This window comes from Cornus florida, unplaced genomic scaffold (genome assembly GCF_030987335.1).
Source record: "Cornus florida cultivar Cherokee Brave unplaced genomic scaffold, ASM3098733v1 CherokeeBrave_3.0.0_Hap2_Chr07, whole genome shotgun sequence".
Taxonomy (NCBI): Eukaryota; Viridiplantae; Streptophyta; class Magnoliopsida; order Cornales; family Cornaceae; genus Cornus; species Cornus florida.
Window position 1 is genome coordinate 11,212,419 of NW_026775577.1, and position 71,808 is coordinate 11,284,226.

Here is a 71,808-nt window from a genome sequence, read left to right on the forward strand (position 1 = left end):
TATACCACTCGAATCCAATTCGCCTAATTCCTGATTGGTTGGTCCAACTAATGAGTCATTAATAATAGAATCGCCATCCTAAAAAATGTGATAATCATAATCTAGAGTCTAAATTTCGTTCTGGTACTCCCCCTGAAGTTTAGACGCGAAGGAAAAATACATTGAGTCTTCATGGAAAATAACATCCAATGTGATAAATATTCATCGAGTGGGAGGGTGATAATAGCGATACCCCTTTTGATGAGTAGCATATCCGAGAAAAACATATCGCAATGCTTGAGGAGTTAGCTTGTTGCGTTGATGTGTATGGAGGTGTACAAATGCTACACAACCAAAGACATGAGGAGGTAGATTTAGGACGGTTGGGCAACAACTGCGTCAGTGAGAGCCTGCAATGGTGTCCGAAAGGCAATAGAGCTGGAAGGTACTCGATTAATGAGATATGTTACAGAGGTAAGTGCTTCTTCCCAATACGATAATGGCATATGCGCTTCTATCAATGAAGTACGAATAACTTCCAACAAGTGTCGATTTTTTTGCTCCGCAACCCCGTTCTGCTTGGGTGTATTGGAACAAGTGGTTTGATGAATAGTTCCACGTGCTTCCAAATACTACTAAAAGGCAAAACTCTGATATTCTCTACCATTGTCGCTACGGAGAACCTAAACATGTGCATTGTATTGAGTTTCAACCATTTTATGAAACTTCTAAAGCAATAAGTTCATTTCACCTTTGGACTTCATCAAGCACAATTAGGTCATCTTGGTATAGTCATCCATAAAAGTAACAAACCAACAGGATCCACCTAAAGTGGTGTCTTTGAACGGACCCCAAACATCAGAATGTATAAGTATAAAAAGAAGTAAACTTTTATGCAAACATAATGGATACGAAACACAGTGACTTTTTGCTAGTTCACAAACATCACAGCTGAAACTAGAAACATCACAGTTTGCAAGCAAACTGGAAAATAATTTTTTCAGATAACCAAATGAAGCATGCCCCAGACGTCGATGCCACAGCCATATTTCGGATTTTTTTCTCTCCCCCTCAGAACCATGCACTGTCAATGCTTGTTGTAACTTGTCGGAACTTTTGGACATCAAATCCAAGTAATACAGTTTCCCTTGCCTAATACCACAACCAATTGTCTGCTTTGTTTGGATGTCCTTAAACACACAAAAATTAGGCCAAAAAATTACAACACAAGATAAAGCTGTGGTTATTTGGGAAATTGACAAAAGATTAGAATCTAAAGATGGAACAACTAAAACAGAATCCAAATGCAGATTATCAGTGAGTGTCAAAGATCCTTCCTCAATAACTAGGGTCAAAGTCCCATTGGCAGTAGAAACAAATTTGTGAGAAGATGAATTAAGAGGTGAGACTTTTTTAAAATCAAATGTCATATGATCTGTGGCACCAGAATCAATTATCCATGCATTATTAGCAACATGTGTAGAAATATTGAAATTCTTACTACCAGTATTTGTTGTTTTAACAACTGCTCCAGTGGAGGTCTTTGTTGAATTCTTCTTCCAACGACGATAATTCCACCATTCTGGATATCCCACAAGTTTGAAACAGCGACTTTTGGTATAACCAGTTTGGTTGAAATGAGTACATTTGTAGGTAGATTTATCTGTTCTAAATGATCCAATATTTTTAACACTCAATTTTTTTTTTTTTTTTTGAACTGGTTTATACATAACCAGTTTTCAAATGATGTTACAAAACTGGTTTAGGGGGTTTTTTTTTTTTGTTCTTATATATATATATATATATATATATATATATATTTTAATAGAATAACATAACTTAACAAATATCAAGTTACGTCTCTGTTAGGAGAGACAAAAATAAAAACCTGGATGCGAGGCAGCGACTAGAAAACTATGGCTTGCGTCGCCGGAGAAGACGACGATAGGGCAGAGCCCACCGCCGACAATAGATCCGGCAGGGACAAACTGGTGCAGCGGCTGGTTCGGCCTCGATGGCGACACGATCGATTGATTAATGGCCGGTGGACAGTGCGATAAGGACGGCTCGCGGCAGTGAGTTTGGAAAGTAGCCAGCGATAGAGACGACCGACAGTTATGGGATGGCCGTGAAAGCAGCTGGCGATCTGATAACGGAGACGTAGACGATGATGGAGAAGATCCGGCGACGCTATAGACAATGGTTCGGTAGTCAAGGACTGTAGATCCAGTGATGGCTAATCGCAAAGCGGAGCCGGCGACGGCGATGCAACTTGTGATGGCTGTGGCTTGTGACGGCAGCGGCTTGTGATGGCAGTATGAATTTCAGGGTTGGTAATTTCTGTGTTTGTTTATGGGCCTTTGAAGGTTGGTAATATCTGGGTTGGTAATTTCTGTGTTTGTGTATGGTTCTTTGAATGTCAAAGATAAATTGAAAGAGATTCACATTTAAGGTTCAATGATGCTCTAATACCATATTGAAATTGAGAGAAAAAATATGAGAATTAAAACTCGATATTTCATTGATGAATATTATATTTAATTTATAGACTAGGATTAGCTAAAATAGATAACTATTTATTTATAAATTAACCTTAAATTAAGAAGTAAATAGGTAATTATTTACCTACCAATTAATCCTAAATCAAGAAGTAAATAATTCAATCTGCACTAAATAATTCAATCTGCACTAGAAGAGATAAAATCTTAACATGTGTTTGCTTTATTATTCTAAATAAATCGTTACATGTTTGTGTTAGCTTTTTACTTGGCCTGTTCTCGGTGGGCACTAGTCATGGTGTTCCCAGACCAATTACATCGCTTTGATCTTTTTTCATGAATTGAATTCCAAGAAAAATCAGAGAAACTTGTGGAATTCCAAAACATTAATTTCTTCTGAAATTCTTGATTCACTCAAGAGAAACACATTTCCTCTTGAATTTCAATGAATTAGGTTTTTCTCGTGTGCAGAGAAGAGAAGAGAAAACATATAGATAATGGCTGTCACGGGGTCGTTGATTAATGGAGGGGCTGCTTTAGGTGCAACTTTTGGTGAATTACTGAAAGTTGTTGTGGATGTGACTGACAAAACCAGAAAGTTCAAGTCCGAACTCGCCGGACTTAGATCAACACTGAATTCAGTGGAAGCAATTGTAGTTGATATTGTGAAGTTGGACGGAGAATTGAACGTTGTAGAGGAAGTAACCAAGAAACTAACCGACCTCTTGAGTGAGGGCAATGAGCTGGTCCTCAAGTGCTCAAAAATTGAGGGTTTGAAGTGCTTCATGAGGCCTTTCCACTCGAAGAAGCTCATCAAATTTACAGACTCGCTTCAGAAATTCTTTCAGATCAATGTGCAAGCTCTGATAACTAGGGATATCAAGAAGAATCGGGTGCTGATGAATCAAATAATGTCAAAATTGAATGAAATGTCGAGTTCGAGGAAAGGTAAAAAGGTTTGTGATTCCAAGGGAAAACGCAAACAGGTAGTCTCATCTGTGAACAACTCAACTCTCTCTCACACACATACACACATGTTTTTCTGGTTTAAACTCTCTTCAGTTGCTTTTTTACTTCTTTCTGAGAGATGGGTTCTGTTTCCGTCTGTGCAGACTGTTGAAATTGTAGTCAATGTGCACTGTGATAGCTGCCCAAGGAGGGTGAAGAATGTTGTTAAGTTCAGGAAAGGTTCTTATAGATACTCTCTCTCTCTCTCTCTCTCTCTCTCTCTCTCTCAAGCTCTTTTTCATCCTTCTATGACAAACAATGGATTATCTATGATTCTATATCCTATGGTTCTTGTAACTTATTTGATCCATTAGAGTTAATGATTTGGTTATTAATTTATGGAAGTCTAAGTTATAAATTGTTAAAGCTTTTTTTCTTGATTATCTACCCAAGTCTTTTGATCTTTAATTGACTTTGCCTCGATATCTAATCTATAATTTCTCTGTCTTTCGTGCTTTGGAAGTCTTTATTTTCGACTTCAATGTCATTTTTGTACGATCAACTAATGAATGGGCTTTTAGGATTTATTGATTTAAGTGAAGAAGAAAGACTTTTGCTTTAGCAATAATTTATTTTATTTTTTCAAAAATTTAAGCAAATTATATATGTACCTCATAAACGCTCCTGTAATTGAAGAAAATTAACACCCCAGTTTTTTTTGTTTTATTTTTAATTTTAATTTTATTTTGTTTTATTTGAAGGTCAAAGCAAGTAACACCTAAGATAAGATAATATAAGACACATAAAGTCCATCACATAGATAGCCATGACCCCCAAATTAACCCTACTATATATATTGTTTATATGTTTATTTATGTATAATATGTGTCTCTTGGGATAATATAACCGTTGTTGATGCCTATATTTTGAGTCCACACGGTAAACGCCACATCATCAGCAATGGCCCGCACAGCTTGGTCAAAACGGTCAACGAGTTATGTCACATCAGTAGCGATGGTCCACATAACTTGGTCAACGATCAGAGTTGCCACAGCATCAACATGCTTCGAATAGAAGAACGAAGACCTGAGTTGGGAGCAGGACTCAGGATTCCTTGGGATCTGAGGAGGTTTTGGTTTGGTGGCTGAAGTTCAGGGTTCGTCGAGTCGACAATCGGCCTGACTTGCAAAAAGAGAGAAATACCATTTTGACTCCAAAGTATTTGACTCCATCTTATTTAACATTGCTTTATAATTATTTGAGAAATTAATCTCTTTTAATTATTTTGTTAATGGACCACATGTGATGTTATCAATGACATTACCCACCCTCACTTGGCTTATAAAAGAAAATGACCTAAGGCCAAGAAGAGGGAGGCAGACAAAAAAGGAAGAAAAATTCCTCGTAGACCGGGAGCTCTAAGCTCTATCTCTCTCTAATGGGTTCTCCACACAAGCCTTAACAGATGGATCAATGAGTCAATGGTGTTTTCCATATACACTGCCATCTCTCTCTCTCTCTCTCTTGTTTGCCTGGGCTTCCACCTCTCTCAATCTATCTCGGATTCTATCATGTTGCAAGATTTACCTCACCATTTGTTATTTTGTGATAATCTGGAACCCATCTGAAAATCAGGTACCTACATTTGGCGACTTCACTAGGGAGGTATTCTTGTGTAAATCGTGAGAAGAGCCCTTTGTGGATAGGGAAGAATTCAAAAGCCACTGTCAATCTCTATTTTGCAATTGAGCATTCATTGATAAAAAAAAAATAATAATAAAAAAAAAAAGATGGAAGAACTCTCTGTGCAAACTCAATGGAGCTCTTTATGCAAAACTCACTGCCTTACACGGGTGACTTTGTTCTAAAACTCATCTCTGTCTACTTCTTTGCATTTCTCTCTGCTGATACATGACTCACATTTTAGGGCTTACTGTAATAGCACAGATCTCATGCCCCTCTATTTCCACTTTAATCTTCTTGTGCCCATGCTGTTATCTGACATTAATTGATGCTTAATTAGAAAAAGCTGATCTTAATCATAAATCAATCGATCTGATAATCAATTTCACGTATATTTACTTTCTGGAACATATATATATATATATATATATATATATATATATATATTACTTTTCTACTTTCATCTACAGCCAGACACCTTATCACTACAACTATTAAAAAATATCTCATTTTTTTACTTTCATTTGTAGCCACACAAATCTTATCTGCGCGAAATTGAGAGATCTCTACTGGAGCAGGTGTTATCCGAGAACAATTATCCGATCTAGATTTACGAATTATTATAGATTATTCCTTGGTAGAATAGAATGAATGAGAAGATCGAAAAATTGGAAGAAGAAAGGATTTTTTGGTTAGACGTATGGAATTTGACATCTATAATATATATATAGAATAGCACTACGTCAATTTATTTTTTTTATTACTACACCAAAATCCACTATTTTGTAATTGTATATGTATAGCCACGCATATATGTATGCACACATGTATACATTGACCACACATGTATACAATGATTTTCTCCGTTTAATGATTATCTCGTTAAAATGTTGCATTCTTTTACTGCAAACTACTCCACGACCGGTATTATTAAAGGACAAAACTCGTCAAATTCATGCAACCATCTCAAGGACGACACACACTCGTCAATGGCGGTTCTCACAATCAGCTGTGACTGCTCTATCCTTTACTGGTGCTTCGTCAAACATTAATCTCATCATCCCATGTGTTGCATGCCCATAAATCAACACTATTCATGACATAATCAAAGTATTACACAGATAAATTTGCAACGTAAATGCATTATTTAGATGGGCTCGTCCGATAACAACCCATTGCTTTTGTTAACCTGTTTGGATTGACGACCCACCCGTTGATTTCATGCAATTGGTTTGATCGACAGGCCAGTCGATTTCCTAGAACCGCCAACAACGCTGGTCGATTTCCAGCAACCGTTGTTTCTCCACCCACATGTTGATGCCATCAACAAAACTCATCGTTTTCCCTTTATGCAGTCAATTTTTCATGCAACCGTTTTCTTGCCATCGTCGTACAGCCCTGGATTCCAACTAAGTCACTCGATTTCATGCGAAACTTTCTTTTTTTTTTTTTGACGAATACCGTCGGTTTCAGACAAACCAGTTTGTCCGACGTCTGTCGTTTCCATGCCACCGTTTTTATCAAAGATGCTTGTCGATCTCCGGCGACAACCCATCAAATTTCGTCGAACCAGTGTTGGTTTGATCTGCCAGTCGATCTCGTGCAAACTGTCAGCGACAAAGCCCGGTCGATTTCATGCAGCCGTTCTTTCTCAAAATCGCCGACACCGGTCGATTTCTTGCCATCGGTGTTCACGATGACCACTGGTTTACTTGTCAAACACCAGTTAAATTCCTGCAAACAGTCCGTCAACATCGACGGGCTATTTCCTCATACAATCGTGGATCTAATGCAATCATTGACAGAGCTCGTCCATCCCGTGCAATCGTTTTCATCGACGCCGGTGGATTTTTTGCAACCTTCTGTCAACGCCCGCTTTTTTGTTCGACAGCCTATCGATTTTACACCCTTGGTCAATTACCTGTCGGCGACGAACCTGTCGATCGCCGGCAACGGCCGTCGACTTCAAACTTCATCGACAAAACCCGTCGATCTCATGATACTATTTTGGTCAAATGCCGACCCCCGTCGATGTCAAGCAACCAGTTTTCATCGATAAGGGCTCGTCGATTTTTTATGCCGTCTCAAACACCCAACCAGTCGATTTCAGACCCATCCGGCGATTCTGTCAATTCCCGTTCAATTTTTTTTGGGCTCCTACCTTTAATCTCCGACTTAGGTTGTCGCCGACGAAGCCTGTCAATGGCGAGGCCAGTTGATTTCGCGCCAAGTTTTTAACTACGCTGCCCAGTGATGACCCGTCGATTCGGTGTAGCTAGACTTGTCAATAACCCCTCATTTTTGTTTGGGCTACATATCAACCAATGGATTCATAATCTGTACGTCGATTGCGTGCTCATTCCTTACCGACTATGACCTATCGATCTTAGACGCCGAGACTGCCGTTTCTTTTTCGAGCACTTTGATTTGAAACGATCATGCAACCGTCGACACCCACCCCCACGTTGACAACCCGTCGATTTCAACCCCTTGTCGACGAACCAACCCGTTGTCCAGCAAACCTGTCGGTTTCGTGCTACCAGTTACCAGTCCGTCGATTTAGAGTTCCAGACCCTGTCGATGCGCTCCGACCATGTCGACCTCCAGCTGCGACCACCGATTTCAAACCTCTTTTTATCGACAAACCCGTCGATCTCATGATACTATTTTGCCAAAAGCCGACGCCCGTCAATGTCAGGCGACCAGTTTTAATCGATAAAGGCTCGTCGATTTTTTCATGCCAATGACAGTCGACACCTACCCTTCGATGCCATGCCAGTTAATCGACAAAGCTAGTCGATTTCCTACATCCGTCTGATTATCCACCCGTCGATCTCATGCAACTCCGCTCGCTGTCATTCACCCGTTGATTTCACACACTCCATTTTTTTTTATTCAGACGAGACCCGTCGATTTCATTGCCATCGAGGCTGTCGATTTTGTACATCAGCGATGTTCCCATCGATTTTAACGTATACAATAAACTTTAAAAGCGCACACTGATCTCTATTTTCCAATAGACTGCCCAGATTCACTGGTGAATTTCAATTGCACATCTCCCATCCACTGAAGAAAGTTATAAAAGTGGATCCCACCACTAAATTTTCCTAATCTATATACACATATATAGGTATAGATACTACAACTATTTATGTATCATATTTGGTCTCCATTCATATGCACTGTCATGACCACCATACTCCATGCGTACTTGTTGCACACAACAATCAACTTTGATTTGGCAGCATAATAATACTATATTCTATACCATATACATATATATTTGAATGAAGCACAATATTTTCTATGCACCTACCTCCTATCCTTATTTTAAATAATAATAAAGGGGCGATCATAGTCACATGCATGTAGGAGCACTCTCATCAATTATCAGCCTTTTATTATTGTATGATACATTTTTGTATTGTTCCACTCACAGCCTGTAAGCTTGCATTAAAAGCTACATATGACTACATAGACACGCACAAAATATATATCTTCTATATATTTCTTACCACAAATTATCATTAATTACAATCCCATTACACATTCTTTTAATATCTATTTTATGGGTATGACCCATCATCTTGCCTAGGCCATTATGCTAGGACCGTCTCTTTACGTCAGTCTGTTTCTTTTTAGCTAGCTCATGCACAGGGTTACCACATAAAACTCATAAAAAACTCATTCGGTCTTACACAGATCACCCACATACATGCATTTACAGCATTACATTTATATATATATATATATAAATGTTTATTTACATGACTGTCATCTTGTCAATGATGCGGCCTTCGACAGGCCCTTATATAAACGTTGAAAAACAAATCTACTATCCCCAATTGAGTTCCCACTACCTCTCAATACATATATATACCTCCTCGGATAGGCCTCATTCTTAAAGATGCTTTATACTTTCTGCACTTTTAGGTTCACTTTATGTCTACAATACATATTGGACATCCTTTTAAACCTTATTCACAAAGCTTTTCACTGCTAAATTGATCTACACAAATGTATCCCATAACATGGCATTGACATACTACCATCATTTTGTACCTTACTTATTAATTTTACCCAGTGCATGTCATGTACCTACCAAGTAGTAGCTACCAAAACACTATTTATTTTTAGTTACTAATACAAAAAAGTGTTAAGCCTTTTGCTTACAATCCCATATGCTATCAACCTAATACTACATATGCGACATACTCAGAGTTCGTTATTGTCCTCTCCTATGGACACACCATGCCCATTCTCTACCTAACTGCTTTAACGGTGATATTTTTAGTCTCATAAAATGCTATAAAGCCCGAGACTTGGTGAAACAACTTTTGCATCCTTAATCATTTCAACTAATGATATAGTTTAAGTCTTTCGTTTTTCTTCTTTCTCTCAATATGTAATCTTACAAGCACTCCCTTTTACCTAATGCTTATTACATCATATATCTTTATCATTCAACATCATTTGTTTAAAAAAAAAAAAATCTCTCTTTCACTTTCCAAATTTCAAATGCTCAAGTGTATCTTTGACTTTACATTTATCAGAGCATTTGTGCAAGTCTCATTCGAGGACTGCCTTTCAAAATGTTCACCTCATCTATGGGGTCACTATTACATTACATATACGTGTTCTAATAATGCCTCTATCAATATAAACTGCTACTAATGTTGTCACCCAAACAACTCATAGCATTGAATACACATAGTACAGTTAAATCACTCAATTTACAACTTTATATTAGCTCTTCCTCTATGACTTTATAAAGTTTTAGCATTATATTATATTTGGTTCATTTGATGGATACACATTGACTAACCATACTTGCAGATCATCGAGAGCCCCGAATGCTCTAAAGCTAGAAAAAATCTATCGACAAGCCCAACGCCTCGATCTGATCTGACTTGGACATCGAGCGCCCAGTGCCTGTGTCCCAACGCCATGATTAGTCAATCGACGGACCCAGAGCCTCGATCTGACTTGGACATCGATCCGACCCCATCGCAATCTGTCGATCGACGGACCTTGAACCTCGATCCGACCCCATCGCAATTTGTTGATCGACGGGCCTTGAACCTCGATCCGACCTTCTATGCACGACTAACCTTCTACTTTCTACAAAGCTCACTCGCGCAGGGGGACTAATATATGTTGATACCTATATTTTGAGTCCACATGGTAAACGTCACATCATAAACAATGGCCCACACAGCTTGGTCAAAACGATCAACGAGCTACGCCACATCAGTAGCGATGGCCCACATAACTTGGTCAACGGTCAGAGTTGCCACGGCATCAACATGCTTCGAATAAAAAGAACGAAGACTTGAGTTGGGAGTAGGACTCAGGATTCCTTGGGATCTGAGGAGATTTTGGTTTGGTGGCTGAAGTCCAGGGTTCGCCGAGTCGACACTCGGCCTGACTTGCAGAGAGAGAGAAATACCATTTTGACTCACAAGCATTTGACTCCATCTTATTCAACATTGCTTTATAATTATTTAAGAAATTAATCTCTTTTAATTATTTTGTTAATGGACCACATGTGATGTCATCAATGACATCACCCACCCTCACTTGGCCTATAAAAGGAAATGACCCAAGGCCAAGAAGAGGGAGGCAGACAAAAAGGGAAGACAAATTCCTCCTAGACCGGGAGCTCTAAGCTCAATCTCTCTCTAATGGGATCTCCACACAAGCCTTAACAGATGGATCAATGAGTCAATGGTGTTTTCCATATACACTGTCATCTCTCTCTCTTTCTCTTGTTTGCCTGGGCTTCCACCTCTCTCAATCCACCTCGGATTCCATCATATTGCAAGATTTACCTCACCATTTGTTATTTTGTGAAAATCTGGAACCCACGTGAAAATCAGGTACCTACAACCTTATGTCTCAGCTGCTCAATATATATACTAATCAAATGGAATGTGCTTTTGATCTCTTTGGAGTTCTTTTCATGCTAATTATATACTGGCTTTTAGGTGGGAAATCTGTGAAGGCTAAGCGAAATCAAAGCCGGGTGACAGATAGTGGCAATGCTGATCCAAAAAAGGTGTTGAAGAAGACAGTAGAGAGTACTGCAGCCAACGTTCGCAATGTTCTTCCTTCCCGGCCTAAGGAAAGCATCGCTAATATCTTCAGTGACGAAAATCCAAATGCATGTTGAATTCATGTGAAGTGCTGCTTCTTCCTGGAAAAGAATACATAAAATTATATATGCATGAGAAATACTTGAGCTGAGCTGAGTTCGATGAAACAAAAAGAAAATTATGAAGTAGAAAGTGTGAGTTAAAGGAATTTCTATAGAAAGTAAGTCTGCTCTTATCAGTTTCATATCTGATACTGGACCATATTAATATATCTCTGTTGTTTTGTTGTGACCTTCTACTATATATACATGTATGGTTTCATTCTTTGCCAGTTTAAACTGCCTCATTTAGAAATGCTGTCAATGCCTCATGTCTGCAGGCTCTTTACAGTCCATCGTATCATCTTCCTTCCCGGACGGCTTGTTGAATCATGTATTGCAATTGTTCTCAAAGACACGTTGAATGCTCTGTGTTATCTTCATGATCAAGGCTACCTTCATAGAGATGTGAAGGTGGGTAATATTTTGATGGACTCGAACGGTGCAGTTAAGCTAGCTAGCAGACTTTGGTGTCTCTGCTTCGATTTTCCAGCCGAGTTCGGGTAGAGGGTCGTCGGGATCATCGTCCGGGAGGCTCACAGACTTCGCTGGGACGCCGTATTGGATGGCACCGGAGGTGATACACTCGCATACAGGGTACAGTTTCAAGGCTGATATATGGTCTTTTGGTATCTCCGCGTTGGAATTAGCTCATGGAAGGCCGCCTCTGTCTCACCTCCCTCCTTCGAAGTCCCTCTTCATGAAGATCACAAATCGGTTTCGATTCTCGGATTATGAGAAGATCAACCAGAGCCTGAAGAACAAGAAATTCTCGAAATCTTTTAAGGACATGGTTGCTTTGTGCCTTGATCAAGACCCGTCCAAGAGGCCTTCTGCTGAGAAACTATTGAAGCACTCCTTCTTCAAGAATTGAAGAGGGTCGGATTTTCCGGTGAATAATATCTTGCAAGGGTTTGCCTAGTGTGGAACAGAGGTTCAAGCTATGGAAACTTCAATCTCAATCTAGACATATACTTTTGCCAAATACTGATAAAATAAAAATAAAAAATATTTTATTTAAAAAATATATATATTTCAAAAAATATATATATTTTACATCGAAATCGAAATAAACAGAGTCTAAAAAAATGTTGGCTCTAGCAGAACCTAAAAAAGTGTGGATTCTAAATAATCAAAGTATTATATGATTGTCATCACCATATAGCGACAAAAAATTTGATGAGATCTTATCCTAAAATTTTCCTTGGTAAGCGGACAATAACATAGTTTTACTTTTTATCTTATTGTGATTTTGTGATTAATCATATTTATTAATCAATCTTTTTTCCAGACAACACTGCTCAAATGAAATAATTTTATTATGAACTATGAAGTTTGTATCTGTTGTTAATTTGGTCAAACTATAGTCCACATTTTAATTTTTACCGTTTTCCAGATCTCCATGATGGGGAGGTTGTTATAGAGCATCCATTTTTTTTATTTTTACCACCATCTCCATTTTCTCTCTTCATAAAAGTTTAGTATAATTTTTTTTACAAGCGTTTTCTACCCTTGACTCAATGTTTAAAGAATAAAGTGTTATTTGAACACTTTTTAAAATATGAAGTAAATATATTTTAAGAGTATTTTTTACACTTCACCACATAAATAAATTTACTTTTTTTTTTCTTAATTATTAATAAATAAATAAGTGGTCTTGGTGTGGACTAATAAATCTCGATGGGGGTGGGCTTGCGGGTGGGATTACAAGTCGGACTGGGCGTCAAATTTTATACCCAGACCCGTCCCATCACCTTATTGGACCGGCTCAGGCGCCTAATGATTTTGAGTCCGAACCATTATAGTTTTCCGTGTAGATATATATATATATATATACACACACTATGTATCCAATCCTAAAATGAAACACTTTTTCATTCGGAAGGGTACACACAAGGAGCTATTGATTCATGGTCCATTTTTATTTCCTTGCGAACCATTATAGTATTATATATATATATATATATATATATATTTGATGAATAACCTCGTAAATCTGATAATTAGATTTGCCACCTATGTTCCATTCATATATAAACTGTGTCTCGCAGTCCTTGTTGAAAGGGAGGATCTATAGCGGGTCAGGACACTAGACTCCAAATATATATATATATATAGATTCCTTCTAGCTTCAGTACTATTTCACTAGGCCAAATACTTCTGCACAGCATCGTGGACATAGACATGGACATGTATGACGTAAAGACTGAGTGGTGTTTCGACAAAGCTCATCTTAATCTTGACCATACATTATTGCCGCCGGCGACTGATTCGTTTGGGCTGATAGTACGAATTAACAAATTTAGGTACAATCAGGCCTTTGCTTTAGAAGAAAGTGTGGCGGTGAGAAGAACACTGTATTGTTGTCCGATAACGAAGCACAGTCGTGCTTCTCTCAATTCTTCTCTACGATTAGAATCAACCTCAATCGGGGCGACATGTTTCATAACATTCGCTCTGCTTGTCGCGCCATAACTATCGACCACACAAGTTCTACTACTAGTAGTACTAGTACTAGCCCACCCTTCTCGACATACCTCTCTACGGTCACAGTCACCGTCGATCCTCACCATATATTTCGTGCCATTCTCCCTAGTTGTGGACCCGTGGTGACATAAGTGACCATATATGTCGTAGTCACATTGTCTCGGGTATTAAGCAAGTTCTAGTGCTAGCGTACCCTTTCTTTTCATGGACATAGTGGTTTTGTGTAGGCCGCGGATTGACGGTGGCGATGATGATGACGATAGCGATGATGAGGATGACAATGTGTTAAAGACTGTGCCGGCAAGTAAATCATCCGTTCGAGCTTTGGAGAAAGCGATAGTAATGGAGGGTTACATGGATCAGTGTGTGATTTGTTTGGACAAATTTCAACTTGCATCGAAAGTCACTCGCATGCCCTGTCATCATATCTACCACGAAGACTGCATTGTCGCTTTAAATTAATAACTTCTGTCCCGTTTGTCGCTTTAAGATGCCAACAACTGATTGATTTTAATGACATTTTTATTTTTTTTTATAATATATGAATAGTTTTGTTTTTATCAATTCATGTTATACATGTTAATTTTCTGTTCTTGATTTACTATTGCGACAGCAGCTTCGATTAGTTCTTAATGTATTCAGTAATGGACTTATTGGCCGCATCCAATCTTGGGTCAAACTAATGAATTATATATAGCAGAAAAAAGCAAAAAGCTATATTTATTTTGACCCTAATGTTGTTTTTGAAAAATTTTATTTAAAGTAAAATACAGTCACACCCCTTGAGATTTGGCAAAAAGACATTCAGAAGAAATTTACCTGTTTTTTGGACAAAGACACTGCCTGAAGGTTCAAAAATGGACAAAGATACCCCTTTACATGAAAAATTAGCCAAATTACTTTTTGATCATTCAGGAGACTTTTTTAACTTTACAATTTAATAAATTGGACCAATCTACCCTCATGAACAATTTATGCATAAAAAAAAAAAAAAACACTTTTTTTTTTTTTTTTTGTTATTTATTTTATAAATGTCCCAACTTCTTAAAAAAGTAGATATCTAAAATGATTTTTTGATCCAATACATATATTTCAAATAAATTATATTTTGTTATTACTTATTTTCTTTTTCTTTTTTATTTTTAAATTAAGATGCTTAATTCTTTCATCTAAAAAAATTAAACCAATCCATTTTCCTTAAAAATAAAAAATATGGTACCAGTATAACTTTATGCATATTAAATTATATATAAAATATTATGCATTTTCCAACATAAAAGGGTAAAGCATGCATAAAGTTATACTAATACCTATTTTCTTTTATGTATAAAGTTATTAAGTTATGCATAAGGCCTAGGCTAACCAAACATTACAAGACCAAAAGTATAAGGCACACCACATAGGCAACCTATATATACAAGAGCACCAGAAGACAGAGGATGCCCAAAACTGGACACAACACAATGTAGTGAGCATGGAGACTAATTCTCGCCCTTTAAGATTTAATTGTTGTCTGGAGGCTTAGCCGGTGGTCGTATAACAGAGGCTGGAAGTTCCCACTCTTTAATGATACGTTTGGAGCTTGGGGAATCTGAGAGTGTAGATGACAAGAGCTTCTGTCTAATTGTGTCTAAGACTTACTGTAGAAGTGTATTTTGGAATGAGAACTTCTTCTTGAAAATTCTCCTACTACGCTCCATCCATATGCTGTAAACAAGTGAACTTAGGGCAAGCTTTGTCACTGAGTTGCTATAGAACCCTCTGTTATTTTTCCAGTGGTGAGAAGCCCATGTGATGAGGGACTACCATGAGTTGGGATTGATATAGAAGCCACACCTTGATTGGATGAATGACCACAAGGGCTTTGATTGTCAACTAATGAATGGGTTTTTAGGATTCATTGCTTGAAGCGGAGAGGATAGGGTACTTACGCCTCAGCAAAGCTTTTATAATAGTTTTTTTTTTGAAAATTTAAGAAAATTGTATGTATGTATATATATAAGTATATTTTTTTGGAAGGTTAAAGCAAAGTAACACCTCAGATAAGATAATAATTAAAACTCATAAAGACTAGTCCATCACATACATAGCAAAGACCCCCAATTTAACGACTACTTTATTTTGTTTATATGTTTATTTATGACTAATATATGTCTCTACGGATAATCTAACCTTTGTGCCTCTGCATCAATGTACCAATAAATGAAATGTGCTTTTGATCTTTCTGATTTTCTTGTCATCTTATATATTCATAATCTCTCTTTCATCGGCTTTTTTAGGTGATTTAGTTTTCTATTACGCAAGCTATGTTCCACCTGCCTCGAATATCTCTACAGTACTGACGAAAACCCTAATGAATGTTCCATCATGTGAAAGTGCTACTCCTTCCAGGAAAAGAATACATAACATTATATATGCATGAGGAATACTTGAGCTTCGTGGATGAAACCAAAAAGAAAATTTTCACATGAGGTAGAAAGTGAGTTAAAGGAAATTCAATATATTTGATGTTTTGTTGTGAATCTTGTGACCTTCTACTACTTTATGTATGATTTCATGCTTTGCCAGTTTAAACTGCCTCATGTAGAAATGCTGTCAATGTCGATCTGAATTAGCTGATATTTATACGACTTATGAGGTACTCAATGTTATAAATTTGACATTGTTGAGAGAGTAATTCTGCAGCAATAGTGTGTGTGTGTGTGTGTTTATATATATATATATATATATATATATATATATATATATATATATATATATTTTATTAAGGTTGCGGTAGAATAAGATTCCTGTTCTGATCCCAAACAGGTGGACTTAATCAAATATGTAATCAACGGCACTTGCATATACAAAGTGCTTTTTACCGGTTATTATATATGGTACTCATTTGATTAAACTTCATTTACAAAGAGTTTGTATAGTTGAAGCATGATAATTGAAGCGAGGTCTTTCAAAGCCTAAATCCTGCTGTAATAGGAAAAATCTACTTATTCATTTATATGATGAAGTAGATGAGAGTCACACTTGAGTTTATTCTCTGCATCAAAAAAATAAAAACTAGTTTGATTAAATTTCTTAGCCAAACAAATTGGTCTATAAAGTATTACTCGGTGTTTTACTCTATTTTTTTTTTTTTTCTTAGTTTTTAAAAGGCCAATCAGCCTCGCTCCAAATTAACACATTAGTATTTCATTACTCCCTCCGTTTAAAAAAGAGTCTCTCTTTTGGAGAATCGTGACTTTTTGTCTCAAAAAATTCTTCAATTCATGAAAGTTACAGTTCTCCAAAAAAGACACTTTCTTGAAATAAAAAAGTATATGTAAAAAAACATAATTTTAATTTTTTCTTTTTTGTTTCTCTCAAGTAAGTAAGTATTTCATCTGTTCCAAAAAAAAATGTTATGCTTTCCTTTTTAGTCTGTCCAAAAATAGTTGTCACTTTTCTTTTTCAAATAATATATTTTACATCTTTCCATATATATCTTTGGAGTTTAAAATTTCAACCTTGAATATTCAAAACTTAGAAGGACAAATTAATAATTATTCAAATAAATAAGCCATGTGACATCTAAATTGGAAAGTATTCACACATACTTTGTTCCCTGTAACAGTTGGACTAGAAAATATATGCTGCAACTAGTAAATCATACAAAGATAATTTGTGATGGGGCAAAGCTAATTCTAAGTGTATGACCGAAATACCCTCAAGTTTTTTTATACAAGTTCATATGTTTGTCACGCCACATATATTCACTAAGGATAAAAATGTAACTTCATGTAATTGAAAAGCAAATACAAGGTCAACTAGCTGTAGCGGAGCCACGTCGGATCCACGGCTGGCAGAGGTCAACCAGCCTTGCTGCAGATTCAAGAAAGGAAAATATATAGCAAAACACCAATCAACTATTGCTTTTATATCTCTATAAAGAATCCACATCTCTTGGAAATTTCATATAAATGTATATATCAATCACTTGAACAGAGGGCTAAGATGCCAAATGGAAGTGAGAGATTGGACTGCAATTGTGATGAAGATGAGAAATGAGAGAAAAAAAAATAAAATAAAATAAAATTTAGTTCTCACTTTGTTTCTGTGACTTAATATATTTATCTGAACAGTTACATATATATACATAAATTAAGTTAAAAGGAATCGGTCGTTTTCTTAAAAATTGAAACACGCTACGTGATGAAATGTTTTCAGCACATTATATCATAATTAATACATAATGTGACAAAAACAGCTCTTAGTAATCAAAATACCCTTAAGTTTTTTTAAAATTCATATGTTTGGAATTATTTTTGTTACGCCCACACATATTAATTAAGGATAGAAATGTAACTTCATGTATTTGAAGAGCAAAAAAAGGCGGACAATTAGCTCCAGCAAAGCCAAGTCAGATCCAACGTTCCCAGAGGTCAACTAGCTCAATCTCGAGGAAACTTCCTTTGACTGAATTCCTCACGAATTGAATTCTAGAAATTGCAACAAAAATCAGACAAGCTTGAAAGAGAAGTCTTGAGAATTCCTTAAAAGCATTACTTCTGACATTCTAGAGAGAGAAAACCCCAATTTTATCTTTGATTTTCAGTGAAAAAAGCATACAGATGGCGTCGGCGTTGATTGGAGGGGCGGCTTTGGGAGCAGCTTTCGGTGAATTAATGAAAGTTGCTGTGGATGTGGCTGAAAAAACCATCAACTTCAAGTCTGAACTCGGCATATTTGTATCGATTCTGAATTCACTCGCACCAATTGTACTCGATATTGAGGGGTTGAACAAAAAATTGGATGTTCCGGAGGAAGAAACCAAAACGTTCACCCATCTGTTGAAAAAGGCAACGGATCTGGTGCGCAAGTGCTCGAAATTTGAGGGTTTGAACTGCATCAAGAGATTTTCTTACTCGAGGAAGCTCATGGAATTTGGCGATTCGCTTGAGAAATTCTTTCAGATATATGTGCAGGCTGTGCAGACAAGAGATAACAAGAAGATTCTGGTGAAAGTGAATGAACTAGAGGATTTGTATGGAAACATTCTGGTGAAAGTGAATGAAATGGCGAAATGGGAAATGGCGGAATTGTATGAAAAGTTTGTGGAGAAAGCGACGTGGATGGATTTGATATTCGATGAAAAGATGATCGATATGAAAGCGAGATTGGATGAAAAGATGATTGAGATGTTTGCGATGTTGGATGAAGAGATTGTGGAGAATGATAATAAAATAGATGCGAAATTGAAAGAAATATATGCCAAATTGGATGAAAAAATGAATGAAATGGAGGCCAAATTGGATGAAAAGTGGTCGACTATGAGGAAAGGTGGATGGGTTTATGATTGGAACATAGCTCCAGCCACCAATCACCTTCACTTTAAGGTGTATAATCTGTGAACGACTCTTCTCTCTCTCACACACTTACACACACATGTTTTGCTGCTTTAACATTTCTTAATTCTTTCTCATAGATGGGTTGTATTTTTTTTTTTTTTGTCTCAGGCAGTTGATGTTAAAGTCGAAATGGACTCTGATGAATGCGAAAGGGGAGTGATATATTCTGTTATTTCCATGGAAGGTTCTTACTCTCTCTCTCTCAAAATCTTTTCATCCGTTGGTTAAAGAGTGGTTAATAATTTATGGACTTCTAAGTCATAAATTGTGAAAGCTTATTTCTTGATTAATAGGTTAATTTGATTCTAATGTTGATCAATGGGTTGGTGATCAAATGATTAATTTACGGGATCGACTAAAACATTAGATTGAAAACTTGTTTCAAGAGATATAATGTTAGTTTTGATTTTTTTTTTTTTTTTTTTAATTTGTATGCTTCATTAACACACAACATGTGGTACATTTATATAGCAATGACACCTAATACATAAACATACACTAATCATTAACTAACTATTTTGGACCAACGTATATATGAGTAGTATAATATAGACTAACAACATTTAATAAACATGTTTGTAATAATAAAAGGATAAGAGATGAGTAAAACATTGATTCCACTATAAATGTTTTGTGTGTGTGTTTTTTTTGGTAAAACATCAAAAGAACAGGGCCAGACCCACAGCCCAAAGGCAAACACAACCAGCCCAAAAGGCAACACCACTATAAATGATATATATATATATATATTCAGTGGTGATAACTGATAAGCAACTTTAAGTACTATATAGTGCTTGTTGCTACCAAATGAATGAATGACATTCATAGTTTAAAACTCAATGGTAGCATCTACCAACAAATGATGGTGAAAGATAAGCATAACGGTATAACTCACATGGTAGAAATCTTTTTCTACATTTCTACACTTGTAAATATTCGTGTATTTATAGTAAAGAATATATATTTATGGTAAAGAATATAGTCGAACTAGTCGTTAGAATCTGAATTTTGAACATCTCAGTTGACTGCAAATAAAATCTTTTCTTGTGTGTTCAATTTAGTCTGTTGATTGGTTTGTCTCTTTTTGAAGCTTAAAGCAGGTGATAATAAAACACATAATCCCAAATTAACCTTATTTTATGCCTGTTTTTTTTTCTTTTCCTGATAACATGGTTGTTTGGGAATTTGCCCCAACTAATTCACGAGACTCGTACAAATCGAAAATTTGTCCCAACTAATTCACGAAACCCGTATAAAGCGACCCCTCTAGACAAATCGAGTAAGATTTAGCCGCTAAAAAATTGATTCCACTAAAACTTAATAATTCATGAGGCACCAAATATCCTTTATAGGTGCTTTTGAACTTTATGGTATTCTTTTCATCTTATATATTATTAACATAATTTCTCTCTCCCTGGTTGACTTTTAGGTGTGAAATCTGTGGAGGTTAACCGAAAGCAAAACCGGGTGACAGTTAGTGGCTATGTTGATCCAAACATGGTCTTGAAGAAGGTGAAGAGTACTGGAAAGAGAGCTGAATTCTGGGCTCACATGCCATATAATTTTCCTGAGGCCTCAAATATGACTGAGGAGAGATTCAATATCTTCAGTGACGAAAACGCAAATGGATGTTCCATCATGTGAAGTACTGCTGCTCGTGTGTGAGTTTTTTTAGATGTGTTTTTACATTTTTATAATAAGTGTGATTGAATTCTTGTAATTTAAGTTGATACTCAAACTTAACAAGAAATACACCTGGTAAAACAATCACAACTCATTTAACAATTAAGCAATGCAAAATAATTAATCCACTAAGAAAACAAGAAATCGACAATATTTATTGTAAAAAGCATCATAAATAATCATTAAATTATAAGCAAATTTGTTGATGCAAAATAACAAGCACAACGTGGTGTTAGCCGGACATTCTCCGACATCAAGTTAATACTTGCTTACTTTTTGAGTTGTCCAGCCTCCTCTTTATAAAAAATATTTGGTAGGTTATCGTTCCTCAACGATTTTAATCTTCCGTATCAAAATTCATGAAAAAAATAATAATAATAATGAATTCCCCCAAAATGGAGGATCCATGACATTCAAGGCAAATTCATGACCATAAATATTGGTAATTTCTTTGTCTTCTGATGTTTGTGGATGAAATTGTTTAGCACAGCTCGGATAGCACTTTTAATTTGCACCATCGGTAGCCAGATTTTAGACATGCATGGATATACTTACCTCTTACCCCATAAATTGGAAGAATTCATTATGCTAACCGATGTGGTCCAAAAAAAATTTAACACATGTATCCAAATTAAATAATACTAAAAAACATATTAAGAAGTAGGTCAATTCATTTTAAACGGGTTGACCAGGATCAAATTAAAACTCATTTGAGAATGCTTTTGAAATCATCTATCTTCCCCTAATCTCCATCTCTATTCTTCCATCCACGAAATCCTAATCAATCTCCATATATGGACACTTCAAAGCTTTAATGGGTTTTTCCTAAATTCTAACAGATTGAAACAGAGATCAAGGTTATCAACTTAAACATCTAGTTATATATGTGTGTAGATATGTCTTAAGTATAAATAGAGAGGTCTTATAAATACATAGAAAGATGGATTCTCTCCCTATATGTAACCAATGAGTCATAGTTTAGTGGTATTAGATCCTTACTTTTCAAAGGGATGTCAGAGTTCAAGCTTCAGTAGAGGCATATATGTACGAGTCAACTAAGAAAAAAAAAAATTCTCTTCCTATATGTATACACATATATCTTACATACATAGCACGAAGCTCCACCTTTTATATATAGAGATATATCAAATATGTATATAGTGTCAGGGAAATGTAAGTTTTAAAATTTTTTTGAGTAATTTATAAACATGGATCTTGATTTATGATATAAAGACAAGTTTTATGCAAAACCTAAAAATGATTAATCATTCATTTTAAATTTGAAAACTTACATCAAAAGTTTGAGTAAACCTTTAAAGTTTCCTCTAAAGTGAATGTTTTCATTTATTGTGGATCCCTGAATTAGATCATTTCTCCTCCTTCTTGGTAGTGATCTTCCCTTAGGAATCACTCATATACCACTATAAATGACCTTAGAGAGAAGCCTCTTTTAAATGAGAACACTAACCCTAAAATCTTAGAGAGAGAAATATTTTTCTTTTGGTTTAAGTGTTAAAAAAAAACCCCTCTACAATCGATATAGTGTATAATAGTCCCTATGTAGTTAAAAGAAAAACCCCATATATAGCCCCCTGAAGATTTAAAATGACGATAATACCCTCATTTCAGTAAAATAAAATAATAAGTTTAAATACAAACTATGTAAAATAACCATTTTACCCTTTATCATCTACATTCGCTGTTATGTCTTGTATGGCTTTGGCAATATTTTTTGTTTCCTTTAGCAGCTATTACGTGGGAGGATATTTTTTGGAGGAGCTTTAGTTAGGTAAAAAGATCTAAAACCTTAAAAAAATATGCTACCCCAAACTTGATTCCGAATTGACAAAAAAATTAAGAATCTTTTATGCTGCCTTGGTATATTGAGGGGAAAATTCATTTTTTGACTTCTCTTTAGGCATTAGCTACAAAATCGTGGAAGAACTAACAATAAATAACATATCCTTCTGGATGCAGGTTCACCGTCAACTCTGATTTCACGCAAAACCTATACTTATATAATATATATATATATATATATATATATATATATATAAACATATATGTGTTTATTTCTTCTTTCAATTGTAAATTTTTGGCAATAATTATGTCTATTTTTTCCTTTCAATTCTTGGTAATCTGAGAAGTTTCCAATCTGAGATCACTGTATATTTCTTCCTTTAATATCAATGTTTTTGCCATCTCATTTGTTCCTTTCTTTAGTTCTATTTTTGGTAATCTCAAATTTTTCTGTTAGTAGCGTCGTAGAGAGAGAAAGCAAATCTGGTATTGACAACTGTATGAATTCATGAATATGGAAGGAACCGGAAAAGAGAAGATAGAGATACATCGGCAAATATGAAAATAGCCGAAAACTTGGGCAACCCCATTGACCTTTTCCTCCTTTTCAAACTCCGCTCTGACCACGGCGTCCTCGCCACTGAAACATCGGCTCCGTCTTTATCCCCGTCAAAGAACTCCTCGCCGGTATCCACCACCATTCCCTTTCTCTCGTCTCAAAACTCAACCCCGCGACTAGTTAAACCTCCACCGCCCTCCTCCATCGAACCATCGACTACCACCTCTGGCCTACCACCAAACCGCCCCCCTCACTCCCACCACCCCTCAATCTCTCTCGTCTCCAAATTCCAAATTCCTGAGATCCACGTTCCAAATTCCAAATTCCAGATCCACCGAACCCACATCAGATTCTTAAATGTAGAACTTGTAAACGTGGTTCGTAGCACCATTGTTATATATCATGAGTGTTTGAAGTAAATAATTGACAATTCCTTTACTTCATGTGCTCGTGATAAACAACGATGGGGGCGTGGAGAGAGAGAGAGAGAGAGGTTAGGGTTCTGATCATCTTCTCTAAAAACTAATTAAAGTAACATTTACTCATTCCTTTAAATATAATATATTCTTTTAAATACAAACTAATTGCATTAATATATTATATAAGGGTATAATAAGAAGATAAAAGGGCAAAATAGGATTTTTGATCAAAAAGTGGTCCGATGGACTTATTTGTACTTTTTTGAATTTTATGAACTAAAATGCACATTTTTAAAAAGTAGAGACTAATTTTGTACAAACTCTATATATCAAGGGTTCTTTTTGCACTTAACCCTTTTCTTTTTTGCACTTAACCCTTTCTTTTCTTCCAAATAATGCACAGACAATAATTCTCAATCTCCAAAATTCAAGTGGTATCTCGAATCTAATGGGCGTCCAATATCAAGTTGGGTTATTGATGAGAATCCATTGGACTTACTATTTTCTTGACAACGATGAATTAATAATTGCCCAATTCATGAGCTCAATTCAATTAATTCATAAATCAGTTTCTACTCTACTAAAAGAAATTAATTGACCTCCAATTAAATAGTAAATAACCTCTAAGTCAATGTTGCATTTTAACCCCTCTATGAATAATTAGTTATCGGTTAAATACAAACATCAATCCAACTACATAATTAATATATTTATTTTGGTACCTTTGAATATATTCAGCTTGATCACAATAAAAACTTGTTTAACAAAAATATTAATTTAGTAAATTAATACATAGAAAACAATTTGTCTAAAATACACGAAGGCCATTGAATTTTACTTTGTGATCAAACATAATCAATACAAAATATATACAAGTAGTAATGATGCAACTATTGATAATATAACCCTCTAACTATTAATTACATAACTACCCAAAGTGCCGATCTATAGATCCCGAAGAATCCATCGAATAAATCAATGTAATTATTAATTAATAAAAGAATTTATATTTCTCTCATACTTGAGAGTCAAATGCCATGATAATGATAGAGAACAATTGCATACGACGACTTTCGCAATATATATTAACCTATCGTGGATTCGGTTTAAGTTTTAGTTAATTAAATATCCATCCATAATTACCGACTTTGAACCATTTATGATTACTATTTATGACCATGTATTTATTGTCATTACATACATATAATAAGTGGACACAATTAATTCTATAATGAATAAAAAAATAATACATTACAATCACCAATTGTATAATGCATAAATAATAATACTCATATAAAAAACAACATTTACAGTCCAAGCAAGAATTTACTTTGCAAGGGCATACAAATCCCAACATATAGATATATAGATACTGAAACCCATGAAGTTTACAACTAGTATATTGGATTTTCAAAAGAAAAATCTAGTTTTACATCACTAAGAGTCATTGACCATGGGTTTGAATCCATGCCCTTCCAAAACAGAATCTTGATTTGGTATTTGTATTAATTCCACTATTGAGAACATTACCCAAGAACAGAGTACCAACGGAAACATTACCCAAGGAAATAGTACCTAAGGAAAGATTACCCAAGGAAACATTACCCAAGGGCAGAGTACCCACATGAACATTACCCAAGGGCAGAGTACCCAAGGGAACAGTACCTAAGGGAAGAGTTCCCAAGGGTACCAAAAATAAAATATATTGTTCATGTGAACAGTAACCCGTGGGCACTGTTCCCGAGGGAAAAGTGCCCAGGGCAAAAAAAAAAAAAAAAAAAAAAGTTTACTGTTCAAGTGAAACAGTACCCGCGGGCACTTTCCCGAGAGAACAGTGCCCGGGGCAAAAAAAAAAAAAAAAAAAAAAAAATCACATTCTCAAAGCTAGACGAGCAAGCTTGGGAATGGAGGGCTATAGGAAACAATAAACCTAGCCTACCTTGACCTAACAATAGAGACAACTAAGTATTGACCAACCGTCAGACCTCTTCGACCTTCAAACGATGATATTTCCATTGAATAAGAATGATAATATTTCATTATCAAGGATAACGAAAGATGACGTGGTTCAATAGGGTAAGGATAACCTTGGCACAATTTGAGGAAGTCAAAAGGGTTAAATCATATTCCCGACAAATCTGGCAACAAACAGATCTCCTTTGATCTCGCATAAGCAGATCTCCTCTGATCTCGCACAAGCGGATCTCCTCTAATCTCACAAATGAACTGAGGGAGAGCTACTATAAGAATGAGATCCTACCAGTCAATAAAGGTACGACAAAAAACTATTATTAAATCCCTACCTTTCTTTTAGACCTCCGGTGACTAACTTGATCGTCGGAGAGCTCTTGGCAGGCATCACACCGGTGCTATCAAGATTCATCGATCTTCTACTCTCTTCTTTAAAAGAAAACGGTGTCGTATCAGACTGTGTGGATTTCACCCTCAACAATAATAATAATAATAAAATTAACTATCCTACCATAAATACTCAGACAATATTGTTCTAGTAAGACTTGAACACTCATTCTCTCATTTGATATACAATAAGAATTCTTGTAGATTTAGTTAGTCCGACCATATGTGCAAAAAATTGTTAACATTTTATTTTCTCCTCCTCCCCAATTTTCTTATTTAGTTCAAACCTTGTTCTTTACCAACTTTATTAGTTTGTTAACTCTATTTTTAACCATGTCCCTAATTTCTGCCTTTAATTTGAATGGAGTGATGTCATAATATTCTTATAAGACGCTGGTGATCCTAAAGGGAATGTCAGATCATCTGACTCTTGATATATATATATATATTTTGCACGACTTTTCAAATATTATTTAGGGTGATTTTAATAAATTGGTATGGTGATTGACATTTGTGCAGTCTTCTTATTTAGTTGTTAAGGACAATTTGTACCCAAAAGCTAAAAATTAATGAATTTGTAATTAATTAAATTTTGGTAAGTTGCTTTTTCACCGAGTACTATTTCGTACTTGGGTAATTAGGTCTTCTTAAGTGGTCATAAATTAAATTAATTGGGCTTAGGCGGCAGTTGTCTTTAGAATAACTTGTTTGGACTGAAAAGCTTTGGCCATTCCGGAAGTTTCCCTGTAAATATTACTTATATTTCAATGCAATTTTATCTTTTGAAAAATAATAATAATAATAATTAACTATCCTATCACTCATATTTTCCTTACTTTTCAAAGGAAATAACAAGAAAGGCTCTAAAATACATCATTCGTTAATTTATAATACCATAAATATTCTTTTCACTATAAAGTTCAATATATATATATATATATATATATTTTTAGTACTTATTTTGGTTTTTTCTGAGATAATTTATTCAAAACATAATATATATAAAGTTAATAAAAGAGTTGGCTAATTCAATGTTATGCTTTTTTTATTTACCAGAAAAAAATAATTAAAATTAAAATTAAAAGTGTTATTTCCTTTAATGCTAGACTCTAGAGTGCTTACATAAAAGTCTTGGTCATCAAGTCAACGTCAACCTGATGCTCTTTTCCTTCTTGGATATTTCTTAGTTAATTGCAATGATAGTAACCAGCCTTGACTTTGGACACTGTGAAACAGTCACACACATCTCAAACACGTTATTCATTCACTCATTTTACTTAATTGGAGGTTCGAATCTTTACAGTCTAGTTTTAAAGGTAGGAAAGATACTATTACATTACAAAATCCTTAGTTCTTGGTCGTAACTCAATAAATGTTTCCAATTTGACTGAGAAAATGTTTAAAGCATTAAAAATTATAAACAGTTGTGAGTGAAAGATGAGGTCTAAAACTATTTTAACCATTTGTTTCAAGAAAAAAATTATTGCTTGTGTGTATGTATATATAAATATGCTTAATGACCGGTGTTCTTAAATTTAATTATGGAATCCAAATACAAATCATACAATCCAAATTATTTAATATATATATTATCATTAACTAATATTTTACTCTTTAAGACACGTCATGCCTGTTCCGTGATGCTGCCAATCATATAATAATAATTATATAACAATATTTAGTCATGGTTCATGAGTTGCAAAATGAGACTACACTCAACAATTTTTTACCTCTCTTCTTTATAAGCCTCCATTGGATTTGATATAGGTGCAAAAGGTGGTGGGGAGAGAGTAAATGGTGTCCTTAATTCACACCAAGTATAGGCACAATTTTACTTTCAAACTTTCACTTTATATAATTTAATTTTAACGTTTTCACACTTTGGTCTAGACATTCCTTCAATTATCACTTTTGCAATTGTTACTCAACCAAACTTTTAGCTTAACGACCAAGATTATGCATTTATAGCCTTTGGCCCTTTGCCTCAATATTCAATGGGTGGATAACAATTTTATAGTCTCAAAAAGTAATTTTTATCCATCTCATATGTTTAAAAATGATTTTAAATGGACCAATGAATGTGTTGTCTGAGTAATAAAGGATTAGATCTTTATTACACTACTCTATAAATTCAGAGTTCCATTCCCTTCTTCACACGCTAAGACTGACCATCATCAGTCTTGACTGTAGTCAACTGCTCAGCAACTGAAGTGCCATCCCAGCAAGTTCCTAGAAGGCTGCGGATATTAAATTACTCAAAGATATATATATTAAGCATTGACCACGTATATAGCTTGTTCCAGGCAACTCTGGATCTGCTGGCTTTGGAATCTCCTCAACCAGTACTCAAGCTAGGTAGGTCATCAGCCTTCCCAATTATTTGTAGCTATTCAATTCGTATTTGATTCTATGCTAGTTGTTGATGTAATTTTTTTTTTAAAAAAAATTTCATTCTTATGCTTATGAAATGCTATCAAATTTCATGAACTAAGACATTTTTTATATGATAAATTATTATCTCTTATATTCGAGGATTAATCGATCAAGGATTATTTAGAATCATAATCCCTTAATTCTTTTCTTCCGTTCAGTTAAATGTAAACTTGTATATATACACATTGAAAGATAATATTGATGAGGGGTTAAAACTCACCTCTCTTTCAATACTTTCAAAGTATATATGTATAGTATATACACGAAATGAATTCAACAAGAATTAAGGGATTCCAAATATTAAGGAAACGCATAATCTTAAAGACAAAAGAATCATACATCTGGTACTATCATATTAAAAATTGAAGTGATTTGATGTATCTATGGCCTCCACTGTCTAGCTCACTCAAAGGATTAAGGAGAGTATCTTATTTATTTTTTCAAAATATATATATATATATATACCAAAAGGCATTTAACCTAACGGTACTATCATAAGTTAATTAACTTTTTCATTCTCAAAGAGGAAGAAGGGGCTAAGTTTGGAAGTGAGCATGAAGATGTGCATGTGTGTTTGCTTATTATTCGAAATAAATCGTTACATGTTTGTGTTAGCTTCTTACTTGGCCTGTCCTCTGTGGACACTAGTCATGGTGTTCCCAGACCAATTAGATCGCTTTGATCTTTTTTCATGAATTGAATTCCAAGAAAAATCAGACAAACTTGTGGAATTCCAAAACATTAATTTCTTCTGAAATTCTTGATTCACTCAAGAGAAAAACACATTTCCTCTTGAATTTCAATGAATTAGGTTTTTCTCGTGTGCAGAAAAGAAAAAACATATAGATAATGGCGTTCATGGGTTCGTTGGTTGGAGGGGCTGCTTTGGGAGCAGTTTTTGGTGAATTACTGAAAGTTGTTGTGGATGTGACTGACAAAACCAGAAAGTTCAAGTCCGAACTTGCCGGAGTTAGATCAACACTGAATTCAGTGGAAGCAATTGTAGTTGATATTGTGAAGTTGGACGGAGAATTGAACGTTGTAGAGGAAGTAACCAAGAAACTAACCGATCTCTTGAGAGAGGGCAATGAGCTGGTCCTCAAGAGCTCAAAAATCGAGGGTTTGAAGTGCTTCATGAGGCCTTTCCACTCCAAGAAGCTCATCAAATATACAGATTCGCTTCAGAAATTCTTTCAGATCAATGTTCAAGCTCTGCTAACTAGAGACATCAAGAAGAATCGTGTTCTGATGAATCAAATAATGGCAAAATTGAATGAAATGTCGAGTTCGAGGAAAGTTAAAAAGGTTTGTGATTCCAAGGGAAAACGCAGACAGCAGGTACCTCATCTGTGAACAACTCAACTCTCTCTCTCTCTCTCACACACACTTACACGCCCATGCTTTTTGCTGGTTTAAACTCACTTCGGTTGCTTTTTTAATTCTTTCTGAGAGATGGGTTCTGTGTTTCTGTCTGTGCAGACTGTTGAAATTGTAGTGAATGTGCACTGTGATGGCTGCCCAAGGAGGGTGAAGAATGCTGTTAAGTTCAGGAAAGGTTCTTATAGATACTCTCTCTCTCTCTCTCTCTCTCTCTCTCTCGCAAGCTCTTTTTCATCCTTCTATGACAAACAATTGATTATCTATGATTCTATATATATCCTATGGTTCTGCTTGTAACTTATTTGATCCATTAGAGTTAATGATTTGGTGATTAATTTATGGAATTCTAAGTTATAAATTGTTAAACCTTTTTTTCTTCATTATCTACCCAAGTCTTTTGATCTTTAATTGACTTTGCCTCGATATCTTATCTCTAATTTCTGTGTCTTTTGTGCTTTGGAAGTCTTTATTTTCGACTTTAATGTCATTCGAGCTCTTTATCTTTGACTTCAATGATTCTTGATTTTCGGAAGGCTTTTCATCTTTGATTTCAATGTCTTTTGAACTTTTAGATTTCATCTCGAAGTGTTGGATCCTTCTCAGCCTTTTTCCATTGATTCCATTAGCTCTCTTTAGTTTCTTATTCATGTAAAATCTGTTTAACATAAACTCAAGTACACATTGAATTTAACACTTTTAATAATTTGTTATAATCAAAATGTCTAATATACACTTGATTTGAAACCTAACTAAGATAAACAGTGTACAGAAAAATGAATATTCAAGTGTGTGTGTGTGTTTTTTTTTGTGTGTACTTATAAAACCTGGTTAACACTGCACAGGAGGAAAAGGAAAAAGTTTCAAGTAGGTGAGAACTGAAATTTGTTTCCTGTACTTTTGGTACGATTCTATCTGTTTTTGTATGATCAACTAATGAATGGGCTTTTAGGATTTATTGCTTTAAGTGGAGAAGAAAGACTTTTGCTTTAGCAATAATTTAATTTATTTATTTTAACTAAAAAAAAATAATAATAATAATTTATTTTATTTTTTCAAAAATTTAAGCAAATTTTATATGTACCTCATAAATGCTCCTGGAATTGAAGAAAATTAACACCTCAGTTTTTTTTTTTTTTTTTAATTTTATTTTATTCTATCTGAAGGTCAAAGCAAGGAACACCTAAGATAAGATAATATAAGACACATAAAGTCTATCACATGGATAGCCAAGACCCCCAAATTAACCCTACTATATATATTGTTTATATGTTTATTTATGTATAATATGTGTCTCTTGGGATAATATAACCTTATGTCTCAGCTGCTCAATATATGTACTAATCAAATGAAACGTGGTTTTGATCTCTCTGGAGTTCTTTTCATGTTATATACTCCATATTATCATAGTCTCTCTCTCACTGGGTTTTAGGTGTGAAATCTGTGAAGGCTAAGCGAAATCAAAGCCGGGTAACAGATAGTGGCAATGCTGATCCAAAAAAGGTGTTTAAGACAGTAGAGAGTACTGCAGCAGCCAACGTTCGCAATGTTCTACCTTCCCGGCCTAAGGAGAGCATCTCTAATATCTTCAGTGACGAAAATCCAAATGCATGTTGAATTCATGTGAAGTGCTGCTTCTTCCTGGAAAATAATACATAAAATTATATATGCATGAGAAATACTTGAGCTGAGCTGAGCTGAGCTGAGTTCGATGAAACAAAAAGAAAATTTTGACACCGAGGTTGAAAGTGTGAGTTAAAGGAATTTCTATAGAAAGTGAGTCTGCTCTTATCAGTTTAATACAGTATCTGATACTGGACCATATTATATATATCTGTTGTTTTGTTGTGACCTTCTACTATATATACATGTATGATTTCATGCTTTACCAGTTTAAAATTCCTAATGTAAAAATGCTGCCAATGTTTTAATTAGCTGATATATATATATATATATATATATATGAGGTTTATAAATTTGACACTGTTGAGAGTATAAGTCTGCAGTAAATATATCTTTCCATTAACAAGGTCAAAGGGATGCTTATGAAATAATTTTATTATGAACTATGAAGTTTGTATCTGTTGAAATTTTGGTCAAACTTTAGTCCACATTTTAATTTTTACCGATTTCCAGATCTCCATGATGGGGAGGTCGTTATAGAGCATCCATTTTTTAATTTTTACCACCATCTCAATTTAAGCCATTTTCTGTCTTCATAAAAGTTTAGTATAATTTTTTTACTGAGTGTTTTCTAGACCCAATGTTTAAAGAATAAAGAGTCATTTGAACATTTTTTTGAAATATGTAGTAAATATACGTTAGGACTTCACCAAATAAATTAATTTACTTTCTTTTTTTTCCTCAATTATTAATAAATAAATAAGTGGTCTTGGAGGTGGGTGGACTAATAGATCCGGATGGGGGTGGGCTTGTGGATGGGATTACAAGTTGGACTGGGGGTCAAATTTTATACCCAGACCCGTCCCATCACCTTATTGGGCCGGCTCAGGCCTCTAATGATTTTGAGTCCGAACCATTATAGTATTCCGTGTAGATATATCTATATATATATACACACACACACTATGCATCCAATCCTTAAATAAGACACTTTTTCATTCGGAAGGGTATACACAGAAGGAGGCTAGTGATTCATGGGCCATTTTTGTTTCCTTACTCAGAACCATTATAATTTGAGTCCGAACTATTATAGTATTACATATATATATATATATATATATATATATATATATATATATATATATATATCCAACCCTAAAATTGAACACTTTTTCATTCGGACGGGGTACACACAAGGAGTCTATTGTCCTCACCCGCTGTAGATCCTCCCTTCCAACAAGGACTGCGAGACACAGTTTATATATATATATAGATTCCTTCTAGCTTCAGTACTATTTCACTAGGCCAAATACTTCTGCATGGACATGGACATGTATGACGTAGAGACTGAGTGGTGTTTCGACAAAGCTCATCTTAATCTTGACCATACATTACTGCCGCCGGCGAGTTAACAAATTGTGGTACAACCATGCCTTTGCTTTAGAAGAAAGTGTGGCGGTGAGAAGAACAAAATACCCAATTTCGAACACCGTATTGTTGTCAGATGACGAAGCACAATCGTGCTTCTCTCAATTCTTCTCTACGCTTGGAATCAACCTCAATGAGGGCGATATATTTCATAACATTCTCTCTGGTTGTCGCGCCATAACTATCGACAACCACACAAGTTCTACTACTAGTACTAGTACTAGCCCACCCTTCTCGACATACCTCTCTACGGTCACAGTCACCGTCGATCCTCACCATATATTTCGTGCCATTCTCCCTAGTTGTGGACCCGTGGTGACATAAGTGACCATATATGTCGTAGTCACATTATCTCGGGTATTGAAGCAAGTTCCAGTGCTAGCGTACCCTTTCTTTTCATGGACATAGTGGTTTTGTGTAGGCCGAGGATTGACGATGGCGATGATGATAACGATAGCGATGATGACAACGATGACAATGTGTTAAAGACTGTGCCGGCAAGTAAATCATCCGTTCAAGCTTTGGAGAAAGCGATAGTAATCGAGGGTTACATGGATCAATGTGTGATTTGTTTGGACAAATTTCAACTCGGGTCCAAAGTCACCCGCATGCCCTGTCATCATATCTACCACGAAGATTGCATTGTCCATTGGCTGGAAATTAATAACTTTTGTCCGGTTTGTCGCTTTAAGATGCCAACAACTGATTGATTGTAATGACATTTTTTTTATAATATATGAATAGTTTTGTTTTCATCAATTCATGTAATGTATGTTGTTAATTTTCTGTTCTTGATTTACTATTGTGACAGCAGCTTCGATCAGTTCTTAATGTATTCAGTAATGGACTTTTTGGCCGGATCCAATCTTGGGTCGAACTAATGAATTATATATAGCGTAAAAGAGAAAAAACGTATACTTACTTTTGACCCTTATGTTGTTTTTGAAAAAAAAAAATATATATTTTTTTATTACTATTTTTTTTTTGGCCCTAAGCAAAAATTCTAAGTTTTTAAAATAATTGTGTGACTTAAGATGCAACTAATTTTAAGGCGGGATTTTATCCGAGTTAATATGATTAGTGACTTATCGAAGAATGACAATATTCTATTCCACTTCACAAATCAAAATATACTTTGTTGACACATAATTATATTCCTTTGATCTTTTCTCTTGAATTGAATCCTGAATTCCAGGGAAAATCAGAGAAACTTGGGAGAAAACTTCTGAGTCCTCCAAAACATTCCTTCTGAAATTCTTGATTTTTAGTGAATTGATTTTTTATGCTCTCTGCAGAGAAAAACCTATAGACGGTGTCGGCATTGATTGGAGGAGATGTTTTGGGAGCCCTGTTTAGTGAATTACTCAAAGTAGTTGTGGATGTCAAAGACAACTCCATCAGCTTCAAGTCTGAGCTCGAAAGACTTGTATCGATACTGAATTCACTCGAACCAATTGTACGTGAAATCGAGAAGTTGAACAGAGAATTGGACATTCCGGAGAAAGAAACAAATATGTTCACCCATCACTTGAAAGAGGGTGCGAAGCTGGTCCACAAGTGCTCGAAAATTAAGTGTTTGAATCATGCATGGTTGTCAAAATCCTGATTCTGAGTCATAGAATCGCATGATTCTACGATTCAAAATCCAAAATCGATCCAAATCTTAACAAAATCGTTCAATTGGTAGAATTAAGGTACAATCGAGGGTAGAATTGTAGAATCATACGATTCTACACAATTCTAGCGATTCTACAAATTTCATAATACACCGTCAAAGACTAACCCAAATTTCATAATACACCGTCAAAGACTAACCCAAATTTCATAATACACTAAAACATAGGTGAAGAGAAGAGGGGAATTCACTGGACAGTCACATAAATCAGATTAAAATCACATAAATAGGCAAAACATGGTACCTTCGTCCTTGTTCGCTCGCTGGTAGAAATGGTCGCTAGTCTTCGTCACTGATCGCCAGTCGCTGCTCGCTGGTCGCTGCTCACAGGTCGCTGGTCTTCGTCGATCGCTGCTTACTGATCGCTCCCCTTTGTTCGCCGCTCGCGTCGCTACTCCCCTCTTCTTCGTCGCGGCTCCCCTTTTCTTTGTCGTTCCCTCTTCGCCTATGTTTGAGGCTTGTCTGTGTTTGAGGTTTTTTTATTTTTTATTTATCTATATATTTTTTGCTCCCTTAATAATGAAATGCTTCATAATGGAAATGTGAATGAGGTTTTTTATTTTTTATTTATGTATATAATTTTTTTAAGTGTAATTTTAATTGTGCACAATTTGGGGGAGGGTAAAAAAATTTGGGGGAAGTCTTTTTACTTATTTACGGGACAAAAAATATCCCTTAAATGTCAAATTTTATCCCTTGATGGACTATGTTGAGGTTAGATATGTTTGGTTGTGTAATTTTGCCTTATTTTTGTTATATTTTACAGATTTTATTGTTTAAGAAGTTAGTTTCAATTGTTTTTTCACAATTTGGTAGAATCTTACGATTCACAATTCGATTCTACAATTCCATTCTACGGAGACCAAAACGATTCTACGTAGAATCCCAATTTTAACAACCTTGGTTTGAATTGCTTCATGAGACCTCTATACTCGAAGAAGCTCATCAATTTTGCAATTTCGCTCGAGAAATTCTTTGTGATCTATGTGCAAGCTCTGCAGACAAGAGACAACAAGAAGATTCTAGTGCGAGTGAATGGAATAGATGCCAAAGTGAATGAAATAAATGCCAAGGTGAATGGAATAGATGCAAGAGTGAATGCCAAAAAGAATGGAATTAATAGATGCCAATGTGTGCACCACAAGAAGCAAATGCAAACCAATGCAAGTACTCATTAACTCCAGCCAACCACCCTCATCTCCCCCCCCCCCCCCCCCCCCCCCCCTCCATCTCTCTCTCTCTCTCTCTATCTCTCATACACACACATACACACACATGTTTTGCTGGTTGTACATTGCTCTGATTTTAACTTTTTTGAGATGGGTTGTGTTTTCTATCTGAGGCAGTTGAAACTAAAGGCAAAATGGACTCTGATGGAGGCAAAAAGAGAGCCAAGAATTATGGTAATTCCATGACAGATTCATATACATGCTCTTTCATCCTTCTGGTTGCATATATATATATATATATATAGTTTCTTAAATAACAAAGCAATCATGATACTTGAGAATATATATATATAGCAGCACGCTTCTATATATAGCCAAAACAGCAATATTATTTATTTATTTGTATTTTTTGTGATTAATACTCACATGGTCACACACACACCAACAAATGTCCACTATGCCACTATGAGGCTTGAACCCCTCAAAGGAGAAGATGTTATATTACCTGTACACATATTATCATAATCTCTCTCTCACACACACATTGGCTTTTAGGTGTGAAATCAAAGCAAAACTAGGTAAGAGTTAGTGGCAATGTTGATCCAAACAAGGCATTGAAGAAAGCAAAGAGTAGTGGAAAAAGAGTTGAATCATTGCCTTACTATGACAAAAGAGCACCTGCAAGCTATGCTCACAATGCTCCACCTGCCCCAAAAGTGCCTGAGGAGAGAATGGGAAATGTCTTCAACGACGAAAACACAAATTCATGTTCGATCATGTGAATTATTGCTGCTTCTAAATCATAAGCATGTGTATACAAATGCAATAAAGAGACACACTTGTTTGTATCCACGAGACGAGATTAAATCTCATAGGTGTTTCATTTTTGGGTAATTTACACATACCTTTCTTATGATTTGCCATAATTACAGACAATGCCTTTCTTGTTTCGAAAATTACGCGGACCTCCCCTACTTTTGAAAATATCCTACACGAATCTCCCTTCTGTTAAAGTCAACGGCAGTCAACGACAGGAAATGATGACATCAGCTACTATTTTTCATAAAATGCCAAAAATACCATTGTCCCTACCAATTGATATATATATATACATATATCTTGCTGTCCATGCATGGACTTTCCGGTTCCTTAAATAAATGATTTTTCCATTCCCTATGTTTTCAGTAACATTAATTTGAAACATTATGACCCGTTACCATTCTAATTAAAACCTTTTTCTTTTGGGATACGGAAAATTGAGATATTATTATTACTCAGTCATTATAACCTCTGTTTGTGTGAGTATTTATGTAAGTGCCACATGACCAAATTAATGTCCTCTAAACGGTTGCAAATTACAATAAATGTTTAATTTTATAATATCTTACTACTTAATTAATTATATCTTACTACTAAACTAATTCTACAGTGGAGATGGGAGAGCGCGCTTATGGGTGTTATCTTCCTTTGTTTCCTTCAATTCACCAAATATGTGGTAATCTCTCTTTCTCTGTCTATCTATATATGCATGCATATATATGTGTATATATGTACTAAATACTAACCCAAAAAAAAAAAAAAAAAAAAAAAAAATGGATTACAGAAGCAAATGAAACCAAAGCTATTTTGGGTATCAGCTATAGCTCCGATAGTGACCTTTATAATTGGTTGTCTCTATGCATATTTTGCTAAAGCAGAAAGACATGGCATCCAAATTGTTAGTTCTCTCTCCCTCTAAATTTATCACCACTAGGTATTTTCATGTCATTATTTGCCTATTGTAGGTGAAAAGTACTTGGACTTTGAATTAATTCCATTTTTGGGATCCCTAATTTCATTGTCCTGCAATTTTCTATTCATATTTCTTGCTAACGTCCTATCATTATATCTGAAATCAATAAAAGATCAACTTTATTAATTTTGGATTTTCATTTATAATTAAATATTACAAGTTGGTGACTTGAACAGAGGAATAAATCCTCTATCCATTCAAAGTTTAAACTTTGACCCCAAGTACATATCAGCACCTATAAGAGCCGGGATCATCACCGGCATGGTGGCTCTAGCTGTAAGAACACTACTACCATGCTTTTCTCTTTTTTTAATCTCTTTTTATTTAATTTATTTTCAATTTTACTTGTATATTTTTATGGTAATATATATATATATATATACACACACACACTTACAGGAAGGAATAGCAATAGGAAGGAGTTTTGCCATAATGAGAAATGAACAAATTGATGGTAACAAATAGATGATAGCCTTTCCATCGCCAGCGGTGGGAGGAGATGGCGATGGTAGAAGTCGCCGGCGGTGGGAGGAGATGGCGATGGAAGAAGTCGTCGACGGTGGGAGGAGATAGCGCGGAATATTTATTTTTTTAATTAAGCTGATGGGTAGTTAGTAATTTCAGATGCCAAGGAGAGGGTATTTCAGTAATTTTGAGAGGTCTGTTAGTGTATTTAACGGTCCGTCAGACATAAGGGAGGTCCGCGTAGGATATTTTCAAAAGTAAGGGAGGTCCGCGTAATTTCTGAAACAGAAAGGGTGCTACCTATAATTATGGTAAACCATAAGGGAGGTCTGTGTAAATTACCCTTCATTTTTTTTCTTAACCTTTAATATCTTGCAGGAATCTTGTGAACGGGATCATATATTTTAGGGTTGGGTTTCTCTATGACAAGGATACCCCTTCTATCTGTTGATAATCATGCCTTGTTATATGCTTTCTGTTAGCTATCTGAAGCAGAATTTGGTTAATTAATTTGGCGGTTGTTTTGTGTTTTAAATAGTTTGGATTTTGTTTGGGCCTGTGGCCTTAATGTGTTCTTGCCTTTTCAGCGTTGGGCCTTGCTCTTGGACTCGGGGTATGCCCCTTGTATTTTTGTACATAATTTTCTCTTTTTTTATAGGGATAACTATCAATACATAGGCTTTGGAGGTGGGCTTTGGGGGTGAATATTACACTATCATGAAGTCAGAGTCATGAAACAACAATAAATGGGAAGATCACACAAACTATTTCTTATTCATGGACTCACCTTTTTACTTTGGACCACACAACAATTTATATTACTATAATGACCCAAAACATAACTATTATAACCTAACAGTTTTAAAACATGAAATAAATCTAATATATGCCCACCACGCTCCTACATAATATTATTAAATGTACTAACCTTTAAGAAGTTATTTTCTGATTCTTCGAATTCTTCTGTTCTGAGGTTAACAACCACCACTTTATTGGACTTTCTCCACTGGAGAATTGTTTTGAACACCCTTTTACCAACACCAATGACTCATCGGGTTTAACGAACAATGAATAAAAATTCGCAGAATAAAAGACCAAAAGAAATATTACTTCAAGATTTTCTATGGAGTATTTAAAGGAGTTTATGGAAACACATTAACTTATTTTATTGAAAGAAATCTCAGTACATAGTACTTAAACATTCTAAAATATTACACAAAAGTTTTAAAAAAAATACTACTAATACACACAAACTTAAAAAAAATCACTTTTACTATACCCTATCTCACTCTCTGGCTTTTGATGCCTCATACAATGCCTTAACAGCCTTTTTATAGGCCCCGGACTTGAAACAGATCTATATAATTGAATTTGGATTTGAAATTTGAATCTAACTTTATTACAAACTGACACTCTTTCCAGCCTGTGCTTTTTTGAAAATGTTTTTTCTTTTGGTTGTTTCTTCTTTGGAAGGCATTTGTTGTGATAGAAAGTTGGTATGGAGGAGGACAGTTAATACTCCATCATATTGTCTAGATTCTGGTTTCCAATGTCATCTAGTTGATTATCATCATCCATGACATCAATGACATAATTCATTATTTGATAATCAATTTCTTTATTCATAGCTTCTATTATTTCTTTGGTTTCTTAAGTAATTACTAACCTGCCTTGCTTAATGGCTTTTGTTAATTCAAAATTTTCTTTATTTTTTAATGCTGAAATTTGAATTATTATTCTGTCTCCAAAAAATATGCTGGTCCATTTTTCTTTCAGTGTCCATGATTCTTTAAGCTTTTTTTAGATCATAGTTATCCCTACGGCCCGATTTACTTGAATATCATGATCACTCGTGTATTCGGGCTTTCTCTTCTTTAGCTTGTTCTCATTTACGATATTTTCCAACCATTGTGGTGTTAAGTGTAGTCTTATAAGATGAATCGAGGGATAATAATTGATTTCATTCCACTTTAGTGATGCAGTTATGGCCTCAACATGAAGTGGTCGTTTTAGTTTGAATGTGTTGTAGGCTTCCTGGATGGATGCTGGCATTCCTTCCGTGTCTTCTTCTGTGTGATACTGAAAACTTGTCAATAATCCATTTTCTAAAGCATAAGATTTAGTTTTGTGATCTCTTTTGGACAGTTGTTGACCAGTTGTGAAACTTAGCCCAACTATCTTAGGACTGAGTCCCTAAGTAACATAGCAACTTAGAATTTTAAAATTCCATATTCTTTTAGTGAATTCATGCTATTTTTGGTGAGCACTAGTTGGTGTTCCTATAATCTTTAAGAATGTGTGCATAGTGAGTTTTTATGCCTTTTAATAAATTAAATTTACAGAATCCACCGATTAAGTGGTCCAGACTTTTGGATCATGAATAATTTTTTCTTCTTTTGAAAGTTCTTAAATTTCTACTGTTTGAATAGAAGCATCAGTAATTTTAAGTGTAACCCTGTTTATCTCTAATGCATTTAGCCTCCTACATTCTTTTTGGAGCATAGTAATATACTTACTTGTCACTTTTAATGTAGTAAGCATATGTTTTGCATCTTGGGTTTTGAACTCATTTCATACGGAATCTAAGATATTTTTTGAGAACAATGAGAGTGTTTCTTATTTGTTTTGAAAATATTTGTAGGATTTTTCATCCTACTAAAGGCGATATTTTCAAAGAATAATTCTTCGGTATTCTCAAAAAAAATTGGGTTTAATTTAAAAATGATTTAAGAAGATCTTCTTGTTGCTAATTCATCTACTACTGATTCTGTTGCTCCATTTGCCTTCAGACCCACCAAGCAATTGGTCTCTTTCAAGGTACAAAAGGTTCACTCTTTGAAGATGCAAGAAATTTCTCTCTATTTTGACAGAGTAACTTTACACTTCAAGAATTTTTTCCAACCCCTTTTCCCCTCTATTTTCAGCCTATTTATAGACTGTTACAAACTTTCTTGAAGCTTCCTAACTAACCCCTTGGATCAGGCTGCCCTTTTGGGCTCCTCTTAACCATGGGCCTAATTCTTATGATCGGGATTTCAGCATTATCTTCCATTCCTGGCCTGACTTGTGAAGACCTGATTCGGCTCAATGCCATTTATTAGACCCACTTCTAGCGGTCTGGGTCATGCCCGGCCCATGCCCTTTTTGGCATCCTCATTTGCTCCCATAATCCCTCCCTAATTAATTAGGGTAAGATTATCAAAGGGATTAAATTATGAATTGACGGCTCGAGATGATAGCGTGGGGGATCAAGCGGTCGGTTCCGGAGTTGATGTTTTGAAATTTGAAATTTCTTCACTTTCATGACGTCTCAGTTACTGGGTCCACTTCTCCTTTATAAATCCCCCAATTCGTACTTTCCAATCCGTACTTTCGACTTTCTCTACTGTCTCTGTCACATCTGTTGTCAATCAACTCAGTGCTGTTTTATCCCAAGCAAATCAAATCCTCTCCGGTGAATTCTTATGAAAGGTTCTCCCTTCTTAGCCATCTTGCAGCATTTTTTGCAATCTTTAATCCCTTTAAGGTTAGTCTCGCTTTTCTTTATCTTCTAAAAATCTTTTACATTTCTTTGAGGATCCCGTCTGCCCTTGCCATGACCATCGACCTAGACATTCTTCGCATGAAACTTCAACTCCCCAGCAATATTCTTATTAGGGAGTGCCCCAAAAATGTGAACATTAAAACCGGTGCAGGTCTTCTTCCTGGTAAAATCTTGTTCTTCCTCCTTCACCTGAACGTTGCTAGATTTCCCTTGCACCCTTTTTTCTATTACGTCTTTAATAGGCTAAGACTTTCCCCACTGCAAGTAAACCCTAATTTTCTTAAGGTTTTGTCCGTTCTCTTGCTTCTAAACCGTGACAGGGGTTTAGATCTTGATATCATAGATCTTCTCCTTTGCTATAAGGTCAATAAGATTAGACTGGATGACATGTACTATCATTTTTATCCCATTGAAAAAAGATTCATTTGTATAGATAAACTTAATTCCGAGAAAGGGTGGAAGAAAAACATAGTTGGGGTTAGAAGGGCTTGGTTTGCTCCGACTGCTAGGGATTACCCCATCCCGAGCGCCTTTGGTGAATGCTCTGTCTCTTCATACAAAAAGTATAAAAACCACAACAGTGATTGCCCTTGTGAAGTTTGCATTCCCTACTTCTATACTTTTCTTTGCGATTCTTTAAGTACTCTTCGTAACGAACTGAGTTACAACATTTGCAAAGATAGGACCAACCACCTGAAGGAATACATTCTGAATAACGTTCCTTCCTGCTCGGAACTCCTCGTATCCGAGAACCTTAGTGACATATCACTCTTGGGTGCTCTCATGGATTAGATCCAGATCCCTTTTTTCAGCAGAAGAAAAAACCCCCCAGGGAACGTCGCCATTCCTGCTCTGGCTTCTTCTCCGGCTTCGGCATCTACTTTTGCCACCACTTCTGGTACCACTCCGAACGTTGTACCTGCTATCAACCCCAATGTCAATGCTCCACCTATCAATTCAAACAATACTCCAAGGGCAAGAAACCCTTCCAACGCCCCTGTGCTTGTTCCGGATAAAGACCGAGAAAAAAGACCCTAGCCTGATAGCGAACCTGACCCGGATGACATCCCTCTATCAAGGAAGGTTCGAGCCTCTAGGGTAGGTGCAACCGCAACTTCCCAAAACAGGACAACCAATACCTCTAGAACTGGTGAAGCTGCCGCTTCTCCTTCTGAAGCAGTTCCATGGACTCCTCGGTTTATCCTAGCGGATGGATCGGTCGTCAACTCCAACAAGACCATATTCAAAGAGGGCCGGACCACCTTAGCCTATTATAAGCATCTGTGGTCCCTAAAAGACATCAAGGTGGCTAAAGCTCTGACCCAAAAGAAAACGTTCAGCCATTTTCCCCTGGCTGCTATGGAGGTAATTTTTCATCCCTCATCTAGTAAGATCAAAAGAGCCTTTATACCTTAACTTTTTAAATATGCGTTCGGCTTAATTAGTATTCGTGCATCTGTTTGTAGACTCTATTCGAAATGATAACAATGCAAAAGCATGTCGAGTCATCCAACACTTGGGCATGTAGGCTTGCCAGCGCACTTGACTCGGCCAACAAAGAAAACAAAATCATCAGCACCATAAATGCCGAACTGATGGTGCAGCTGAATGTTGAGAAAGAAAGAGATGTTATGAAGAAAGAAACAGACTCCCTTCAGGATAAAAGAAATGCTCTTCAAATTAAGAAGAACGTTATGCAGACCATACGAGAAGCACTTAAGGCTGAAAGAGATAATCTTCAATACTCGCTGGATGACAAACGGGCCATGTGGCTGGCTCTTGAGAAGAGAATTTCGGATAAACATGATGCCCTACTCGGCATCATTGGCAGGGTTGATGATAGAATGAGGGTGCTCCATGCTCGTTTCTCTTGGATTAGAGCCCTCAGGTACATAGAAGGATACAGAGACGGCTACACCGATCATTCTCCTCCTGAAGGTTAATCCAGTTCTTGTGCCGGCCTGGATGATGTTGACACCAAATTGAAAATCAATCCCCCCGGAGTTTATTCTGACCCGGACCCTAATCCTGCCAAGCGTATCTTTAAAGAATGCAAAGAGGTTGCATCTTCTGGGGTCATTTCTATCCCACCATCTGACCACCATCTGATCAACCTCTAGATATTCCTTCTCTATGTACTATGGTTCCTCCTGCAACTGTTGTTGAGGGCGGAACTCAACAAAATAAGTTGATTATCTAGCTTGACTCTCCTCCCCAAGGAGATGGTATGGTTAATAATGGTGAGAAGAATGTTGAGCGTGGTCAGGAGGCTGAAGGAGCAGATGGGGCTAATTAAGACCCTATAGAGGTGCCAATTTTTGTATTCTATTCATTTCATCAAGGCACCTCATTCTTGTAACTCAATACCTGGTATGAATTGAATAAAATGAATAATTTTTTGCCAACTCTTGTTCTGACTTTTAATATCCTCTTGTTACTTTTCTCTTTCGGCACGCATCTAGTGCTCATTAATGGTAACATTACGCCAATTGACTTGATTTTTGCATAAGTTTTTGGCATTCGGCTCATTGTGCCACTTGCCACTTACTTTGTTAAGTGTTTAGCACTTGGCTAGAATGCCACTTGCCACTTTCACTTTTCATTTTTATGCAAATTTTTGGCGTTCGGCTCGTAGTGCCACTTCCCACTTACTTTACTAAGTGTTTAGCGCTCGGCTAGAATGCCACTTTTCACTTGGCATTTTTCATTTTTTGTGCAAGTTTTTGGCGTTCGGCTCGTAGTGCCACTTGCCACTTACTTTGCTAAGTGTTTGGCGCTCAACTAGACTGCCACTTGCCACTTGGCATTTTTCATTGTTTGTGCAAGTTTTTGGCGTTCGGCTCGTAGTGCCACTTGCCACTTACTTTGCTAAGTGCTAGGCGCTTGACTAGAATGCCACTTGCCACTTGGCATTTTTCATTTTTTGTGCAAGTTTTTTGGCGTTTAGCTCGCAGTGCCACTTGCCACTTACTTTGCTAAGTGCTTAGCGCTCAGCTAAAACACTACTTGCCACTTGGCATTTTCATTTTTTGTGCAAGTTTTTGGCATTCGGCTCGTAGTGCCACTTGCCACTTGCCACTTACTTTACTAAGTGTTTGGCGCTCGACTAGAATGCCACTTGCCACTTGGAATTTATTTTGTGCAAGTATTTGGCGTTCAGCTCGTAGTGCCACTTACCACTTACTTTGCTAAGAAAAAATTCTTTTTAAATCAACTTTTAAATAAAATGAACTCTTTTCATTAATCTTGGATATTCTATACATTTATAAGCGTGTAACTCAAAATGAACATTATTCAGAATAGAATTCAACTTTTACTGATAGTACCTTTTTAAAGATATGGCATTCCATGGTTTGTTGATCAATCTTCCCGCAATAGTCTCTAACACGTATGGCCCCTTTCCTATGGCTTCTGCCACTCTGTATGGGCCTTTCCATGGTGACATCATCTTTTTGACAATCCCTACCTTCTTTTTCAGCACCAAATCGTGAGGTGCAAAATCTCTATACTTCACTTTTTTGTTGTGGCTATTTATAAGTGTTTGCTGATAAGACGCGAGCCTTACTGCCACTGCATCTCTTTTCTCTTTTAACAAATCGAGGTTAAACTTCAACATGTTATTGTTCTGTTCTTGATTCCATGCTAAGCTTCAAATAATTGGAACTAAGTGCTCGACCGGTATTACCGCCTCGGTGCCGTACGCCATGGTGAATTGGCTTTCTCCGGTCAACCGTCTTGGGGTCGTTCTATAAGCCCACAGGACGTTCGGAAGCTCGTCCAACCACCTCCCTTTTTCATCTTCAAGCTTTTTCTTGATACAAGCAAAGATTGTTCTATTCGTGATCTCAGCTTAACCATTTGCCTGCGGATGGCTGATCGTTGCCAACTTTTGATTAATTTCATACTCTTTTAGCAACTCTCTCACTTGTTTGCTGTCGAGGTTAGTTCCATTGTCTATAATGATCGACCTTGGTACGCCAAAGTGACAAATAATATTACTCCAGATAAAACGTCTTACTTGAGTTTGGGTCACACTAGGATATGGCTCTGCCTCCACCCATTTGGTAAAGTAATCTGTCGCTAGCAAAACGTATTTGTTTTGTGACCTCGCGGTCGGCAGAGGGCCAACCACATCCATCCCCCATTGCGCTAAAGGCCATGGTTTGGCCATTACGTGCAAGTCTTCAGGTGGTTGGTGGATCAATGGTCCGAACCTTTGGCACTTATCGCATCTTCTAGAAAATTCTTCCACATCTCGCGGCATGTTCAGCCAAAAGTAACCTTGTGTTATAGCTTTATGCACCCGAGATCTTCCTCCTGAATGATTGCCACATACACCCTCATAGATGGTTCGTAAGATCTGCCTAGCTTCTGTAGGGGTAACACATTTCAGATACGGACTCGAAAAACACCATCTGTACAACTGATTGTTTACAATAGCATACTTTGCGGCATTCAACCTGATTTTCCTTGCCTCATTTTTCGGTTCGGGCAACACACCATCCCTTATAAAAGTCATGATTGGGTCAATCCAGTTCAGCTTGTATGGTATGACATTAACTTGCCGAGGGTCCGAACCGGACGGTTCCTCAAAGATAGATAGCTAAAATAACACATCAATTGGTATAACCTTGGCCAATGTTTCTCCAGAACTTGATGCACCATAAGCTAACCGATCGGAATCTTCATTATACTCTCTCGGCAATTGGATGAATTTAATCTGGTCGAAGTCTTTTGCTTTGCGTAGAACGGTAGAGCGATACGCCTCCACTGTCTCATCTTTGGTTCCATACTCTCCAGTCACCTGTCGAATGATCAGTTGTGAATCACTAAAAGCAACTAAACTTTTGATCTTCAATTCTTTTGCCAGTTTCAGTCCAGCCAGCAATGCTTCGTATTCTACCTCATTATTGGTTGCGCTGAACTCAAGTCTGACCGCTTAACTCAGCGTGGTTCCTGTGATACCCCTTGGATCTGAGACATGGGTTGATCAGGCCCAAGCCCAAACTCGAGGAAATATCAAACAATTAATATTTAAAAACGAACACGGAATACAAAAATGAAATAAGAAATAAATAATTAAGAGTTGAAAGAAATCTAAGTTTAAAAATCCTTAAATAAATAAAATTAAAATCCATAAATCCAATCTTCCATAAAAACTCCAATAATTAACAACTCGGGAATCCATCTCTAGTGGACCACTAATTAAAACCAAACTGAAATGAAAGTAAACTAAAAGAACATCCAAAGTTCAACCACAGAGAGAAGTCCTACGTCGTCGAAAGAGTAACTGATAGTCTCTGCTCAGCACGATCAATCCTAAGACTAGAATTGTTGAATACCTGAAAAATAGAAGTGGGTCAGGCCCACGAACAAGTTCCATCCTAATACAATCCAACAAAGACTCGATACGCATGTACATCCTAACCAACTCAACAATAACTATATAGTCCGTACATATATATATATATATATATATATATATATATATATATATATATATCCACACTATGGGACTCTCACTGGACTATGATGAGGGTCTCAACCTGAGTAAAAGGCAACATGCAAAATGCACCTGAGTGGGCATGACTACCTAAGCCTAACAGGGTATACTTCAACCAATATAGCCAGCTACGCATCCTACTGCATAAACGCTCCCTAACTATCGACTCTGAGACTCAAGCTCATATCACGGTACCATAAACATATATTTAAAGTCATATCATATCCATCCATAAGAAATCCAGTAAGCCATTCAGCTTGTTCAATTACTCTGACTTACATATCCATAGCAAGTAATCCAGTTAGTCATTCAACTTTGTTTTAGTTGATCTGACTTAAATATAAGTAGGATTTATTTTATAATCCATTCCCTTATTCCATATAGGCAGGATTTAGTATTTTGAAACTAATCCGTCCCTAGTATGCCACCGTCTCATACCGGTGCATACAATCCATCTGTCCAATAATTGATAATACAGATCATACATGTAAACATCAATTAATTCCAAGTAAGCATAATAAAATATATAAATTCACATGCTTATTTTATAACACTACACAGTTATCCAAGAATTGATAATACACTTAACATATGTATACATCAGCTTATCCATTATAAGCATATAATCATTCTGTAATTTAATATGCTTATAATTTACCACAGAATCATGAATAAACAATAATTTCATTCACAGATAAATTACTACACATAAGATTATGCAATTTAAATCCTCCACCTCCAAAAACAATTCACAAATTTACTTAACATTTATATACTGTTCAAGCATCAAACATTAATTGTTTTACCATGCATTATCAAGCCCTTTGAAGTTTTAATTTGATCTTAGACATCAACTAAACTTCTCAATTACAGCTTCTAAATACCTCAGTAGCATCAAGAACCAACCCAGAGTCCGGAAATACGCTAAAAATGCAACAAAAGGGGGTGGAGCTGCCTCCCCCACATGGGGAGCCACCTCCCCCTTGAGTGGAGCCGCCTCCACACTTACTGGAGCCGGCTTCCCCTTGTGGGGAGCCGCCTCTTTGCCCAGTTTTCCTAATCTGCTTGTTTTCCTTCACCTGTGTCATCTCCGACGTCGTCCAATTTATCTGTCCTTAATTGTTAAGGCTGCTACTGGTTAAAATTATGTCCCAGTGTGATCCAAAAACATTAAAATTCCATAGAGATCAATTTACATTAATTCAAACAAGTAATTATGCAAACAAACGCAAAACAAACAAATACTAAGCATGAAAACACATACTATTTCAAACGAATCTAATCATGCAAACCAAATTAATTTAACATTTATTTACTCCTGGAATTATGTTAAGCATGTAAAGAACACAAGTCAAAGGGAGAGAGTTAGGAATAGAACTTGCCTACGAGATTTTGAAAAAATCTCTGCGCCGTCTTCCTAGATTTTTCGGCGATCCTTCACTGTTCTAATCCCTCTGTTTCTCCTTGGTTCCACACACATACAACACCCCTTCAATCCTTCCTTGGTTCAGCCTTAGTCCCAGCTAAACCCTAATTTTCCTCTCTCTATTTCTCTCAAGTCTCTCTCTGTTTTCTCTCTACCTCCAGTACGTGTATAGGGTTCTAAAACCCTTAGCAGATTAATACAGATATATTTATAGGCCAATCCTTTAACCCTAATTCTAATCATATTAAGAGACGAAAAACTAAAAACAAATAAAGCTAGTCGGCCAAAAACTCAATTACCTAAACAGAAAATAAAACCCTAATTAAACATTTAATGAAAACAGACAATTAAATTACCACCTAAACATACATTAATGAAAACGAATAGTTTAAAACAAATAATTTAACTAAATAAAAACAATTAAACAAATAATTCAATTTAAACAAAAACACACAAATAATTAAATTCAATAAAACACAGCCCAACAAATAAGAAAATAAACAAATAAGCCAAAAATGCAATAAAACATTCAATAAAATGCCGAGACTATCCTTTTAAAATTAGGGGTATTACAGTTCCCTACGGCGTTTGCAGTTTGATCCCAATTCCTGCCCCCATTTGATTTGAAGAGCCATCCACAAAGAGCTTCCATGAAAAACCTTCAAAATCTTCCTTTATGTCTTCTGCATCACATTCTAGCAGGAAATCAGCCACCGTTTGTCCTTTGATGGCCGTTCTGGGTTCATACATTATGTCAAATGAGCTCAACTCTATGGCCCACTTTGTCATTCTTCCTGATAGATTTGGCTTATGCAGGATCACCCTTATAGGAAAAGTGGTCAGAATAACAATTGGATAGGATTTAAAATAATGCCTGAGTTTCCTTTTTGCATTTACCAATGATAGGATTATTCGTTCGGCCTTTGAATACCATTTTTTCGGCTCGGCTATTGTTTTGCTAACGTAGAACACTGGGAACTGTTTTCCTTTTGCGTACCAAGCATTCTGCCACTGTCAAACTGACGACCAGAGGATCTTCATGTGGTACCTATACTCTTAGTAGGTCTGTTCTAGCGAATTTTATCTGAACCGATGCGCTCTGTTGGTGCAGAGCGTTCACGCTGCCTATCCTTCTCTTCATCTACGCTTGACGAAGACGCATTCGGAGCAATTTTTCTGATTCCTTGGTCGGCTCAAGTCAGCCGTGAATTGCATTTATTATCCGAACGGGTTATGCGTTCTGGTAACTCGGTTTTTGACTCCTCTTCACTTGCTCCACCAGTCGGTTCTGCTCCACTGTCGGCCCTTTAATATATCCTACAAACTCTCCCCTCACTATCAACATCTCCACTTGCCTCCTTAGGTTCCTGCAATCGTTAGTCTGATGACCAAAATCGCTATGGAAAACACAATGTTTAGATTGATCTCTCTACTCGAGAGGTTGTCTAATTGGTAGAGGGGAGCAAAACTTATCTTTGTTCTCCTGATATAACCTTGCGAGAGTGACTTTAAGTAGAGTGACTAATTCCTCTTCTCTAGGCCTCTTCTCTGCCTTCCAGGAGGTCTGACGCTGTGGTGGAACTTGTTTTTGCCTAATCTTGGTTTTTGACTTCTCCTCTGGCGATATAATCAACGTCTTCCTTGCATTAACTGCTTCTTCTTCTTCTAAACGCACGAAACCATCAGCTCTCTCGTTCAGCTCGTCCATGGTCTTCGGCATATTCACCACCGACTGGTGTGGAACGGTGTCCCTCGATTCATTGCCAGCTTGAACGCCTGAACTGCCGTGGATGGATGACATTCCATTACCATGCTCTTGACGAGGTTGAACCTGGTGAGGAAAGCTTGGAGTCGCTCGTTTTCGTGTTGCTTCATTGTAAACAGGCTTGAGACATCTTTTGTGATACCCCTCGTTTCTAGAGCCACGGGTGATCAAGTCCGAGCACAGATCCGAGGGATACCAAACAATCAATATGTAAACAAGCAGGAATAAAACTGAAGTAAGATTTAAATAATAATAAACAGAAAGAATACTAATATGAAAATCCTCAAACCTTAAATAATGATTTAATATAATTTAAATCCGTACAACTCAGGAATCCACCTGGTGGACCCCTAAATACAAATCTTTAGATAAATCTACAGAATTAAAATCCAAAACCATAATAGGAAGGAAATCCTATGTAACCGGTAGAGTGAGTGTCTGTATCTGCATCAACAAGATCAAACTCTAAGCTGGAACTGGCGAATACCTGAAAAATAGAAGTGGGTCAGACCCACATGCAAGTTCCAATCTACTACAATCCGTACATAAACCCGATACGCAGATACATCCTAGATAACTTGGCAATATCTACAATAGTCCATAGATATATAAATACACACTATAGAATGCTCACTAGCCTATAACATAGTTCAGCCTGGGTAGAAGGTGACATATAAAACACGCTTTCTAGCGGCCAAGTACCTAGACCTACCAAGGAACATTAGCTATATCCAGCTACTCAACCTTTGCGATATACGCACCATAACCGTGATCAGGAGACTCAAGCTCGTATCACGGTACCATAAATATATATATAAATTCCTTCCTAGTGCAGAAAGATAAAACAAATATCCATTATGTCATTCAACTGTTTTAGTTGACAGGACATGCATCCATGTAGGATTTAACTGTTTTAGTTAATCCATTCCTTATGTATGAAGGGGTAGGACTTAGCTTTTTGATCTAATCCATCCCTGATATGTCACCGTCCCATACCGGTCATATAATGCAAATGATCCTTGAATGATGCAACATTTTCAACAGTTCATCAAATCATACCCACGTAATCCAAATAGTTGATATACAGAGTTTAAACAGTTCATCAACTTGCAATCCAGAATCCATCCATGTAATTAACGAGACAAAGTTTAATAATTCATCAAGTTAAGATCCAGTATCCATCGATGTTATTGACAATTTAATTCATTTAATTAAATTTCAACTAACCCATAGTACAGTCCAGCAGTTGACAATATTAACAATAGTAAGAGTCAATTATAAAGCTGAGAATGCCAAACTATAACTCAAAAAAATCCACAGTACTAACCAATAGTTGCTGAAACATAAAGAATAGTTTAACCATTAAAATAACAATCTCCATTTAATTAATGGAACCTAATTTATTAGTTCCTTAATTAAAATCCAACCTATGCACAAATAAGGTCTAATAAATACATGACCCTATTCTGTATCTAACATAGATTTTAGAACCATCCTCCAGTCATCGAAGTTGCTAAATTAAATTTACACAACTAGATACTTTACAATCGCCAATAATGTGTGTCATTACTTAAAACTCCCACACTGTGAAAACCCTTAGCATATTAGGATAAATTATTCATGATGAGTTCTAATATAGCATAATATCATATTTAGATTCCATGTAATAGTCCGTTAAATTTTTAAAACAAAACTTAGCGCACTAGTCCTTCCTATCCGTTAGCAGCGTACAAAGTCACTTATTTTTACACTGTTTATTCCATTTGCCCTATGAACCAAAATATACAATTAGAGGAATTAAAAACCCTTGAAAATACTTTTAGAATTCTCATTCCAGTCCCTAAAACCATTTAGAATTTCAAACTTAGCCCAAACAGTGCCCAAACAGCTCTAAAATGCATCCAAACGTGTCTTGACCAAGGGAGCCTGCTCTAAAATAAAAGAGCAGGCTCTATTCTACCTAGAGCCGGCTCCCTAACCCCTTGGAGCTGGCTCTAAGAAGGGGGAGACGGCTCCTACAATTTGGAGCCCTCCTGCTCGCCTTGGTGAGCAACATCAGGTTGCATACCTCGATTTCCTACTAGAATTGGTTGTGGAATCGCCGGAACCTCTCAACACTCTATTCCAGCGCGCAATTCTGCATTCTCCCTTCGCAGGGCTTAGATCATGCTCATCAACTCATCGTGCTTCATTTGCTGGCCATTTTCTTGTGGATTAGAACTCTCACCTCCAATCATCGTTCCTGATCGGAGCAGAGTTATCAACCGTGAATTCCTGATCGAATCTGACCTCTACTAATGCAAACTCACTAGATCTGGCCTCAAACCAGCTAAATTTCGATCTCTTTCCACCGGATCTGATCCATAATCTATTGATTCTATTCTTGTCGTGAACTCTTCAGATCTAATCTCGGTAAACAGATCAAGATTCTTTAGATCCGATTCCAATTTCCAAAGATCAATTAGAACAAACACTCTACAAGACAGACCACGATCTTGCTGATCTGAATTCACCTTCTAGAGATCAAACTTCTCCTTCATGAATCAGTTGTGATCGAATCAATCTTCATTGTTCCCACGGACGACGCCAAGAAATTTCTTGGCCTATGCCGTATTTGAAATGACATCTAGCGACCCAGACCATAGTCTCCAGCGACCCATGCCAAAAACAGCTGATGTTTACGATCATAGTTTTTAAAGGACCATAGTTTTTGGGTCGTGCCCAACCCATGCCGTTTTTGTCGTTTTTACCATTTTTGGCCCATGCCGTTTACGGCTAGTGTTTGCCCTTAAACTTGTCAACCAAAGTCTTTTTCAAAGGACCATCTCTTTTCGGAAGATTTGAAACTGAAGTTTCATTGTTAAATTTATGGTCCTTGAACTTTCCCTTGCGGGTTTTTAAGTCCGTAAACTACAACGGTACCCGTGCACTATTTTTATCCTTATGGATCATTAATTTATTTGGCTATCACTATTTTTGTTTCGGATAGAATTGTCACGGAGTGTACAAGCCATCTCGCGTGTTAAGGGCGTCGGGGTAGATTATTGGTTGCTCCTACAATATGTTCAACATCAAATCAAAAGTTAGCAAACCATTGTCTCCATCTAGTAATCTTCCTTTACTCATGCACCTGTCAAAATTAGACTTCATGAAAGTTGTGAAATACTTATAATCAGTTTTAATTAGAAATCGTTGAGGTCTTATAAAGATTTTAAAATTAAACAAGCTATTTTTTATCGGCGCGAATCCTCTAAAGTGAGCTTCCCATGCAGTCCCCTAAAGTGAGTGTTAAGTGCTCTATATTTGGTCACGTCCTTCTTCATTTAACAGACACTAGGACAACATTTGGATACAACAATTACAAAAAAGTGAAAAATCATCTTCACCCTCAAAATAAGGTACCCATATAATGCAGATTAAGTAATTTTACATATAAACGTAACTCCGTTCAACATATCATTTATATTATTATTTGAAATTAAAGTATTTTAAAAACACTATAACATGTTAATTTAAACCAAAATTAAAGTCACTTGGATTAACTTTAAACAAACAAACAAAACACTTGATATTTCCAAAAATAATGAAAACAGCCGTATCTTATAAAAAATAAAAATAAAATAAAAATAAAAAATAAAAAATAAAAAAAACAACAACAACAACAACAACATACACTTAGGTAGCCCCCGGGGCTTGGCTGTGATGGTAGGAGCTTGGCACTTGCACACACTAGGCCAGTGTTCGACTTCTCCCAAGCCATCCATGTCTTTCGACTAATCCAGTGTATCCTTGGGGTGAGGCTCTACACCCCCAGGTTTGTAGCTTAAGGTGGGTCCCGAAGGGATCCTGCCTAGGGGAGTTCCTGGTGCTAATTAAAAAATAAATAAATAATTAAATAAATCATACACTTAGGTATAAATTATTTAACATATCTTTGAAATTTTTTTAATAAAGTTTAATATTAATTGTCACATTCACCACCTTCACCATCAAAAAAAGTATTCACGTAGTACTAAAAAACTAATAATCACACATAAATCTAACTAAATTCAACATATCATTTATATATTTTTTAAGTTAAATTTTATCATAAAAAATAGAACATTAAAAAAAATAGTCACATGTTAATTTAAAGAGGATTTTGAAGGGGATTATGAAGTATTTGACTATCAACAACCTTCAATTTTTAAGTGGCGATGTTACTTTTTAAACTCCTATCATGTTACTTATAAATTATAGTCAAAAAGAGTTTACTACTTTATTCGCGAGACATTTCACTTTTTTGTAATTGTCAAACGGGATCTCAAGAACTGTTAAATGAAGAAGGACGTAATCAAATATAGACCACTTAGGAGCTCACTGCAAGAGACCGCGTAGGAATTCACTTAAGAGAATTCGCGCCCATTTTTTATAGCAATAATTTCTTTTTTCATTGTATTGGTTTAAAAGTTCTTTAAGCATACTTACAACTTTTTCTAAAATAGCACGTAAACTCCTAATTTTCAGAATTCTACACCAGTTTAAGTCCGAATTATCTGTTTCAACTATCAAAAAGTCATCTGAAACATCTATTTTAGTCATTTTCGTAAGGTGTGACGGTGGGTGGTAAAGAGTTAGTGACCTGCTTCCCTCACCCCCTGACTACTAATCATTTCCTATGATTAAAAACTCACCCCCTAGCTACTAATTATCGTTGCTAGGATTAAATAAAATAAAATAAGTCTTTACTGTAGTCAACTGCTCAGCAACTGAAGTGCCATCCCAGCAAGTTCCTCATATATATATATATATATGCATTGACCGCGTATAGCGTGTTCCTGGCAACTCTGGATCTGCTGGCTTTTGGAATCTCCTCGACCAGTACTCAAGCTAGGTAGATCATCTGCCTTCCCAATTATTTGTAGCTACTTAATAGGAATTTGATTCTATATATGCTAGTTGTTCATGTCATTTTTTTTATTTTTTTTTTGTAAAAATTTTCATTCTTAGACTTCTTAAATGCTATCAAATGCCATGAACTATAAGGTTTTCTATGGATTATTTGGTCAACTAGCTCAACTAGGAGAAATTTCCTTGGACATTTTCTCATGAATTGTATTTTCCTGAATTGCAGAAAAAATCAGAAAAGCTTGTGAGAAGTCCAAAACATTCCTTCTGAAGTTCTTGATTTACTGAGAGAATACCCAATTCGATCATCTTGATTTTCAGTGAATTAGGGTTTTTTTTGTTCTTCTTAAAAACATCTGGATGGGGGGGTTGTTTGAAGGGGCTGCTTTGGGAGCACTGTTTGGTCTAGTACTGAAACTTCTTGTGGATGTCCAAAACAAGACCATCAACTTCAAGTCCGAACTCGAAAGGCTTGTATCAATTCTGAATGCACTCAAACCAATCATACGTGATATTGAGAAGTTTGACGGAGAATTGGACGTTCTTGAGGAAGAAACCAAAATGTTCACCGATCTCTTGAAAAAGACGGCGGAGCTGGTCCGCAAGTGCTCAAAAATTACTGGATTGAAGTGCGTGATGAGGGCTATCTACTCAAAGAAACTCATCAAATTTGTAGCTTCGCTTGAGAGATTCTTTCAGATCTATGTGCAAGCTCTGCAGACAAGAGATAACAAGAAGATTCTGGTGAAAGTGAATGAACTAGAGAAATTGTACGAAAACATTCTGGTCAAAGTGTATGAAATAGAGAAATTGGACGAAAAGATGAACGAGATAGATGCGAAATGGGATGAAAAGATGAATGAAATAGATGCGCAATTGGACGAAAAGATCATGGTGAAAGTGAATGAAATATTTTTGGATGAAAATATTCTGGTGAAAGTGAATGAAATAGTTGTGAAATCGGTTGAAAAGATTCTGGTGAAAATGAATGAATCGGATGAAAAGATTCTGGCGAGAGTGAATGAAATGATTATGGCAAAAGTGAATGAAATAAATGCGAAATCGGATGAAAAGATTCTGGTGAAATCGGATGAAAAGTTGTTGAGATATAGGAATGGTGGATGGGTTTTTGATTCGAACATACCTCCAGCCAACCATCTTCAATTTGATGTGCGTATAATGAACAACTCTCTCTCTCACACACACTCACACACATGTTTTTGCTTTCTTCAGTTTGCTTTGTAATTCTCTCTCAAACAGATGGTTTGAGTTGTGTTTTCTGCCTCTGCAGACAGTTGAAATTAAAGTCAAAATGGACTCTGATGGATGCGAAAGGGAAGTGAAGAATTCTGGCAAGTCCATGAAAGGTTCATATACATGCTCTCTCTCAAGCTCTTTTCCATCATTCTGGTGGCATTGTTCTCTAACATATAAGGAAGCAATCATTATAGTTTTCTTTTTCCTAGTTAGCAATCATGATAGTTGAATATATATATATATATATATATATATATATATATATATATATATATCCAAAACACCAATTTTATTTATTTATTTTCCGATTAATACTTACATACATTAAAAAATGCTTACAATGAGGGTCGAACTCCATCACATAGATAAGAAAACATATAAAGCCCATCTCATATATATATATATATAATCTCTGTGTCATTGGCTTTTAGGTGTGAAATCTGTGGAGGTTAACCAAAAGCAAAGCTGGGTAACAGTTAGTGGCTATGTTGATCCAAACAAGGTCTTGAAGAAAGTAGAGCGTACTGGAAAGAGATCTAAAAAAGTGCCACACAATGCTCGCAGTGTTTCACCTGACCCGTATGTGCATGGGCAGAGATTTGAAGCCCCCAATGCGGCTGAGGGAAATATCCCAGATTCATGTTTTGTGTTTTTTTATTATTTTTTGATTTGTTTTTTGGTTTGTTTTTTTTTCACCCACATGTCGTGTTGGGACTTAAACACTAAACGTATGGACTTGAATTTCACGTTTTTCTTTGGAAGAAAATCTACAATACTCGAAAAATATTTTGATATTTGGAACCCTCCCAATTGAAACTTAGGTCTCTGTTTTATTTAATAAATGGAGAAGTGGAGAGTTTTAATATAACTTAGAAACTTTGATCGGGAGGCCAAGGTACCAAGTGTCCAAATACCCACCAAATATTATAGAATTTCTCTTATTTTGAAAGGTGAGAAAACACCATTAAACTTTTGTTATCCCGATAAATTCATGTTGCATCCTTTTAATACATTGTATAAAACATTATATATATAAACCTTCCTTTTCTAGTCATGCCTATACAAATATAATAGGGACACGTGCCCGTATCCACGAATGTGTTTCATTTTTTCTAGTAATGATTTCAGCTTTATGCTGAAAGAGGCCATTTTGCAACTTAAGGCTCAGTTTGGTTGAAGGGTAATGAAAGTAAAACAAAAGACTGGTAATGGAGAGAAATGAAATACTATGTTTAGTATAGATTTTTAAAGGGAGATGATGGATCCCGAATGACAAAATTTAGGCATCATGTATTGATTTTGTTATCCTTTCAGAAATGGGAGGAAATAGAAAGAAAAAAAAAGACAATAAAATGCTAGCATTTTTAATAAAATTTTGTTAATATTAATTTTGCTCTTATTTTTATAAAGGAACAAAATCTACAAAAAAAAACTTATGATAGTAAATTCATTAAAATAGTTCATTTCCTTTATTTTCCCAAAAGTGATTTTTTTCCTTTATAAATCAACCAAACATGATAAGTGATTAACAATATTCTCTCTTTTCCTTTCTTTTCTTTTCATCCCTACCTAATGTTATCATTTTTTTATTTATTATTATTATACCAAAAAAAAGCCCTACTAGTTGGGTTGGGTTTGGGCCATTGGTCCTTGGGCTTCTCTGTATTTCTTTTGGTTGCGCTTGCACCTTTCTTCCCTTTATGGGCCGTGTCCCTTTTGGTCAGTAAAGATTTCTCACTTATATATAATAAAGAATAGTGATAAGATCGACATTAAAAAGAAGGAGAAAATCAAATTTAACCCATGTTAAATATTCAGAAAATATCATCATCTCGAACAATTCACTTGGACCATGTTTAATGCAATTTAGTATAACATATGAGCTTAAGAAGTGGAGTAATTCACATTTTCTACATTTAGGCTCCATTTGTTTGGGCGTAAAATATTTTTCAAAAAATATTTTTTTATTTTCTGGTGTTTGGTTGTCGTAAAATATTTACAAAGAAAAAAATATTAAAATTTAACAAAAATAACTTATCTATCAATTTTCGACAAATTATTTTACATGTCTCACCCAATGAACTCAACCTCAACCTCAACCTCGACGTAGACCCTTACCAAACACTGATAAAATAAAAATAAAAAAATATTTTACCTGAAAAAAAATATATTTTAGGTTGAAACCAAACAACCTTAACATTTGAAATTTTCACCTACTTGTATTGAATCTCTTCCACCAAACTTCAATTATTAAACCTAGAGGCCCATTAGGATATGCCATGGCCGGCACCTAGGTGTAACCAAAGCATAACTTAATTTTCTAATATATTCCACATATTATTATTTATCTACATTTTCTTATTCAACAAATCAAAGATTTGTTTACATATATAATGATATTGCAAACTGTGATCATTTAAATACTTGCATAGTTGGTAATCCATATATTAATTAATAATGGATATTTTGCAAGAAAACTTGGGCAGCAAGTTTACCATTCAAAAAAAAAAAAAATTAAAAGAGGCCATGGTCAAGATGGGCCGGATGGTCATTGGTCTGCTGGCTCACCTGGGCCGGCCTCGGCCATTATAGGATTTGGATTATGGTTTTGGGCACATAGGCCATGCCTCGGCTATTTTTTTATGGGCTAATAATCATTTTTGGGGTGAGGTCAGGATCAATGTCTTAAGGCCCAATCAGCCCGGCTCATGAATCACACATTATTTAATAACATATATATTATTTTTCTTTAAAATATAGAAAATATAACCCCCGTTGAGACAAGTAAATCATACAAACATAAGCCAATGTTGTAAGTCGGAACCACAGTTTATATGTATGTGTATGTGTGTGTGTGTGATGAGTTCAAAACAGAAAATAACCTCTGTGCAAATGGGAGGGAAGATTGTTTGCATCAAATCCTTCACAAAAATCTTGCAATGACAGAAATCGTGTGTATTGGACTAACTCGTATATTTTAGGTCGAGCTAATGAATAGAAGAATTAATAAGTGATTTTAGCAATAAACCTTCCCATTACTTTTCAATAAAAAGTTTGATAATAATTGTAATAAGAAAAATGATATATCTTTCAAATTTGAAAAATACCAATCAAGTGTGATGTGATTGGGAGTCCAAATCCCATCACCTGCGATTTTATGTGATGGAACCCGCACTTCACTCCACTCACTTATTTCTATTCATCATCCTTCAAATTCAGATTATGTTATATTGGTAGTAGTGATTGTTTAACTAAAACAACGTTCCAAAACGAGCCAAACGGCTAACAATCCTTTCCATGAGTCAAACCATGAACCCAATCCTTTCCATTACAAAATTTTGTACTATAATTTGTTATGCATATAAATTGTCAACACAACACTATTTATATCCAGAATACAATACTCATCCGTCACACTTACCAGATACAATGTAACAAATTATATAGAGATTTTTTTTTTTTTTTTTTTTTAACCAATTATACAGAGATTTAACACCATGAATAACTTTTACCTTTGAAAATGCAACATATTGTAGATTTAAAATCACAACAAAGTTTCCCGATTTGTGTAACCACAGTGAATGACCATTTCAGACCCATCACGAGAAAATGATCCACTGCATGACAAGATGTACTAGCACATGTAGTATGCACTGTGCCTAGCTAGTCAAGCCTCCGTGCCTAGACAAATCATAACTTTTAGACCTACCTCTCTCTCTCTCTCTCTCTCACACACACACACAGTGTTCGTTTGCATTGTATAGTACTGGTGTATGAATGCATTCTGTCCCCAATACCATTCAGTTCGAACAGTACCCTAATAAGCTGTAACTTGGCTTTTAAAACCAACAATGAGACCACTGTGAAGAAGCTCAGAAAGAAGAAGAATCTGTTGGGCATCTTTGTTTTTCTTCCCAACCAACATCTTACATCCACAAGCACTGTTGAAAAATGTCCATAAATGATTTCAACCTCCTAAACATAGAGGTCTCAACTCTCTAACTGCTACCAACTTTCTGTCACTTTCTCTAGAAACTGATTTTACTTCATTTTCTTTTATTCCTTTTTTTTCCCCCAACTTGATAGGTTAAATTTGCTTTTGATTACTCTTGTTTGTTTGTTTGATACATTTTTTTGGCAGACTTGTGTTCTCAAAGTGCAGATACATTGTCATGGGTGTAGGCAGAAAGTGAAGAAACTACTGAAGAGAATTGAAGGTACCACCTTGCAAAAACCCTGATCTTCCCTTTCCATTTTCTGTTTTTTGCTTTTCTTTTTAATTAGTATATATTTTGGTTTTTTTTTATAAAATATATATATATATATGAAAAACATTCATCTGAGGTCGTTCTCTTCACAAATTTTAGCTTTTGATATTGTTTTGGGGCTGTAATCTTGCTTTTTCATTGGGGGAAAATACTAAACAATCTAATATCATACCCCTTTCTGGGTTCCAAATTTACAATCTTGCTGCTATCCAAGCTACCAAGTTTTAGGTCAAGATTTAGAGAGACTCATAAAGAAGATTAAATAAATGAGGGTACGAGCTCAAACGAGACTAGATCATTAGATTTTCCTTTGTAAAAATTTTCAAATGCCCAATACAAATAGCAGGAATGAAGAGGATATAGTGGTTAATAGTTTAGTTTCTCAAATTCTTTATTTCCAAATAAATAATAAAAACAATAAATAAAAGCCCATTGTTCTTGATATTGTTTTTTGATTTCTATTTTACTATATGAGTTACTCTTACCATGAGCTCACTTCCCACCATCACTTCAGAGTGAAACCTAAATCTTTTTTTTTTTTTCTTTTTTTCATATAATTCAGGAGTTTATATAGTAGATGTGGATGCAGAGCAACAAAAGGTCACTGTTACAGGGACTGTAGATTCTGCTACTTTAATCATGAAGTTGGGCAGGTCTGGTAAGCATGCAGAGCTTTGGACTAACCAAAACCAAGAACATTACAGCAAAGGAGATAGGGTCCAGAACCAGATGCAGTGTCCAATCAGAGGCCTAAAAGCCTCCGAAAGCCACCCTATGATGTGGCCTACAAGTGGTGGAGAGGTTGAAGACGAGTTGGGCTATGGCTATGAGAGATATCAGAACCAGCATCTAGGAAAGGAGGCTATGACAAGTGAGACTGATCAGAACACTGATGGATATACAATTGTTGGCGATGACTATATTCAAGATAACATGAACTCCATGATGGGATTTGAAGGCTTTCAAGACAACTGTGCTGGTTTTCAACGTTTTCAAGGCAATGGTTATGGTGGGCTACAAAGTCCCTATGGAGGGTTGCCAAGTTTTGGATATTATCATCCATCATCATACATGATGGTGAACAACATGCAGGGATACAATTATCACCATCCATCTCAGATGATGGGGAAGAACACTGACCTGCAGGACATGAGTATCAATGGCAACATGATGATGCGTGACAACATATACATGCATCAACCTCAGATGATGAATCATATACCTTTCAGATTTCCTTACAACACCTACTATTATTAGTATAATACTATATTGGATTCCTTACTACTTTGGGTAGGATTAGGTCCAATCTGATTATACAAGGTTTTTGTAATATGAATTTCATGTTGAAGCTGGTTCTGTCATTTGTGTTTAAATTATTTTTCATGCCCATTAAGGTTTTTACCTTCCCCAACACTACGGGACTCGAACCCTCACCTCTTTTGGTTATACGGGGCAACTGTCCCGTGGTTCAAACAAATTTAGGTTGCTTATGTAACATCTTCAAAGTCCAAATTTCTTGCTTCTCTCTGAACTTTCACATGATATCAGAGCTGCAACAGTTATGAGATCATTAATTTCTTCCTCTCCATGACTGGAGAGCAGATTCCTAAGCAGTCGAACAGACCTCACAGTAGAGAGGCATTCTAGTTCACTAAAACACAAACTAATTGTAATTGAAGATGAGCATATTCTTTGAATCCTGTGGATCACACCTTTTCTAGCACAACTCATAAAAAATAAAAAAAATAAAAAGTTGCATCTTATAGTTATTATTATTCTTTTTTATGTATGAAGTTAAAAGGGATTTTTGCTAATCATAACTGAGACGCTTAGACAATCATTAACTTAGAGGTTCTGTTACCTACAATTAATAATTATTACATAATTGACTATTAGGCTGACTCAAATTACTAGTCCCATAAAAGAATCAAAATTTAAAATCCATAATCCAAATGTTGAAGGAATTATTAAAAAAGAGAGAGCAAATTAATTCTACTTGCACCAAAGGAATTTTATACAGTCTGTCATAATTTCCAGCAAAGTTAGCCATGCAGAAAAAAACTTAGAACCAAAGCCATCATAGTTTGGGAGTTAATAAATTTATCAAGGCAATGAAGAAATTATCTACTATTCATGGACAGTCAGTTAATTATACCAATTCATGCTAATTTTATAAAAGAAAACAAAATTGTAATACAGTATATATGGATGAACATTTGAAATATGATTCCAAAAGATAACAAATATACATGTTTGATTTGAATAAATAAAACCAAAGGGAGGAAAAGGAAAAAGTATGACCTAGCGCTTCTGTGCTTTCCTTCTTCTGGATTGTGTCTTCTGCCATTTCTTTCTTGGGACCAGCTTGCTCTTTGGTTTTAACTTTAACTCAGGCGAGAACTTATAGTTCGGATCTCTCATTCGAGCTTGTATATCCTTGAAAAACTGAATATTTAATTTCTTAGGGCCTCCCTGTCTAAGTTCTGCATATTCTGGCCCTGAAACAACATTTTCAAATGCTCCAATCAAGATGTCCAAATCACTTGCGACCTCCCACACATTGGTGTATCGCCCATCTGGCCCTTTTTTCAATTTTTTCAGAGCATTCTCAACTGCAAGTTTTCTAGCTTGCTTTCCTGGGGACAACTCTTCTGGTTCGTTCTCAGCTTTCAGGAGTTCAGAGATTGTTCGATATTTAGGTTTTTCATCAAACTCAAACAATTTGTCAATGTGTGCATCACTTTTTTCATTTGGGTAAGGGTCAGTAGGAATATCGTCATCGTCATCACCTTCACTACCAGTCCACAGAGTCTTCTCCTCATCACTTTCAGACCATACACTTCTCAACTCATCACTGTCATCACCATCAATGAGGTCCGAGTGCTCCTTTGCCTTCTGCTTTACTTTCTTGATCTCTTCTTCAAGATGACTTCGTCCTTTTTCGGTATCACTGTCATCTTCACTTCCAGTCCAGAGACAACTCTCTTCATCTGTCTCCTTCTCCCAGGCCTTCCTGAATTCCTCATCTCCTGGTTTTCCACTGCCAAAGAGATCATAGTACGAACGTCCATCACGAGCATATGATCGTGATACTGCAACATATTTTAAATAATTCAGAACCTTTTAGCCCACAGGAAGCACATAATAAATAGCGGACACACTTTCACCAAAACTAGGCTTTTGTTGCAAACACTACACAGAAGAGGAAATTTTATAAATTTTCTTCCATACAAGTTGTAGCTCATAAACAACTAAATTATGTCCCTATATATCATGTGTATAGTTTAGTTGAATAGAAAAATTAAAGTTGATTCCGTAGATATTAGTTACCTCACCATGTCTGGCTCGGATGGTAGAGCGCTTGTATGAGTTACTTTAATAATACAACTTGCAAACTCAATGTTGATCACATGAAGTCTTCTTACTTTACTTTTTTGTATAAGTTGACAGTATTTTAGGTTTGTGTCTAAGAATTAAAAAATGACACTATAAAGGCGCAACTATATTGCAGGGAAAGCTGTGAAAAAATAAATGAATCTTAGAATATTGTTGAAGCCACTCCAACCTCAACACATATTTGGTTCCATGGTCTCATTTCTAAATCTGTCTTATCTGCAATCAAACATTCAAATTTTAATCGGGGCCTCAGCGACAGAAAACATGTTAATCATACAACACGGAAAATTTCAAAGGAAAGACCAATGAGTGAATCAGAAACAAATTCTATTCTTTGTGAACATAATGATTCTGAGTGCTTCTCTAGGAGTCTATACTTGTTGTTCCAAAACATTTAGAATCAGATGCATTAGCATATGACTCCTGTCAACCTGAGTCAGTGAAAAATCAATTATCATGAACTCTTTTAAGTTTCAACCTATCCTCTATCCAGGGTATAACCGTGAGATATTGAATAAAGAACAACCAGGATGAGAAAGAAGTTTTCCAGGAAATTCAGCAGTCATGAGGGGATTTATCATGTGTGGGTAAATTGGTGACACTTTTAAAAGTAACCTCTAAAAGCCAATCCTACGGAGTCGAACACTTACGTGAGAAAAAATTTGAGTTTTATAGTTACATATGTCACCTGTTTTTGCTCAGTCAATAGACTCAATACCAATGACTATGAGAAATCCTTCAACTAGAAGACAGACAAAGACATAGGTTTATGAGAAGTCACTGCAGGTATAGATAATATATGCATCCTCACACTTGAAACTTGAAAGCAATCAATATGTAGACAATAAGCTCAAAGAATCCAATATTGAAAATCTAAATTTTATACTTATATTGTTCAGAAGATGCAATACTCTGAGAAATTTTTTTTTTTTTTTTTTTAATGAATTCACTTATTTAAATCTTTTAAAAAAAAAAAAAAAAACGTCCATATGAGTTCCCTTGTGGTTTCCCTCCTAAAATTTATATTCTTCTATTTTTCATTTTCTTTCACTGCTTTCTCTGAAACCTCTTAAAAATTTGAAGTACAACCCCTGGATTTTCCTCCAAACTTACAAGGACAACAAACCATCTCTCTCTCTTTGTTTATCCTGAAATTTCTTCACTTTTTTCCACTTAAGGCTGTACTTTTCCTCCTAAACTTCCAAAACACAGCTCGAACTCTCTCTCTCTGTGAAGCTGCGTTCAACCGCAGATGAGACTGACTTGGGTTGTTGCTTGCTTTGCAATCGCAGGACAAATAACAAATGTAGGGAGAGCTTAAACTGATCTTCACCTTCGCGATTCAGCTAAATCTCAGAGAAAATTCCAAGACAAAGAAGAAGCCTTTGGCATGCATACCACGCCCATTAACACACAATTTGATAAATCAAAAAAATAAAAAATAAAAAAAAGGCAGAATCAGGCTAAGTAACATACACAAGCAACCAATCACTGCCTTCTCAGAGGAACTTTTACAAACACATACTCTGCATTAAATACACTTCATATTGAACAAGTTCATCACATCCCGTAAATGTTCACAAACAATGAAATCATAAAACAAGACGTACATATAAACTAATTTGATATGAATTTCATGTTCATCTGAAATGTAAACTAACTGAGAATGAAATAAATGGATTCCAACAATGTAAAGAGTAAAGTAAGGTCATGGGTGAAACCAAACCTTGTAAAATTGGGCAAGACCAGCCATTTATTGGGTTTCTTGAACTTATCAGAACTGAATCAGAAAGGGTTTGTAATCTAAGAGGCGAGTTTGGCGATTTTATCTGGGTTTTAGGGATTCTGAAGAGAGTGGGAAGTAGGAAAACGCGGGAATTGAGCCTTCTGGCCATTTTTGCATAACCAAACGGAATGAATTGTTTAACTATCAAATAAATGTGGGCATACATATGAATTGGAAAATGACATTTAAGTCTAAAGGTCTCATCGACTAGTTCGGCCGAAGGCTACCTTTCAAGTTTCAAGAAATCAAAGGCTTAGCAGAATTCGGCTAAACCATTCGGTGAGTTTTGTGACGAAAATCCGTTTAAATTCACATTCAATTTTTTTATTTTATTTTTTTTAATTTTTCTCACTCAAATTTTTAAAAAATCATATTTAAAAATACAAATTAATTAAATATTCTTTCAAACCAAACTAACCAAATAACATTTATAACATTAAAAGAGCATATATATATATATATATATATATAAAGAATAAAATAGTAAATTCTTAATATAAATAGAGTGGCACGGGAACCGCGCAGGTTTTCACTCATCTCCCAAAATTGTTTTAAACAGGGTAGGGCAGAGCATGGTGTTTTGCCATCTTTTTTAATTTTAATGCTAATTATATGGCACTATCCATTGATTAAATGCTGACATAATAAATATAAATTTACTTATCTAGCAAAATATAATTAACGCTCGCCAATGATATAATATCACCAGACGAACATTGATTCTCATTTTCAAATCCAAAAATTATTAAAATACACCCGACCCGTCCCCTTAGGGCAGGATCAAATTGACATCTCTAAATGTTGTTGCAATGAAATCAAATCTTATCACACTGCATACGGAAGCACACATCAAATTAGCATTCTTGTCTGTTGTTTTCGTGCAAGCAGGTGTGAGCGTGCGGTTTGTCAAAAAAGTCCAGGATTGTTCTTTTCAATTCCATGAGGACAAATATATGATTTTTGTGTATGTTGGTGACCCCAACAAGAAACCTTATTATTCCTTAGTACAGGTAACTAACTTTGCTGCATATATAATTCAATATTATGCATATCTTCTGTTTGTGGTGATGACCTATACTGCCAAAAGAACATATGGCATAAATGAAATTTTAGTTTAATACATAGTTAAATACCATATTCATGGCAAAATGAGATGCTATGAGAACAGGCACTGTTTATTGTATCAAATAAATGATAATTATTGTTAACACTGATTAGTTGTATCTCTCAGCCTTGTAATTAACTTGTGGATTGCGAATGTCACCCTGGCTTTGAATCAATCGAATCTCCAAGCTGCTCGATTGGGGGTCAAATCCGGCGGTTTCATAGTCCTTCAGCGTCCTCATAAGAAGTGCCTGCAAATGTTGGAAAAATTCGAGTCATCAATCAGCAAAACATCAGGATCCAGTACGAAAATGAAACCAAACCCTAAACGTACACTACAGTTTCATTAGTCAAATGTGTTTTAGGTCAAATTAATTGGATCAGGCATGGCAGGTATTGCTTGTTCTCCAAAAGCATACAATTGTTCAGCAAGCAACATTCCATGCAGGCCTCTCGAAGAAAATTCCAGAGAGAGAAAAACGTGGAGTAACTAGCGGTCTAGCAGAAAAAACAAAGCATGAAGAATCACAGTGGTAATAGTAACCTCTCAAAAAAAAAGGAAAAAAAAAAATCATTTTCCTGGAATATGCATTTTAAGCACTAAATTAGTTATAACCCATATTAACCTACTTAAGTCCACAGATAAAGAGGAAGTACCGGGCTTATACTGCAGCTATTTGGGTTAGGCATTAGGAAGTATTAGGTTTATACAGCAATATTAGGAGTTATAACCCATAGATACGGTATTTGCAATAGTCCTTCACTCCTTCGACACCACCCAAACACCAATTATTGCAAGCTAAAATATTCAACATCATTATAGTCTCCCTTCTCTCATGCTTAAGGCAATTCACATTTGAGGTTTACCATTCCTGCATTTACTTCAATTCTTTGATTCTCTCAACATAATTGTTGATGCCTTTATAAAGACCTCAAAATACTTTTGATTTAAAACAAATCAAAGCACAAAAAGGGTTAGATCTAGAACCTTCTCGCATAAAAGGCCTGCCTAGATTTTTTCCAGAACAACTGACAGTAGTTTAATATAAAATGATCAAAATCTAAAAGTTGACCAGAAGAAAGAATTTTGGCTGGAAAATCTATTTAGCTCGAGTAAATCCATAAATAATTTTGCATTGACTCTACAATTCTGCAATATCTCTTGGTTTTGGCTACTCTGCTTTCTCTTTTTCCTTTTTTGCTTGTTCACATTTCTCAGAAAAAGCACCTCAACTTTTTTGCTTTTTCCCAGATGCCTATTTTTAAATTTAACCCTTGACTTGAAATTACATCTCATACTGATCCCTTCCTACTGCAAACACTACAAGACTACAACATAAATATGTGTCCTCATATTGATGAAGAAACGGATGAGAAAGAACAATTAGAGAAGAGAAGAGAGGAGAAAGAAGATGAGAGGAGAGAAGAAGAATAGGGGGAAGAAGAAGAAGAAATTAGGGATAGAAATCTGTATCAATAATCTCAATCAATTAAAAACGTAATGATCACATATCAAACCATATCTATAGGCAGATGTGTTATATCAGGGTGGTCTATGAGTATAGAGGGCTATGAGACGGCTATCAATATACCTAAAATATGCTCTAAATAAGTTATGTGTTCTGTGGTGAGACAGACGGAGGTTGGAGATCCGGGTATTGGGTGATTGATCCCAGAAGGGTAGGCGGTAGAGAGGCAGATGTCTAGCAATCCAATAAGCTAAAAAATAGGAAGAGATAAACCATAAAATTAAGGAAATCTTAAAATAAGAAAATAAACATGCAACCCCTAATATATAACCCTAGAACTCTTGCTCCTACTCCTATGTGGCACAATATTTCCATCACAAATCTAATCCTTTCTCCCAAATAAACTATTCATTCACCAGCTGCAAGCCCCGCCTCTGTCTCTATGCTCATTGCCTCTAATAACTTCCTGAAACCAGAGCAGAGCTGCAACAGGAGCAACTGCAATCAAGTCTCAAATAGAACAAAGAACACAAAATGTTCTCCGTTCATACCATTCAAGCAGGCCTAAAGAGGGTCCAATGAGGGGATCCTAACCCCCTAGGACCATCCCAGCCATTCAACAGAAAGATTCTCACTATCAGACTGCCATACACGCTGGTAAGAAAGAAGCTACCCAATACTTGTCACGGAAGAGGGATGAAACATCTGACTGAGTCTCTCAAGTCAAACCAGTCGAGCAGCTTTTTCTCTATGTCGACCAACTCTCATCTTCTATGAGAGACCGCCGAGTAGGAGCATACCTTTTTAGCGCCTCCACACCTTGATGTCTTCTAAATCCTTTTTGACTTCCAAAATTTAGTTTAATAAGCCCATAAAAATGGGTTTTTTCCCCTTCAAAATTTTATTTCCTTTTTCAAAAACTAGAGGGCCTTAGGTTTTTCACAGGTATAATTTTTATAAATGGAATACATAGCAAAAAATCTGACAACAATACACCTAATAAGTTAGTGTTCATAAATATATCATCAAAGAGAGGGTCTGAATTTTCATATTGAAAATCGATGTCACTACATCATTCAATATCCAAGATTAAGATGGTTTAACAAGGGAAGGTAATAGAAACTTTGCAATGTCACTCGAGTGATCATTATGTAGAATTTGCAAGGGAAGTATTGAGATCATGTGAGTATTAAGTAAGAAGCAATCCCAAAAACAGAATGAGAAATACCTGCACACTCGATACAGCAAGCTCTGCTGCTTTGTCAAGATTGGCAGGATATTTCTGGACAATAAAAAAGACCAATTACAATTAGAACCAAGAGGTTAAAGGCAAAAATGACACAAAAGTAGGCTTAAGCTGGCAAACAATTAGAGGTATTACATTACTCCATCCAAGTAATAATGCAGTAGTTAAATCTCCCGTTCCCTACAATCATGTACACATATACATCAGGTACGATATCTTATAGAGAATTAACTGTTGCAACAACATAATTAAATTTAAATCTATGTTAAAAAAAATTGCTTATTATTCAACATGATTTTAGATTAAATGAAAAGTAAAATTATTCAAGCAATTACAAATCTTAGTTATGAAATTATAAAGATGACTGTAGTAGGGAAAAATAAGGCTACAATACAGAAAATGTCGATCATGATCCTCATGGGATCAATATCATAACAATTACTTATATGGGTGGTCAACAAGAAGGAGCAATCTGTTGTATTGTTTCTCTTATTAATAGAAAACTTAATGGATCTCCAATATGTGCTACAAGTGGTAGAGCAAGCTTCCCATTGTGTAGTGAAATAAATACACAATCTGTCCTAATTGTGATGGTTCAAAAAATGGAAGAGGGGGGTGATCTGCAGTCAAGAAAAAAGGTTCTTGTTTATGGCAACATGACGATCAGAGATTTCAGCAGAAGAATAAATGGAGGCTTACAGTAGGGTACAAAAGAGGTTTAAAAGAATTTTGAGGTTTTAAAAGCAAACTAGCCCATTAGTCAGAATAAGATCCAAGGATCAAGTTCTAAAGTGACCCCTGGATTATTCAAGTTTACAGTATAAGGGGAAAAACTCACCCACTAGTCAGAATAAGGTCCAGCTGATGGCTCAATTTGAAGCATCTGTGTTTAGGCATTGTATCATTTATCTCAATTAAAGCTATAAATAATTCCTTTTATGGATGCATCCCTCTGTCAACACAGGTATGTTACGTTCCCAGAAAAATAGGGCAACAACTTTAAAAAGGCATTTCATCTTCACTTACAAGACGTCCATACTTCAATTTCCTTTTCTTTGCATGTCCAAATGATAGTTTCCACCCAAGATCCAAGTCACTCATTCAATTTTTTTCATGCACTAGTAGAATAACAAAACATTTTATTCAGCTATTTCCTTTACAGTCAGTATGATGGCTTAGAAGTTAATTTGGTGCCACTCTGCCATCATCAATAAACCAGCATATGCCATATCATATGGGTGAAATACTACCAACCGAGATGAATATATGTGCCAAATTATTCTCTCTTCTTGCTAAGACTTTCTCAATAAATGATTCAACAAATAATGACTTCTAGCTGTTCTTTCTTTTGAATGCATAATCATCCCTTTGACATAAGAAAAATTACTATAGTAAGAATCAACCCGCATGAGTAGCTGAGTCGTCTCTGGCGACCAATCAAGAACGAGATGTGTCATGTTTGCCTCTCTCTGACGCACTTGATTTGAAGGTGATTGCCTATATCCAGAGGGATTAGACTCGAGTCGAACGGAATTGGCAACACCATGACGTAACCAAAAAACTTAGCAAAACTACCTAGAAGAATGCTAAATAAAATATATTCACCACTACAGCAGAGAGTCACATCCTGAATATTTTAGGGGAGGCTGATGCCACCTATATGCGAACTTGGTGTGCCAAGAATGCTTTTACAAACTAATTGACTTAATAAAAACAGAGACTAGGAGTTCTAAGAAAAACTAAAATGCATTTACTTATTAGACGCTGGGCAGAAAATATTTATGATTATCAATACAGCCATAAGTAGTTATGCAAAAGATAGAATTTTAAAGGAAAATAGCATACCGTGAAATAAGCAGGAATTTTGGGTATCAGAATCTTGAATTGCTCAGGAGACTGGCCCTATAACATTTGAAGTTGCAAGTATTTAGTAACTTTATAATGATAAGTGGAAGAGTGACTAGGTGAAGAGATGAAAACATTATTCAAGCTCCATAGGTGATGAATACAAAGCATATGGTCTTACTACCAAATGCCTTACTAACTAAGCCAGTTCTTCTTCTTTGAGAAACACAAGAACTGAAGTACATTTCTAAGCTTTTGATGATTATCATGATTGAGTACATCAAAAAATAAACTTAGAAATCAATACGGAAATAAATTAGAAATCGAGGATGAAAAATATTTTCAGATCTCCAAGCTTC

General features: G+C 35.8%; 8 protein-coding genes across 13 annotated transcripts in view; 6 read left to right on the plus strand and 2 right to left on the minus strand.

Annotated features, from left to right (window-relative positions):
- Nucleotides 1-1,828: 1,828 nt before the first annotated feature.
- Nucleotides 1,829-3,868, plus strand: LOC132316592 (uncharacterized). 6 transcript variants are annotated; one of them, XM_059815068.1, is made up of 3 exons: nt 1,829-2,345; nt 2,949-3,475; nt 3,590-3,868. In XM_059815068.1, the coding sequence occupies exons 2-3, from the start codon at nt 2,975-2,977 to the stop codon at nt 3,797-3,799; spliced, it is 711 nt and encodes a 236-aa protein (XP_059671051.1). In that variant the 5' UTR covers nt 1,829-2,345; nt 2,949-2,974; the 3' UTR covers nt 3,800-3,868. The 6 variants fall into 6 exon arrangements, with proteins under 6 accessions (XP_059671051.1, XP_059671052.1, XP_059671047.1 ...); XM_059815069.1 differs by having other exon boundaries at nt 2,949-3,463; XM_059815064.1 differs by having other exon boundaries at nt 2,949-3,868.
- Nucleotides 3,869-11,588: 7,720 nt separating this feature from the next.
- On the plus strand, nt 11,589-12,264 carry LOC132316593 (serine/threonine-protein kinase BLUS1-like). The gene has a single exon (XM_059815070.1). It carries the CDS (start codon nt 11,867-11,869, stop codon nt 12,173-12,175), a length of 309 nt encoding a protein of 102 aa, XP_059671053.1. The 5' UTR covers nt 11,589-11,866; the 3' UTR covers nt 12,176-12,264.
- Nucleotides 12,265-18,210: 5,946 nt separating this feature from the next.
- LOC132316591 (uncharacterized) lies at nt 18,211-20,947 on the plus strand. Its single transcript, XM_059815062.1, has 3 exons — nt 18,211-19,160; nt 19,281-19,356; nt 20,602-20,947. The coding sequence occupies exons 1-3, from the start codon at nt 18,396-18,398 to the stop codon at nt 20,814-20,816; spliced, it is 1,056 nt and encodes a 351-aa protein (XP_059671045.1). The 5' UTR covers nt 18,211-18,395; the 3' UTR covers nt 20,817-20,947.
- A 7,220-nt stretch (nt 20,948-28,167) lies between these two features.
- Nucleotides 28,168-31,731, plus strand: LOC132316602 (heavy metal-associated isoprenylated plant protein 1-like). The gene is made up of 4 exons (XM_059815078.1): nt 28,168-28,346; nt 29,253-29,762; nt 29,904-29,979; nt 31,234-31,731. The coding sequence occupies exons 2-4, from the start codon at nt 29,274-29,276 to the stop codon at nt 31,416-31,418; spliced, it is 750 nt and encodes a 249-aa protein (XP_059671061.1). The 5' UTR covers nt 28,168-28,346; nt 29,253-29,273; the 3' UTR covers nt 31,419-31,731.
- Nucleotides 31,732-55,308: 23,577 nt separating this feature from the next.
- LOC132267463 (uncharacterized) lies at nt 55,309-57,323 on the plus strand. Its single transcript, XM_059768623.1, has 3 exons — nt 55,309-56,248; nt 56,370-56,445; nt 56,767-57,323. Exons 1-3 carry the CDS (start codon nt 55,439-55,441, stop codon nt 57,147-57,149), a joined length of 1,269 nt encoding a protein of 422 aa, XP_059624606.1. The 5' UTR covers nt 55,309-55,438; the 3' UTR covers nt 57,150-57,323.
- A 2,963-nt stretch (nt 57,324-60,286) lies between these two features.
- On the plus strand, nt 60,287-61,860 carry LOC132316249 (heavy metal-associated isoprenylated plant protein 37-like). The gene is made up of 3 exons (XM_059814759.1): nt 60,287-60,322; nt 60,477-60,552; nt 61,166-61,860. Exons 1-3 carry the CDS (start codon nt 60,287-60,289, stop codon nt 61,858-61,860), a joined length of 807 nt encoding a protein of 268 aa, XP_059670742.1.
- Nucleotides 61,861-62,730: 870 nt separating this feature from the next.
- LOC132316618 (uncharacterized) lies at nt 62,731-66,123 on the minus strand. Its single transcript, XM_059815093.1, has 2 exons — nt 65,726-66,123; nt 62,731-63,695 (listed from the first exon to the last, which is right to left on the minus strand). The coding sequence occupies exons 1-2, from the start codon at nt 65,949-65,951 to the stop codon at nt 62,905-62,907; spliced, it is 1,017 nt and encodes a 338-aa protein (XP_059671076.1). The 5' UTR covers nt 65,952-66,123; the 3' UTR covers nt 62,731-62,904.
- Nucleotides 66,124-66,794: 671 nt separating this feature from the next.
- The window catches only part of LOC132316620 (pyridoxal kinase), a 15,379-nt gene continuing 10,365 nt past the window's right edge, over nt 66,795-71,808 (minus strand). Inside the window, exons 10-13 of the mRNA XM_059815095.1 lie at nt 71,450-71,506; nt 69,740-69,784; nt 69,587-69,640; nt 66,795-67,140 (exon numbers count right to left, since the gene is read on the minus strand). Coding sequence (XP_059671078.1) covers nt 67,000-67,140; nt 69,587-69,640; nt 69,740-69,784; nt 71,450-71,506 — 297 coding nt within the window. The 3' untranslated portion in view covers nt 66,795-66,999. The remainder of the gene's footprint in view (nt 67,141-69,586; nt 69,641-69,739; nt 69,785-71,449; nt 71,507-71,808) is intronic.

Bases quoted from the DNA above. Each gene is read 5' to 3' on its own strand.
- LOC132316592 (XM_059815064.1), top strand. From the start codon at position 2,975: ATGGCTGTCACGGGGTCGTTGATTAATGGAGGGGCTGCTTTAGGTGCA.
- LOC132316593 (XM_059815070.1), top strand. From the start codon at position 11,867: ATGGCACCGGAGGTGATACACTCGCATACAGGGTACAGTTTCAAGGCT.
- LOC132316591 (XM_059815062.1), top strand. From the start codon at position 18,396: ATGGCGTCGGCGTTGATTGGAGGGGCGGCTTTGGGAGCAGCTTTCGGT. The intron at 19,161-19,280 runs GTGTATAATCTG...TTTTTGTCTCAG, and splicing joins CCAATCACCTTCACTTTAAG to GCAGTTGATGTTAAAGTCGA. The intron at 19,357-20,601 runs GTTCTTACTCTC...GTTGACTTTTAG, and splicing joins TTCTGTTATTTCCATGGAAG to GTGTGAAATCTGTGGAGGTT.
- LOC132316602 (XM_059815078.1), top strand. From the start codon at position 29,274: ATGGCGTTCATGGGTTCGTTGGTTGGAGGGGCTGCTTTGGGAGCAGTT. The intron at 29,763-29,903 runs GTACCTCATCTG...CTGTCTGTGCAG, and splicing joins AGGGAAAACGCAGACAGCAG to ACTGTTGAAATTGTAGTGAA. The intron at 29,980-31,233 runs GTTCTTATAGAT...ACTGGGTTTTAG, and splicing joins TGCTGTTAAGTTCAGGAAAG to GTGTGAAATCTGTGAAGGCT.
- LOC132267463 (XM_059768623.1), top strand. From the start codon at position 55,439: ATGGGGGGGTTGTTTGAAGGGGCTGCTTTGGGAGCACTGTTTGGTCTA. The intron at 56,249-56,369 runs GTGCGTATAATG...CTGCCTCTGCAG, and splicing joins CCAACCATCTTCAATTTGAT to ACAGTTGAAATTAAAGTCAA. The intron at 56,446-56,766 runs GTTCATATACAT...ATTGGCTTTTAG, and splicing joins TTCTGGCAAGTCCATGAAAG to GTGTGAAATCTGTGGAGGTT.
- LOC132316249 (XM_059814759.1), top strand. From the start codon at position 60,287: ATGTCCATAAATGATTTCAACCTCCTAAACATAGAG. The intron at 60,323-60,476 runs GTCTCAACTCTC...TTTTTTTGGCAG, and splicing joins TCAACCTCCTAAACATAGAG to ACTTGTGTTCTCAAAGTGCA. The intron at 60,553-61,165 runs GTACCACCTTGC...CATATAATTCAG, and splicing joins ACTACTGAAGAGAATTGAAG to GAGTTTATATAGTAGATGTG.
- LOC132316618 (XM_059815093.1), bottom strand. From the start codon at position 65,951: ATGTATGCCCACATTTATTTGATAGTTAAACAATTCATTCCGTTTGGT. The intron at 63,696-65,725 runs GTTTGGTTTCAC...AATATGTTGCAG, and splicing joins GTCTTGCCCAATTTTACAAG to TATCACGATCATATGCTCGT.